Source organism: Triticum aestivum, chromosome 2B, assembly GCF_018294505.1.
Source record: "Triticum aestivum cultivar Chinese Spring chromosome 2B, IWGSC CS RefSeq v2.1, whole genome shotgun sequence".
Classification (NCBI taxonomy): domain Eukaryota; kingdom Viridiplantae; phylum Streptophyta; class Magnoliopsida; order Poales; family Poaceae; genus Triticum; species Triticum aestivum.
Window position 1 is genome coordinate 7,866,830 of NC_057798.1, and position 71,521 is coordinate 7,938,350.

Here is a 71,521-nt window from a genome sequence, read left to right on the forward strand (position 1 = left end):
ATGCTTCTGCATATACCACTGCTTTGTATTTTGAGAAGGGTAGAGATAGCATTGCACACGTCTTTCTTTGTAAAATGCATCAATTGTTCAATGTTAATTTTTTTTACAAATCAAAGTTTTTAAATCTGTTTTGGCACACTACTTAATTTACTATTGCTATATAATTACTTACTAAACATATTTAACCGTAGATTGTGGTGGACTCAAAAAAAACCTCCAAGTCAGCAGTACTAACGCATTATGTTGCAACTTTTTCGTTGTTACACGCACAAATTTCAGTGCAGTACATCGACTGGGCGCGGCATGCTGCCGCGCGGGTATGGCTAGTTTGTACTAACGAGCATGGTTTTAAATAGTGTTATAGCATGCTTTAGAAGAGGTCATGCGCTAAGGTTTTCTTTTGTCTAAACACATGAGCAAACATTTTAAATAGCTCCATATAACATTTAAAAGAGGTCCGCCGGCTAAGAGGCTTAGCGCGCTATTTAAAACTTTGCTGACGAGTCTGAGTTTCCCTTCTGCATTCTTTGGTATGATTGAGAGATGCATTAGGAACAACAGCGTCTGTGTCGCAGAGGTAGATCCAGGGTCACAGCGTGGGGCTGAGCTGCACCAAATATCAGCGCCGTGTTGTCGTCGTCGCCTATGCCGCCGACAAGTCTTGAGGCCGGAGAGTTGCTGCTTCTGTGGAGGCGGTGGCCGGTAGGTGGAGAAGAAGGCCGTGATCCGGACGACAAATAGGCGAGCTGTGCGTCATGTGCGAGCAAGATCGGATCGCATGCAGGTAGATAGAATTCAAAGCCAGGAATGTTTGACATCGGAGCCGAGCAATGAGCAGGACCTCCTCCGCCTGCTGCTCCAGTGTCCTTTGACGGTAGCATTTGCATACCATTTATTTCAAGCCTTTGGATCTACGTGCTTGCATGGAAGTAAATTCTATCCTGAAGATGACATGCAAATTGTTTTTCTCCGTTTCTCCATCTATAGATGACATGCGTGCTTAGCTTTTCATCATGGTCCTGGCCATGCATTCATTTGCTTTATTATTGGGCTGACCTTCTATCTATCTCTTTCATAAATCAAGACCCTGTAATATATCAGGGGCTCATTTTCTTCGTTTTCTATTGCAGAAATTTGGGGGTATCTAACACAGAAGAAAAGTTCAACTGATTAGTTCTTGAATTGGCAACCATTGCTTTTTGTATGTTGTAACAGACAATCTATCCATTTGTTCAATATGGCTTTGAATGCCCCAAATTAATTAATTATAGTCCACTTGCAAGATATATTATTTATAGTGTTTTTTAACCATGCAACTAAGCAAGTAGAAACTTCGCTTCCTTTCAGATTTTAACACACGTTTTTCTACCTGTGTTTAACAATTTGCAGAGTGTGTTCACTCTCTTTTTAGTCAGGTTATGTAATGCTCCAAAGAGTGCTATTTTTTTTACCATCCCTAAAGAATATGAAAGTTCATGTACAGTGATGTGTTAGTTTTTTTTTTGGCACAGTTTACCTTAATGATCGGTGCAAACCTACAATTCATGCAAATCCATATGAGAAATCATATTGTACATGCTGAATTGATAGTGTTTTCATCTCCATCATAAAATTCGCGCCCCTCAGCAATAGCCATGATTATATTATTTGAAAAAAATACATGATAATATCTGTTACACTTGAAAATACTTATTGTTGGGATGGATCTACTCATGTATGTTTTAAATCCTTCAAAAATTCACGCAGCAACATGCGGGCTATTATCTATTTAGGCATATGTCTCTATAATGATAGGCGGCGTGCAAATCATGTGCAATTTACTAGTATGTGCTAGTACTAAAATTACATCGTCGTGCGTGCGTTGTCGTTTTGGCCGGTCTTATAGAAATGCATGCAACAAATTTGGCATATATGGAGCTCTAATAGATCATGGCCTCACAATCATAGCACCCGACCATTGGCCATCGGCTTCGCCTAAATATAAACATAATGCAACGCTGGCATATATCTCGATCAACACAAGCATTGGTCGTCTGTCACAACTCACAAAGAGAAATTGACAACAAGATGGCCGCCAAGCGTGAGGCTAGCGTTGCCGGGCAGCTGCTCGTCGTCGCCCTCACCATAGTGGTGGTGGTGACCCCATCATCCATGCCGGTGGCCAGGGGGGAGGCGAAGGCCGCTTGCCTCAGCGAGTACTCCAAGCTCTGCGGCAAAGACGAGAAGAAGGACGCGGCGTGCGCCACCATGGTCGAGAAGGCCTGCGGCACCGAGCCCAACAGCGTGGCCTTCATCGAGCGCTTGTTTGCCGAGCTCGCCACGGTCGGCCAAAAGAAGCGCGAGTCCAACACCCAGCCCACGTCCGGGGGGCAGGACGCCCTGAACGGGTCCGTCGACAAGCATGGCGGCTGCCCCGGCAACAAGACGGTCTATGCATTCTCCTCCCATTGCGCCGTGGACTGCGACATGGCATGCAAGGATCCTGCTTGCTCCAACCGCTGCTACATCGACTGCCCCTACACGGCCGCCAGGTTCGGCTACATCATGGCCACCCCGGCCAACAAGAAGGCCATCGACCAAGACATGGACTGCTTCAAGCGTTGCGCAAAGGAGAAGGATGCCACGAATGACAAGTGCCTTGTTTCATGCAAGCTCATTTCTCCTGCCCTCGTCTCCGCCCCGCCCCATGCCACTTGAAAATGCATTTGCTCTACATTCATGTTATCACATGTACTCATATCTCGACTCAAAGAATAAAACATGTATTCATATCTCTCCTTATCTGAGCTTTTCTTCTATGGCGAGATGGTGGAGGATCCGCGGCGGCGAATTTTTGAGGGAGAGAGATGTGATAGGGAGGAAGGGGTTGCGGGAGATGGGGGCATGGAACATAGTAGTAATTCTTTTTAAATTCGTGTGTATCAGAGGTAGGGTGAGTCACGCGGGGTGGAGGGACCGTACATGTGGAGGGGGTCGAACCATCAGGACGACGACAACAACGACCGCATATCCCCCTTTAAGTAGTAGAGAAGATCATCATTCTTTGTTGTCTAATTACGCAGAGAATAGATAATATAGAAGATAACTTTATAATAGATATGAATACTCTTGACTTCTGGATAATGGTCTTTTCAAACAATAATAGTTGATTCGATGATGACTGAATTCTTGGCCTACTTTAATTACAACCTCCAACTCCAAAACCGGTTAGTACACAACCTTTAACTTAAAGAAAAAAAGACAGCTCGGTGCACGTACCTTCCGCTTGCAGAGGTTCTGGGAAAGGTCCGGCCATTTTGGGCCTATAGTACCCAACATTTCCCTACATTTCTGCAAGAGGTTGTTTTCAGGACTCGAACCACCGTCATCATCGGGGATGCTAAATAGGTCGACGAGCGGGTCGGCGTACAGACGGCGACCATCACAACGGCATCGAGACTCCCTTGTAGACTCTGCCAGCAAAGCACAGACACGCGACAGACCAAGAACATGGCGGCAGAGAGGTGCTCACGAACGGCCACCACTTGTAGTTCCTTCCCGAGTGCAGCGATGAGGTCCTGGATGGCATCCCGCTGAAGCGGCACGATGTGCCCGAGGCATGGCGGGTGGAGGGTCTCGGCAGTGATGTTGCACCGGGGAGCACGCGGGCCATGGGGCACCGAGAGTATGCTCTCTAGCTCCATTTGCCGTCGCAACTATTCTCCAAGGCCACCAAGAACGGCCCGACCGGGCGTTTCAAGAAGTTATTGGCATTCGGCAGGGTCGACAATCTTCTAGATCAACCCCGCAGCTGGAGCAAGGGCAACGACACGCCTAGTGCTAATGTAGCTACACCGACAGGATCAGTACCGATAGACCCAAGACAACAAGTGCCAGGAGCAGAAGGAGCTCCATTGTTGGTTTCTAATGATTAGGAGGGATATAACATTGGCACGCATGACCACTTAAACCTAACAAATGATTAATGGGCTACTTTGCAAAGCTAAAGCTAGGGTTGATTTTGTGCAGTGTCTTGCATTATTTGCACTTCATCAAGTTGGAGAAGATGTGCTACTACATTTTCTGTTGGGAACGTGTGATGCTTGGGTATATATAACAATTATATATCCAGACTAAGTGGAATTTCTATATAATTTAATCAATCATCTGAATGTGGTTCGACACTTTACGTTTAGGTATAGATATATGATACTGAAACTTTGTGGCATTAGAAGAATGCCACTACCAAAATTGTTCTTCGGAAAATGCCACCGCAAGGTTCATGTACTTTGAAGCACGCCATGATCGGTGTTTCCCTCGCCAAGCCAGAGAAATCCAGAGCCCTATGCCCAACTCTAAGAGAGTGGTGGTTACATGCCTGCCCTAAATGTGGTGGTTTTGTGTGCTTTTAGTCATGAGTGAGTGATGGTTATATCTGCCCTAAAAACATTCACTACTACTTCCTGAAATATGATCTATTTCCTTTGGCATCACAAGGAAGGAGATTGTGCGGCGGCCGGCGGCTGGTGCGACAGCGGCGGACGCAAGAGGTGGCTAGGGTTAGGTCTCCCGGCTCCCTAAGGGAAGCCGAGCAAATATTGATTGCTTCTTGCTTGATTAGATCGATACATTTCCTCTCCTTATATAGAGAGGTTTACTTGACTCCTAAGTAAACGATAAGATAATTGGGCTAAGCCCCTAATAACGATAAGATAACTTGGGCCACAACCCACTGGGCTAAGCCCCTAATATGACGGTCATAACAGGCTCCATGGTGGTTCAAAACACATGATATAATTAATATGTTTGTTTTGACAGTGATATATAATTAGTACTTAATGCAAAACAGTCTCCCTTTTGTAACTTATACTCTGCCTATGGCAACCCTCTTGTACATTCTTTATGTATAATGCAAAGGCAGAGCACCTGCCACTCGTCCTCAAAAAGATTTTTACATGAAACTAAAAGCCCGATGTAGAAAAAAGAAAAAAAATGGTAAGCACCCGGTACATCCAGTTTGGGTAGGTACATGGCAATGCAAAATATCAAAGTCTACAAGCCATAGATTATAGACACCAGATCCTGACAAGGAATATATCAACCCCTATGGTGCCAAGAGATGGGTGTACCAAGTTCTTTTCTGTTCTGGTGAAAAAATGGATTTCTTCCATGTTGTTTTAACTGAATCGTAACAGCCATTGCTGTGTGACAGACATCAGCTGCCTGAATAATTTAGCCAACATCAGGATCCACTCATCCACAGTAAGAACCACAACAAACCAGTGAATCCATATTTCTCTCCCTCCAGTTTGGGTAGGCATATGGCAATGCAGAATACCGACAGGGACTAGCATTTTGACAGTGAGCCTAATTTCTCACATTGTATAACATAATTCAGTAGCATGCATCCTCCGAGGACAAGAACAAGACAATTACCGAATGTATGGTAACATCAGGCATGATTTGGAAGGAACTATTAGCTTGCTGGCATTTATCACTTAGCTAAGAGCCCAAAAGTAACAACATACCAGGGTAGCAACATACACAGCCCACACACAAAAGACCCACCAGTGGTACGGCCAACTCCAGGACAGCGCTACGAACTATCTACACGACATCAATCTAGCTGGGGGTTCCCCGCCACTTACCATTGGCAGCTAACTATTCACAGGTGTGCTGACATTCTCCAATCAAAGTCACCGCGGCGCGGCAACATGATCTCTCAACACACGCAAAAGGCTCACCAGTACTACGGCCAACTCCACGACACAAAATACTCGCTATCTACACTGCATCTAGCTGGGCGTTCTCCATCACTCACTATTGGTAACTACTAACTACTTATTCACAGGCGTAATGACGACGTGCTCCCACCCACCAAACTCACCGCGGCACGGCGGAGGACAGATTGTTCGCTTCCGCCTTGAGCCTCGAGATCTCCATGGCATTGTTCATCCTCCGTGCGACGGTAGACCTTATTACGTTGCGCACAAGATAGGCATCTAGTTCAAGGTGACGGACAGCCATAGCCAGGGCGCGAAGTTGCGTGCCCAGTTCTTGGTCGTCGGCTTCTTCGCGAGCAATCTCCTCCTCCAGCTTTTTCAAAGCGTCCGGTACTTCGGCACGGCTATTCTTCATGTGAAGTAAAGCTTCCACGCGCGATCTCAGGTCCCCGACGTCGAAACCACTTGCCTCGAGATAAGCCAGGCAATTCATCTTCCGCTCGAGCAGCTCGTTGTCGTCCTCAACACCCAGCCTGTTTATGCTTTCTGCCAGACTAGCAAAAGAGATCATCAGACCTAGTGCCAGTCCTTCATGGAGCTCCGGAACGTGCTGCTGAAACTGATGGAGATTTGGCCGCTGTGGCATTGTCCTGAATATTTCCAGTGCCTCAAGCTGTGCCCACAATGGGGAGGTCTTCACAATTGGAAGCTGCTGGATTGCTGAGGATTCTGAAAGCTGGCCACTCGTGTGCATGATACTCTCATGCACAGCCACAGATTCCGCAGGCAAGGGACAGCAAGAATCATGTGTTCCATTACCTTGGTGTGATTGTGAACCTGTAAATGGAAGGTATCATGATAAAAGTGCTAGTAACATAGTGAAAGTATTACTGACTTTTCTGTAATCAGTACACATAGATGACTGTACAAATGTACAATAGAAGTCGAAAACTTACGGTCTTCAGAAACAGAGACAACGTTGCTGCCTTCTTCAATGGCTTTAGCATCTATCCTTTCCATTGGCTGCATTTAGTAGTTACAAATGTAAAGAAAGTAATAGCAAATGATATTTTTAATTATCTTACAACTAGTTTAAATTGTTAAGGGGATGCGATAAAAGTAACAACTCACAGTTTCAGGCTTCTCCCCTACAGGCACTGCTGTTTGGAAAGAAACACATACCTTCATTTGTCTGAACAGTACAGTCCCAGTTCCAGCAGTTGACTGCTTATCCTGATCGCTTAATACTTTTTTTGACCCTTTAATACCGGTAAAACATGAGCTAATAAGCGATTGCGTTCCTAATGGCAGGCCCTGTGGAATAGGCCTTGATTGTCCAAACGCTCCAAACAATGAAGCCTGAATGTGAGAAGATGATTGTGCAAGATGACAGCTTGTAGCAGGTGAAGATGAAGAACTCAGACGGCCAAATGATGCCATTGGTGGCAGCGAAGGAGGTGACAACTCAGATCTTGGTGCCAATACTGCATTTCCCTGCTTACGAGTAATTTCAATGTTTTCTTTACCAACAGATGGAGGAGAAATTTGTTCTGGCACCACATCTGCATTCTTCAACTTCTTTTTGTCACGATGAGAACCAGGTTCATCACTAATTTTATCAGAGTCATTATACAAGGCAGCCGGCCTTTTTGGAGAAGTTGATTCAGGTCCGTTAGCAGATTCCTGAAATAGAAAAGGTATTCAAGGCAGGTTTGAAGTAACGTTGAATAATAATTTAACTATGAATAAACCCACATATTCCTAAATCATTTGCAGCTGCTTGTCGTATGAGATGCTTCGCATATACAGACAACATATGCCTATCGTAACAGGATCATGTCTAGCGGTTGACTAGGCCCAAGGGATTAAAGAACAAACACATACAAAGGGTCTTTGGCCCTGATGAAAACAGGGCCGAATAAATGAGTAGCCAAAGCATGGTAATATCGATAAATTTCTTTGAAATCTAAAGCACTAAAATTAAGTTTAATGCATCAATATGGTAAGTGGAAAAGAATGATAGAAGGCAAAACAGAGAATATACAGATGTACCTTCTTCAAGCAGGGTACCCATTTTTCACCGTCCCAGTCACACAGTGGCCTGAGCTGCGTAATTTCAACCCTCAGCATATCCATATGGTCGATGTCATCCAGATCTGTCTTGTGACAATCCAACATTACCACATACTTCTTGTCGGTTCTGGTGCCTAAGACATTCAGGATAACACCAGGCCACCAGCTATCTTCATGAAGGACCTCAACATGACAAGAAGGAGAAAATCTGTACTTTGAGTCAATACGGGTGATGGCACGTGCTGGCCGAATATACTGAAAATCCAGAATCTCAGTAGCCGATTTCCCGTCTTTCCCATTATGCATGTACTTTACTAAGAAATTTGTAGCACCAATCACTTTAAGAACAGCGGCTGGATTCCAGGATTCGCCGAAGTTCGTTCCAGACTGACTCACTTCAACCTGGTCTCCCTCGCTGAAATGATGAGATGCATTGTCCTGCGCACAACAGGAGTGAGCAACCTGTTACTCCCTCCGTTCTGAATTACTTGTCTTAGATTTGTCTAGATACGAATAAGTCTAGATACATCTGTATCTAGACAAATCCAAGACAAGTAATTTAGAACGGAGGGAGTACTTCTTAATCACCATCAGAGAAATAAATAGATTTGGCATTCCATCGAGCAGGCTGCGCACGGCGAAGGGCTCAACAGGGTAAGGCATTCTGCCGAGCAGGTGGTGGCGATTTCATCTGGATGAAGGTTAATTAAGACGAAGAGGAGCCGGACTCACCGCCTTGGCAGCGGGGACCCAGCGGCCGGCGATGAACTCGCGGTGCGGCCGGAGGTCCGCCTCCTGGAACTCGAGCGTCTCCCGCGAGGTGGGGAAGGCGACCTGGTACACCCGCCTCAGCCGGCGCCGCAGATCCCCTCCGGCCACCGCGGGCGCCGGGGCGACGGCGGAGACGACGCCGGCCCACCACCCCTCGCTGTGCAGCGCCTCCACCATATCGTGCACCGCGAACCGCCTCGGCGCCGCGCGCGGGGGGCGCGGGCGCACGCAGGCGGCCGCCGCGGCCTCCTCGAGCGGCCGCCCGTCGTCGCCCTCCAGCGTGGAGTAGACGACCGCGTAGCATTTGCGGCTGCCGCCGTCGGAGGAGGAGGAGGAGGAGGGGAGGTGGCCCGCGACGGTGGCCTCGTAGAAGGAGCCGGCGAAGCCCGGGTCCTCACTGCGCACCTCCACCTCCGCGCCCACCGGCAGCATGTCGTCGAGCTCCGACGTCGACGAGGAGGAGGAGTCCGATGGGGTCGGAGGGCGCCGCCTGTAACGGTGACGCCCCATGGCAGGTGATCGCCGGTCGCGGGGGTGGTTCTTGGGGGAGGGAGGGAGAAGGTGGCGGAGGCGACGATGCCGATCGATGTGGGACGGGGGTGGTGGTCTTGGTGAGTGAGTTTCTGGTCGTGACGCGTGGCCACATGGTGGAGTGGCTCCTGGTCGGCGTGGTATGCTGACGTGTCACGTGCCGTACATGTGGGTCCCGCTTTCATAGCACAGGGAGACTTGACAAATCCGACTCCTCAAACACATGCGGACTCGCCCTGCGCTTCCGCGGACAGTAATCCGGTCACGTCTCAAATAATCCATTCTATAACCGGATACCTCAAATCCATACTATTAGAGCTACTCCAACAGGGCGACCCATTTCGTTCGTTTGGGTCGGCGTGGACACAAAAGTCGACCCAACGCGCCGACTCAAACGGACGCACGTCCGCTTTTCGTCCGCCTGCCGACCCATTCCAGGCTCATTTTTGAGCTGGATTTGCGTTGGAGCGCACATGAGACGGACGTGCGCGCGCCTTCTTCTTCCGCGGGCCCGCTGGTCGGTGGCAGCCTCCACCATTTCCCTCCATTCCCCCCCAAGAACCCTCCCACCCGGACGCGCTTCCGCTCCCCCGCCATGGACGACGACCTCGACGCCGCTGCCGACCTCGCCTCTCTCGCCTCGTCCGGCATGACGACCGCCCCTCAGGCAAAGGCAAACCTCGCGCCCCCCCGCAAGACCGCCGCCGCGCCGAAGCCGGAGAAGACGCTGACGCCTGAACAGCGGGCACGAGAGTCGGCCAAGAGGAAGGGTCGGAGGCACGTGGTGCACGAGAGTTGGCCCATTTTTGTGTTTCTGTCAGATCTATTTATCAAATCTCATACAATTTAACTATCTCAATACCAAGGAGGGATTGACAACCCTCCTTACATGTTAGGTGCAAGTATTTGTTATTTGGGTGCAGGTGTTGTTTACATAGTGTTGCTTGGTTCTCCTACTAAATTGATAACCTTGGTTTCATAACTGAGAGAAATTCTTACCGTTGCTGTGATGCATCATCATCTTCTCTTCGGGAAAATACCAACGCAGATACAAGCAATCAATGGGTATGGTTGAGGAGAAACTTCTCGAGAACAACAAAGGTAAGAGTGTGTGCGATGCATGTAGAAGGAGGAAGGTGGTGGCCTGTGGGGATAAGACCTCTGTATGGCCTAGAAACCTCTCTAACTCGAGGAGCTCCTATTTTCTCACTTAAAGCTTAACAGCGCATCATCTCCCCACCCTTCCTCAATTTCTAGTCATTCACTAACATAGCCCACCTTTTAGTTGATTTAATTTAATATCAGTACCTTTTTTAACCGGGCATAAAGCCCATACCATTATAAACATACCAGAAACACAAAGTTTGTCCAGCATGAGAGAGAACAAGGGACCGAAAAGGGGAGAAGAGAGTTGAAAGCACTACCAGGAAACCCACTTTGTGTGCTCCCAATCAACACACACATCATGGGACCAAACCCTCGTAGCACAACAAAACTATCCTACAAGAACTTAAACAATGTCGAGCTTCAAACAAGAACATGCAATTATCATCATGAGCGGTGCTAGCTAACAGACACCACCATAACTCAACAGCCTCCATGAAGATCCTCACGCAAAAGAGTCGACACCAGCATCGCCCAAAGAATTATCTATCCATGCCCAAATAGAGACTGTAACTTTTCAGATGAAAGAGTAGTTACTGTGTTTTATTTAGAGACAAAAAAAGAGTTGGTAGGATGGGTGCATGAGCGAACGCATAGCCTGGCGACGGCGTGCTCCATGGTTGTGTGACAACGAGAAGCCGGTCGGAGATCCGATGCTTTGCTGGCTCCAGGCCGCGTGCGGGCCGTGGCCGCCGGGTGGATTCATCATCCCCTCGCGAGCCGCCTCGGCTTGTTCGGCCGAGCGCTCCGCCTGCTCCGCCGCTGCCACGGCCGTTAGCGCCGCCTTCTCCCTGACCTTCTTGGCCCTGTTGCGCCTATCGGCGGTGACGGCCTCCCGGTGCTGCACTTCCGCCTTCCAGTCGGCGTTGGTCATGCCCGGGGGCTTGGACGGCGGCGCCCTATCCTTCGTCTGCTTCGGCTGGGCGGTGACGGCGGCTGTGGTATCCATCGCGGCGCGGGGGAACACGTACTTCTTCAGCGGCATGGCGGTTGGCGTGGAAGAGAGGAGCCGGAGTTTGGCGGGAGGAATGGAAAATGAGAGGGCATATTTGTCATAAACGTGAAATAACTATGTCAGCTTGATGGGCATAATTTTCATAAACGCGAAATGCAACAGATAGTTATAACACAGAATATATATATCACATCCATATCGTAAGCCGGACGAGGGCCGACGGGGACAGATATCAAGACCAAGGCACTATGTATAACAAACAATCATACAAGTAAGAAAACTACCTAAATCATACAAATAAAAAGGATAAGAACAAGAGGCTCGCCAAGGTGGTGCCGGCGACGGGACGGTGCGGGCGATCGACGGTGGTTAGGATGGGGACGGGAAGGCCCTAAGTAAACCACATCTACACATATGCAAACTAAGAATTTAATTTGAGCTCAAATTGGATATAAATCAAATAAACTCCCACAAAATTACTGCCAAGCTAAAACCCGTAAATCACTATACTTATAGAGCATTGCACGAGCTAATATTGCAACGAGAGATGAAAGGACAAAGTTGCTAATCTTTGTGAACACTTGAAGAGACGGGGTGCCTCAAGTCTTGACAAATCTTGGCAAAAAATGGAGGATGAGCTTGAGCTAAGGGGTAGAACAGAGATGGGAAAGGGGAAAATGGAGACAATGGGCTCGGGCTGGACGAAGGGTTTATCTTTAGTCTCGGTTGGTTATACAAACCGGGACTAGAGGGGTTCGTGGGGACCCCCGACCTGACAAAAGCCTGCCAGACTATAGGTAGAAAACGAACAGGGATTAATGATGCCCGTGGCCGTAATGGTCACATTAGTCCCGGGCCGTAATCAAACCGGGACTAAAGGGGCGGACGAAAGGTCGGTTTTCTACTAGTGATAGGAATATGACGCAACAAAAAAAAAGAGTTGGTAGGATGGGTGCATGAGCGAACGCATGCACCACGGTAGCGGTACTCGTTTCTTTTGCAGGTCGTCACCTGCCAAGGCAACGTCTCACTCCGTGGAAACCTCGAGGCATTATCGCGACCCGCCGTCGCGGTTCGCAGCGGCTCGCTGTTGGCGTGAGTGAAAGCCGGCCAACCTTCGTCAGGCCCAGGCAGCCCCGGAGGCCGAAGCCCGGTTCGCTCTGCCACTTTCCTTTAATCTTTTTCCTTCCCTTGGGGAGGTGAGGATGCATTTTACCCCGTTGGTACGTCGGGGGATGCATCCCGATCCCGACGGACCAACGGCGCCGAGAGCGCCACGTTCCCCGGCCTGCGAGAACGGGCTGAACCTACGAGCGTCGTCCACGACTCGGAACGCGCTCTGGGCTTTGACACGCGCTGCAAGCCCACGGCCCACCCTGCCGACTCTTTAGCCCTCCGTAGCTGGAGTTACAAGCGCGCACAACCAGGCCCGGCTGATGGCACAGCGCCGGGATGAGTATTTAAGCCGGTGTATTTGTTGGCCAGCTAGCCGTGTGGGACTAATTAGCCGCAGCAGCTTGGTTCCTGCAGGAGATAAGCCAGAACGGTTCTTTGTTTTTTTTACCCTATAGACGCACTTTATTTACTTTATTATTACTTGATAATGACTTTTTTGCGAAAATATCCAGAACTATTATCAAAGTTCACCGGAAGTTCAAAGCACCTTAAACATAATAAAAATTACATCAAGATTCTAAGACCACCAAACGACCACTATCGCCGTCAGAACGAGCCGTTGTCGCTGCTCCCATAATGGAGCCGGCTTGACCTTGTCGATGACAGCCGGGAAGTCTTCGTGTGCGTGCCCCTAAGGACCAGGCCCGGGAGCCGCAGTCGTCGTTGTTGAACCCCTGAATAGATCTGAAACACCTGACAGCAAATCTCATCACATGTCGAGAAACCCTAAGCTCACCGTCCAAAGGAGATGTCATGAATCTACGTCGGAGCTCCGTCGACTACGTCCAGATAGGCGAACTCGAAGAACAAGCGCCACCATCCGCCCGAACGCCGCACCTAAGAGGACTAAAAACCCTAACCTAAACTACTAATCGGAGCAGAGGCATCGGGATTCCCCTCCATGCCACCAGCCGCCGGAGCGGCAGGTAGAGGGGAGGTGAATCTACGGGCTCACCGGCAATGTTTCATAGATAAATTTCGAAGACATTTCTTTTGTCGTATGTAGGCAAAAAATCGTAATTTATTGGTCACTCGTAATCAGTCTTAAGAGTAAAAACTTAATATTTATTTTTAAAATTCATCAAAATAAATCTTATTTGAAAGCCCTTGTCACGAGAAACACGAATATGAAGACATAGCTTCAGTTGGACTGTTCGTTCAAAAGATATAAATGTTTAATGATCGAAAGCCAAAAATAAAAGCATGTGTGGGGAGACGCGTCGCCCCAGTACTTGCATGCACCAAATCCGCTCCTAAGATAGCATCCAAAATCCCTGTGACGGATCTTCATCTCCTTTTGATTCGGCGATACTTCTTCGATGGGGGAGGTGTCGGTGGTGGATGGTTGCTTTTCTGTGCATAGGGATCTCCAAGGTCATTATTGCATTACTATTTTTTTTGGGGGGGTCCTTTCTACGATTGTACTGGAAGAGATATTCTTCTGGCTATGTCCGGTGTACGTGTGGTGCTGTAACTGTATTTTCATATGAACACATAGCAACCTTTTCATTAAAAAAGGGTAAAAAAATCAGAGTAATTCAATTTCTAGTCCGTTAAATTATGATAGCGGTCAGGCCCATCGATGAGCATGTGCGAACACGGTGCGACCCCCCCCCCCCCCCCAAAAAAAAGAAAATCATGGGAGCCCTATCAGAAAGACAAAACCATGAAAACCCTTAAGAAAAGAAAAGCCGAAGGCTCAATACCCTTCTAGGGTTTCTCTCTCTCCGAGGCGGTGGCCGAGGAGATCACGTTCCTCAACATGATTCCGGATCGGCTTCTCGGGCGATCCCGTTGATAGGCGAGGCATCTGGCAACACAGGAGCAGATCATCTAGGGGAGAACCAACCGCTAGGGAGGCGAGGAGCGATGTCGAGGGTAAACTCATCTACCTCGAGAGTTGGCGGCGGCAAGAACACGATGGCGGGGAGATCGGAAGTGGGAGTGGAGGGGGAGGCGGCGGAGGTAGCTGAAGGGAGTAGGTCAGTACGGGAGGATTCACTAGATGAGAAGTTGAGATACCTGAATCTCAGGGAAGAAGAGGAAGAAGATGTGGTACTAGAGGAAGATTTGGAGGAGCTAGAGAAGGATGCAGAATTCATGGCGCTAGCCAGGGTGCACACGTCAAGAAAATTCAGTCATGGAGCCTTCTATGGAACAGTGAGATCAGCGTGGAATCTGGCGCAGGAAGTAGAATTCAGAGCCATAGAAGATAACTTGTTCTCTGTACAGATTGCTTGCCTGGCAGATTGGGAAAGAGTCATGCAGGACGGGCCTTGGATCTTCCGAAACTGCCCGGTGCTGCTTGCTCCTTATGATGGTTGGTCCGACCCAGGCGAGGTGGAGCTGAATACGTACCAGGTGTGGGTGAGGGTGATGGGACTGAAAGAGAAGATGAGGAGTGCAAATATCGCGCGTCAGGGTGCAACGAAGGCAGATGCTGTGGAAAGAGTAGATGAACAATCCGTGAAGGGCCAGGGAGGGGGCATCAGAGTACGCATAACATTAGATGTACGTAAACCCCTCACCAGATGTGCTAGTCTAACACTGAGGATGAAGAAGGTGTATTTTCCGTTTGAGTATGAGAAGATGCCGTGGTTTTGTGGAGTTTGTGGCTTTGTGGGTCACGTGGCAAAAGAGCATGGTAATGGGGTGCATGAGGAGTCAGCCATTATTTACCCTATAACCTTGATTGCGCCTGAGTTCAGAAGGGAGGATCAGAATTGGCAGGCTGGTTTAAATGGCAGAGGAGGGGGTAGTCGAACGGGAGGAGGTGGTAGGGGTGGTTATGCAGCAGGGCCAGTACCCAGTGGAGGAAGGAAGGAGAAGGATGATCTGAGCAGCTCGGCGAGTAGCCCTTTGAAATCTACGGATGATCACTCGCAAACTTCGAGTGCCCTCAAGAGAAGGCTCGAATTCACTGAGAAGGGGAAGGGGGATCAGCTGGCCCTGACGCAGGGTAAGGGAGAAGATGGCATAATCTCTGGAGGAGGAACTGAGGCGGAGGAGGGGGGAGAGCAAGACGGAACATCACAAGATTCGAAACGGCGCAAAGCATATGACAGCATGGACATGAACTTGGCAACATTGGTGGCCTCCCAGGAGGAGGACCGCCACGCCCAATGATTCTCCTAGGGTGGAACTGCCGCGGGATGCGTCAGTCCCGGGCAGTTAGAGCACTCCTGGATGTTCAGAAGTGCTACAAACCAGATGTGTTATTTCTATCGGAAACACATCTGTCTGACGCAAGGGCCGAACGGTTGATGAGAAAGCTAGGGTTCCAGGAGAGGCTGGTTAACCCGAGTGATGGTAGGGCGGGAGGCTTACTGATGATGTGGAGAAACGGAGTGTCCGTCACAAAACATGGGGTCACTGCAAATTTCATTGATGTAACAATAGATGACGGGAGAAAATGGAGGTGTACAGGTTTTTATGGTGAGCCGGTTAAGGAAAATAAACACAAGTCATGGGAGTACTTGCGTGCTCTGCACCAACAAAGAGATGAACCATGGATAGCATTTGGAGATTTTAATGAGATACTATTTTTGCATGAGAAGGAAGGTGGAGTAGCTAGAGAGCAACGATCCATGCAAGCGTTCAGAGACGCTCTTTCTGAATGTGAGCTGGAGGATATGGGATTGACGGGGGGACGTTTATACATGGAGCAGAGGACCGATCAAGGAGAGGCTTGATCGAGCAATTTGTAAATCGAGATGGAATCAACTTTTCCCTCATGCGGGGGTGGTTAACGGGGAGATGACTAAATCTGACCATCGGCCGTTGGTGATTGATACTGACCATTATGCACAGGCCAACCGGTCTCCAAGCTCAATGAGGAGATTTGAGGGGAGATGGCTGAAGGAGGAAACAGTCGAGGAGGTGGTCCGAACGGCCTGGATGAAGGCGTCGCTGCTAGGCCTCGGACCATTCAAGCAAAAGGTTGATTCAGTCCATGTGGAACTGCTTAAATGGGACAAAGAGACACTTAAACGGCCACAGAAGAGGATGGCAAAGCTGAAAAAGGAGCTTGAAAATCTGAGAAGAGGTCCAGCAACGGATGCAGCGATTGATAGACAAAAGAAATAATGTTACTCATTGAAAACTTGATGGAGCAAGAAGAGATTGAATGGGTGCAGAGAGGTAGACCTAACTGGCTGAAGCAAGGAGACCACAACACAATTTTTTTTCATCACTATGCTTCTGCGAGGAAGAAGAGAAATACGATCAAGGGTTTAATGGATGAGAATGGGGTAATGCAGGAAGGGCAACAGGAGATGGACGACATCATTACGAGTTATTTTACAACTTTATTTTCATCTCAGGTTCTTGCCCCTAATGAAGCAGTCATTGAGAAGGTAATCCCCAGGGTGTCAGCACAAATGAATGAGGCCTTGCTGGCTCCATTCACAGAGGAGGATGTACGCCGAGCGGTGTTCAGCATAGGTGATTTTAAAGCTCCAGGACCGGATGGATTGCACGCTGCATTCTACAAGAGATTCTGGAGTATGTTAAAGGATGATCTAGTGAAGGAGGTGTTAGATGCTATAAACTCAAGAGTAATCCCTGAGGGGTGGAACAGTACAGCCATAGTGTTGATACCGAAAGTGGAAAACCCCACGAGCATCACGCAGTTCAGGCCGATTAGCTTATGTAACATGGTGTACAAAATCATTTCCAAGATGCTCGCGAGTCGGCTTAAGGTGATTCTCCCGGAAGTTATAAGCCCAACGCAAAGTGCCTTCGTCCCCGGGAGATTGATCACAGATAACATATTAATAGCATATGAGTGTGTTAACACAATTAAGAGGAAGAAAGGGAAGTCTGGCCTTTGTGCAGTGAAGCTCGACAGGCACAAGGCATATGATCGAGTTGAGTGGTGCTTTCTCAGGCGAGTGATGCAGAGACTTGGTTTTGCGGAGCAGTGGATCGCGTTGATTATGGAATGCATGTCTTCAGTGTCATATAATGTGAGATATAACTCCTGCTGTACGGAGGGTTTCTCTCCTACTCGGGGGCTTCGACAAGGTGACCCGTTGTCACCTTACTTGTTCTTGATATGAGCGGAGGCGCTATCCAGTATGCTCCAGGTAGAGGAGAATGATGGCTCGCTTATAGGGGTCAAGGTATGTAGGGAGGCACCACAAATTTCTCATTTGCTTTTCGCTGACGACTCTTTGATCTTAATGAAAGCGGACGGTCCCAATGCGGCGTGCCTCCGAAGGGTACTCGATGACTATTGTGCGAGCTCAGGTCAATTGGTTAGTGATGCAAAGTCCAGCATTTTTTTCAGTGCAAACACTCCGATGCAGGAGAAAGTTGTCATATGCCAGCAACTAAATATTGACACTGAGGCTCTCAATGACAAATACCTTGGCCTACCTGCAATGGAAGGAGTTGATAGGAGTGACTCTTTTGAGTACCTGATTGATAGAATAAATCAGTTGGTCATTGGATGGAAGGAGAAATTGCTCTCCTCTGGTGGTAAAGAGACGCTTATTAAGGCTGTTGCTCAAGCTATGCCGGTATTTGCGATGTCGGTGTTCAAAATTCCGAAGAAAATCTGTAAAGGAATGACGGACGTGATAGCAAAGTTCTGGTGGGGTGATGATGACAACCACAAGCGTATTCATTGGGCGGCATGGTGGAAACTCTATGTGCCTAAGGATAGAGGAGGACTGGGGTTCAGGTAGTGCGCACCGGTAGTGCGCCATTAGTAGACAAAACCGGTGCGCCATTAGTAGGCCTTTTCCTAGTAGTGTATACACAGGCTGGAGGTGCGTTTTGTAATACCAAGAAAAGAGAACAAAAGCAATAAAGAGGAATTTAGAGGGTAGGAGACGTACCCTTGGCTATCAATTTTGTGTGCGCGTGTGTTCGTGCAATTTTATGTGATCGATCCTGAGGGCAGATTTCCAACATTCGAGAATTCCATAGACTGACAGCACAAGCTGCTAAGAAGATATGCCATAGTGATCCAAAGCTGACTCTAGCATCATCAGACTGAATGAAGACACACATCCTGTGAGTAGTAGGCGAGGTCCTGTCGCCCAGCGCGAGAAAGCGGATGCCGCCTGGCACCGTAGCAGAATATGAGAAATGGTTTCAGTTGCCGGCCACAGGTCGCAACCATCATGGGGAGCAATGGAACGCCAATTCTTTCTAACCATGTTATCTGTAGTGTTCAACCGTCCATGGAAGACGAGCCATAGGAAAATCCGGTGTTTGGATGGAATAATGCTATCTCAGATGAAGGCTGCAAAAGGCCACACAACTACCCTGAACGTCAAGAGGCTGTAGAAGTATGCTGTGGTTGCCTTGGAGTTGTGTATAGATGCGAGTCTCTGGTCTTTACTTGAGCCATCCAAGAGAAGCAACTTTCAGTTCACAAGTAGGGGAAGGAAACTGCATGTCCTTAGAGCTGATTTGCTAGACTAGTTTTTTTCCATTAAATCTAGGCTAAGATTTGTTTTCATTTCAAATTTAGGCGTGTTTTTTTAAATGTGGATATACCCCCGGCCTCTGCATCTGGACGATATGCATGCATCCATTTTATTAACTATTCACAAAGACCATACAAGGCAATACATCAGTCAGCCTGAAGCCACCATCTAAACAACACATGTTGCTACTCCTATCCCTTGGGCCTAAGACCACACATCTATCACACACTATTCAACCATTTTGAGTGCAATGTAACTCAAACTGCGTCCAATGTAACATCCAAAAAAAAAACGCGTGTATCACACACATTTTAAAAATGTAATTGTGTGCCATGTCGCACAAACAGTTTTTGCAAAAGATGTGTGTGATGTAGCCTATCATTGCATAGGTTTAAAAAAACGTAAACGTGTATGGTGCTTTTGCACATGGTTTTTGCAAACAATCTGTGTGTGATGTAATCTATCATTGTATATAGAAACAACCATGTGTGATTTCCTACACACAATTTTTAATGTAGCATATCATTGCACATAGTGCTAAAAACACAGACGTGTGTGATGTGTTCCACACTTTTTTTATAGGAAAATATTTGTGTGATATAGACTGTGATCACACAAAGTTTCAGAAAAGTAACAATGTGTGATGCCTTGCATACGTTTTTTAGAGAAAAATAGTTTTCCATAGGTTTCAAGGCCAATTGACATTCGCTTCACCGTTTAACTTTGATTTTTTTTTTGTAGAGTGAGCTTGGATGGGCCCAGGTGTATATCAGAATTTGGAAATTCATGCTTACTTTGGAGTGCATGAGTGAATGAGTCTCAAATTCTCTTGGTGTTTGCTTTCTTAATCCAAACCGGAATACAATATGATGTAATTTTCAGGAGGGGCGTTTTGGCTCCTGAGAGCATTTCCTCCCAGATAAACAACACCGCAAAAGAAGTGGTCAAATGTTTTCAATAGTTTCTTAATTTTTTTTGTGGATGTTCGTGTTAGTGTCGCAAACATGCTTGAAAATTTTCGTGTAAACGGAGCAGCAGTGTTTCGTCAATGAAAAATAGAAATTTGGGGTAACATTTGGTGTTCAAATTTGGTTTTATTTTTTGCACATGCCAAAATGTGTAACCTTTTGCCTAAAACTTTGCAGGTAGTATTTGGATATGACAATAAAAACGTTTAAAAAATTGTTGGGTTTTTTACATTTAAAAAATTATTCTTTTGTGTGTAGGAGCACGTGATCTTGGGAGCCAAATTGAATTTCCGGCAATTTTCGATCATTTAGCTTGACATGTGTCGGCTGGTGGGTGTGCTTTCTGAATTCAACCGGAAGAGCCAACTGTCATGGAGTTTGGTCACATAATTTAATCTTGCTTGAGTCGCCTCTCCTATAGTAGCGGTTGTGTTTGGATAGAATAAGTTCATCTCGCTTCGGGTCCCCCTATAGCAGAGTCAGGGTGGTGATGGTTGAGTTTGGGCAAGCCCGGGCGGATGCAATCTTGTCCAAATCAGTGTTTATCGGTACCATAACAGCTGGGTTCATGGACCCAACTAGAGAGATGTGATTCAGGACCATGGTGCAGCCGAACCTATGGTCTATGCCGTACGATTTAACATCCTACTACATGTGGATCTATGACATGCATGCCAACTGCATTTTTTAATCAACCATGCATGGATCCTTATGAATAGACATGCATGCCAACTGCATTTTTTAATCAATCATGCATGGATCCTCATGAATAGTGTTTAGAAATCAATGGTGTCGAGCATAGGTTCGGCTGAACCATGGTTCCGTATAACATTTTCAGACCCAACTACCCACGAGCCACGTTCGCTCCCTGGTTAAAACTCAAGAAGACAGAAGAATTACTCATCGCAGGTTTTCCACCTCTACACCAGTGATGGTATGCAGATATTCGTCAAGAATTACATCAACAACCTCTTCAAGGAGCCCAAGCTCATAGTTTCCATCCAAGCCCACCAAAGGTACAAAAGCAAGAAAGAACCATCCGCCAACAAGCTCGGATGTCCAAGACCCAGGAACGACTATGCCCGGCAACGACCGACCCCAGCTGGCCCCCACTCAGTAAGCATGGACAGCAATCCCCCATGCATGATGCGGCTGTTCTATGCACATAGAGCTTTTTACGCCACACGATGGGAGGGCAGGCGCGCCAATAGAGGGACAAGACGTGAGGGATGAATCACCACCACACTCTAGCGCATGGTGCATACCTGTACATGGATGTGCCACGCACCACACAAGTAACACCATGGGCGGTGGTGACAAGGCATGTGTTCATTCCCGGAGCCAAGAAGGCGCAGACACTTCATCAGACATTTAATGCACGTACCTACTTGGTCGGACCTAGGTAACTTCCTTAGTAGCGAAGCTATTGTGGTATCCCTTGAGCTATAAAAGAAGGACCTAGCTACTAAAGGAAGGGGGAAAGGAAGGGAAAGAAAAAGGTTGGACACTTGGTAGAACACAAGTAGGAGCACACTACTTTTCCCTTTCCCAGGAAGGACTTGTAGCTCTCTATTCACTAAAAAAAACCACAAATGTTTAACTAGGTGGTTTTGCCGAAAGTACACTTCTGCTCCCAAGCTAACAGTAAAATCGGAAAAAAAATAAAAAAACTGACTTTTTTGTGAAAAATGTTGTGTATGCTTGACAAATTTCATCACGAAATGACATTCGTGGAAGTCACGGCAAGAAAAACAAAATCAGTACTCCAAAATGCTTTTAAAATAGTATTTTTGGAGCATCATTTTTGTTTGTCACAACTTCCACTAATGTATTTTTATGATAACTTTTTGCAAGCACCCAAAACATTTGTCAAAGTTAGCACAAAAAATCAGAATGTTTTGAATTTTTAACTATTTTTCGATTTTATTGGTCATAAATGAGCATTTGAACTCGGGTGCATATACTCCACGTTTTTGCTTGCTTCATAGTGTGTAGTTCGCATTTGAACATCAGGCCCTTCTCTTTCTCTATGTGGATCGTTTGCTATATAATTTGCACCAGATGGTTATGATACATGCATATCCTACTCTACTGCTTTACGACCAAGAAACAAAAACACTCGCATCATGGCAATTCAAGGTAGATGTGCACATAAAAGGTTGAACTTCTCACGGACTGCTTGTCCACTTGGGTTATAAAAAACGGCGAGGATTGGAAGTCTCTGACTAATGCCCTCTCCGTGTGATGGAGCCGGAGGACACGTTTCATACTTTTTGGAGATGTCCTAGGGCGGTGGCGCTTTGGCATGCGATGGCGGCGGATCCCTGCTGCTACGACATTCCATCAGACGGGCATGGAGTGGCTCGCCCAAACTCTTTGTGACCTTCCTGACACGGAGAGGATGGAGCTCATGATGACCCTTTGCCGCTGCTGGCACGTATGCAATGAAATGACATATCATAAGCAACCGCCTCCGGTCGAAGCGTCAAAGAGGTTCCTTCTCAACTACATTGATTCACCCGTGGGCATCCAAAACAATCCGAGTGCGGACCCGGCGAAAGGCAAAAAAGTGGTTGATGCGGTGGCGCCGAGCAAGCCCTGTACCACATGCTCAGGTTGCGGACGAGTCGCGATCACGATGGACTACTCCGGCGGATGGGTGGACTAAACTCAACGTCGACAGATTGTTCTGCGCTTCCACCAGAATGATTCTGCAAGACAATTCGGGTAAGATCCAGTGGCGGTGCCAGGAATCCAATCGTGTATGGTCAACTGAATGTTGTGTAGTCATATGTATGCATTTGTTACATTTATTGACATGATTTGAACTTAATTTATTTTGTTTATGCAAAAAGATGTGTAGTCAATTGACTACCCAGCTGAAGTGTGGCTTTGCCACTGGTAAGATCATCTTCTCATCATGCAGAGAACTGAGGGCATGTGCAGAACCTTTAGAAGCCGAACTTCTATCCTGCATGGAGGGTGTGATCCTTGCCTTGCAGTGGACGCAGCTACATATTGAAGTGGAGACAGACTGCCTTGTTGCTCTTAAGATGATCACAACAGCAGACAGAGATCGATCCCGTTACTCCATGCTAGCTGGTATAACTGAATGTTGCACGGTTCGGTATGGCTAGGGTCGGGGCCAGGCGCTGTCCCCGATCTATGTAAGACTGAACATGCTCTTGAGTGATGAATAAAACTCCCTTCCATCCGCCAAAAAATACGGTGGAATTTCATCAGAATGCCACAAATTGACAGCGAGATAAGGCGCCAATACAGCAGCACATCTACAGTTCGAAACTCCTTTTCACCGGAATTTCATCAGAGAAAATCTGGTTCACCCTTCCCAGCTAGAAACAGGACTAATTCATCATTCAGTCAGACACACATCCACAGTTTCACGCTTTTGTCGGTGTGTGAAAAGACACAGCACAGTGACAGTAACATGGGAGATGTAATTTGTCCGAATGCGAATAAATTCAACAAATTAAGATGCCGACACAGCTGATGCTTTCTCATTGAGCACAACACACATACTTCATTCAAGTCCCATTCACCATGCATGTACCAACTGTTTCTTACAAGACTGAAAATACAACAGCAGTTTTGGCATGCCTGTAGCCAATTCCAATTCCAAACAGAATTTCCCCACTACTTATTCTAAGCTGCCATTCATCGGTGTTCGCCATTCTACATCTATCTCATACAACACAAACAACAGTTTACATCATCTACAATAGGGATCACCATCAACAACACATGCCTTACAGTTTGGGTACAGACTCACCTTACAGTTTCTTCTCTACTATACTACAACAAGCAAGCCACAGATGTGTGGCATCCTAAATCTGATCTGTTTCTCATGTGGCCGCACATCTCTTCCACCCACCAAACATCGAGCTGGCCGTCCCTCCACCTTGCCGCTCCGCAAACCGCGTCACGGCCTTCCGCACGGAGGCGTCCCATACCCTGACCATGGCCTCGATCGACCGGGGTTCCAGGAGACCGTCGAGGGCGTGCCGGAACGCCACGTCCGCCGAGGCAGAGATGGTGCTGGAATTCTTCATGCGGGTGGGTGAAGAAGCTATTGTCAAGCAGCAGGGGTGGATTTGGACATATTTGATGATCAACAGTACGAGATAGAAAAGCATGGTCAAGCTCAACTCACCTTGGCACCTCATCTCCTTCGTCATTTCTGAGCACCGGAGAGCTGCCCGGATAATCTGCTGGGACGTATAGCTTCACAGGCAAGACAAGACACTGCATCAATCAGTCAGAGAAATCAGTCAGTGCATTGGAGCGTAACGTGTAGCAAGTGTCTGAACTCTGAAATCCAAAGTACCATTTCAGATGTGGCAAAGAAAGATTTAAAGGTCGGCGAAAGCGACACGGCGCTGTAGGACAGTTTGATTGTTGTCCCGCCATCACAGCGGGAGATCCCATCCATACCACAATTATCAGATATGCTGACCACTGTGTCGATCAGTGTGTTGTTGATAGATTTGATTTCTTCCAACAGAGCCTCATTACTAGCATTCTGACAAGTGACAAGAATTGTTGAAAGGACATATGTTAGACTGTTATAAAGTGACGACAAACAGAAAATCAGAAAATTAAGCAGAATAGATGTGAGAACAGATAGCACTGATTTTTTGGAAACTTCAGAAATTAATGATCAATTGTCTTACCTGTGTTTCCTGCCTCTTAAAGTTTACCTCACTGTTTGATCCAGAGTCCAAGGCCCCACACTCAAATGACATGCAACTGCCATCCATGCTTCCCAGCGGCTGTGATTCAGATTGCGACTCCGTATGATTGAAAACTTGCTTCATTTTATTCACAGTATTAGATCCACCCTGCTGCTGCTGCTGCAAGGAGGATCTACAATCCAACATTGTGCCGATTTTCCCATGTGGTTCAATGTCGCTCATGCTGAGTAAAGACCTAATTGAATTAACAGAGCTGCGTAGAGCTCCAGGCAATGAAGATCTTATCTGAGGTTACATACAAAATAAGCACATAACTGTCAGTATAAGTGATTGCAACAATTCATGAACTATGACTGAGCTCAGCCATGTGGTACACTTACCGCATCCATTAGCCGGTCGATGGGCCTCTTAGTCACCGGTGTTCCGTCTCCACCTCGCGCCTGAACCTCTCCATGACCAGCTGCTATATCTGCCTGAAGTGGTGAGGCTGTTGCTATCGGTTCAGTAGGAGTGACTTGGTTAGAACCATTTGCTTTTGGTGGTGGTGCTGTTGCATTGTCATTCATCAAGAAGGCAGTTATGCTGTCAACGTCCATTGAGATCATGGGTATTGGAGCACAGGCTGACGCTGGTGCTACCACTGGATTTGCAAGTGGTGAGGGCCTCAAGGCCTCGAGCATACTGGAAGACCAAGACTGCAATGATCCTGGTGAAGAGAAAGGACTTTCTATTCCTGGCAAGTAGTTGCCATTGCTCTGTTGATGAGGTGTTGTTGTTCTAGCCATAGTTGTTTGCCTCGGCTGCAAAATGCTTGGATCAGCAGGTTGCTTTTGCTCTCTACTGCAAATGAAAAAGGGTAAACACATTAAATAAAGGGAGTAAGAGTAAGCAGAATTGCTAATGACGTTGGTTACCATACAATGTTAGGCAAAAAGTGAGTACTGTTTGAGCTATTAAGGATGACATGCTTTGTTGACAGTACCAGCTAGCTACACAATATATCTTAGCATTCTATTTTGATATTTCAAAACAAATACAAAGAATTGTAGCAAAAAGAAGAGCTGATCCTAATATCTCCAGATTTGTCCAAGCTATTGCTTTTACCTACCTTGTACCACCACTGATTGGGAATGCATTGCCAGTAAGATTGACGGTTGTACGCTGCTCATCACAGTTCTGCAACTGATATCCTGTATTCATGTTTGCATGGCAAGTTTTATTCCTCTCGAGAAGAGCCAGGAAATGATGTATGAGTTTTTCGTACTTGGGGAGGTCCACCTTCAAACCCTCGTGCACATCACTCTTCTGCAACGACATTAAATTCAGTATCATTCTGATCGATTTCTTGAAATCTGCTTTGCGTTTGTACAGATTAGCTTTTACTTCAGGTAGTGATGAGAATACTAAGAATACTAGGCCCGTAAGGGATTCATTTCTCTGGTTTTTTTGGAATTTTTTTACGGCCTCTAGAAAATTACACTTGTTGCTAGGGACCTGCAGAGGTAAAATTTGCACGTGAAGGTTGTGGTCTTGTCCGTTTTTTCTAGACCATTCTGACGTGGTAGTAAAAAAGAAAAGCGATGGTGGACACGTATCTTGGGGAACTGCCCACGCGTCATCAACGAAATCAAAAGCTGACCATGCTATTTCTCCGCTGCCCACCGCGTGTCCAGTTCTCTGGAGGACTCACTTCCCCCACCACCCGCAGCTAGCCCACCAGCCCACCGCATATTGCGCTATAAAAGGACAGGCTTACTTGCCTGGGTCTTCACTTCGCCTTTCTAGGTCATCCCTCCGTCACTGCGCCTGTCTTCCAAAATCTGGCGGCGCACACAACCACTTCGCCGCCGGCCTATGAGGCTATGACTCCCCGCACCACTGCCAGGCCCCCACCTCTCCACCCGCCCTCCTTCCATCTCCTCTCCGCATGGCCGATCTGTGAACAGAGCAAGCATCAATGGAGTAGGTTCCTCCTAATCTCTCCACTCCCCTCTTTCTTTTGGATCAAGCTCCCTCCACCTGGAGGAAGGGCTGAAGCCGGGACAATCCCGTCGTGCCTCAGAGCTTAGAGGCGTCACCGCTGGGGCGCGTCACCAGGCCACACGCCGAGGGAGCAGCGCGGTTACTGGCTGCACATTGGAGCCTTGGAGATTGCTGGCTCGCAGCAGGCTGGGGCTGCTGCACATGGAGATCAGATGGAGCAGAAGTCAGCGAGTACTTCAATCTCAAGTTCAAGCTCCCCGTCCAGCCCCATGTCTTTGTCTTCACATGAATCAATGAGTACCACCCAGCAATATCTTTGGTTCTTCTTTTCATATTTCTTAGTTTTGCCTGCTACTTGGTGCTTATTTTCGTATACATCACTTCTACAGCAGAGATATGACAACTTCTGCACTGGAAAATGCTGTAATTTCAGCCAAAAGCCCAAAATGGAGGAATCGTGTTCATGCAGAAAAAACTACTGTACTTTTTTTTGGTGTGTTCATTATCTTAAAAGCCTTTCTCACAATTGTTTCAAGATAGAATGTAAATGTAGCCGCAGCTAATTTGTGTGCATATGTTACACAAATAGCTTATATATAATCAGGTTTGTGGTAGGGACATATGATAATTTCTACTAGATTACGAATAGTAATCGCTTTCTTGCACGTCTTCTACTATATTTAGAGGTGGATGCAAATTTCTGCACAATCTTTGGCTTTCTTGATGTTGCACTGATTATGTAATCTGCGTATGGGTTGATAATGGGGTAGCTTCCATGGTGAATTTGTTCAAATACTAGAACAATATTGAATTATTTTTATAGATTCATAAGTGGAACTTCTTCTCTATTGGAATTGAATTTATCCAAGGAGGATCAATACCATCTTGTTTTTATTTCAGTTATAAAGCTCGGGCTGTCTAAACCTGAAAATTCAGTGAGGTGTGAATGTACAGTTCACTTTTATACTTCAACATGATCAGGTGTTGTTTTTTCCCCTCTCGCACTTATGAGATCATTAATTTGTACCCCCTCTTAAAGAAATATAAGTGTGTTTAGATTACTGTAATTACTATTCTTATTCTATCATATTCCGTATCAAGCCGATATCTCTTGTACAATAGTCGTTTTCGCAAATAAATATTTTATGGTATGATTTTTTTTCCATCAAGCTGATATCCCATTATGATATGTTTTTTAATTTGCTTTGCACATGCAGGATGCCTTTAATCAAAAGGATTGGTTTAGTCAACCCATAAGATTGATTCATTACCTTGGAGTTCCAGAGGGATTTTGTGTAGCATGTTCTTCAGGTACTACATGTTTATCTTGCTAAGAATGATTCAAGTATGGGTTTTCTAGACTACTTGTTGTATATCAGTGAATTATAAAGTTAGTTTTGAAAATGTATCTCTCTTTTGGCTTATTTGTATATTTGAATGTTTGAAAAAATAAAGTTAGTTCGTCAGATCCTTCTTTGTGTGGGTTTTGTAGGTTACTTGATGGTAGGAAAATGTTTGTGACTCCAAATTTAATAGGTTAAGAGGATAGTATCTTAATCATTTAGACTTTTGCTGCCTACGTAAGGGAAACATGAGTGTGTGGTTATGAGATTCATGCTAATAAATCATTATCAGAGATCTCTCATTTGCTTATCAACTGTTATCTTTTTATATATCTTATAATTGTCACACTACTTGGTTCCTTTCATTCCATCCTAATTTTAGAGATCTATCACTTGCTTTCACAATGTCACTGTCTTTTTAGACATCTCTTAATTTTTAGGCACTTCTTAGTTAATTCCTTTCCAAGTTAATATATGAGGTAGTTTTATGGGCTGTAGAGTATCTTGATTCTACTATTTCCCCCAGTTAACAGAAATAAGATAAATTGTACAATTTTTTGACTGAACTATGAATTTTTGTGATAGCTGTGGCCAGTTCTATACAGTATGAGCAAAGAGGAACGAGTGTTCATTTGAGTGTCGATGAAGTGAAAGTTGTCAGTTTAAGTTGGTTCCGAGGATTCAACCTGTTCTATTCTACTACAGTATGGGTTGTAGTGACATATGTGCATAATCTATAGTACATATTCTTCTTGATTTTTATGTGGCCCATGCTAATAGGCCATACAGTTTCTAGAGATGGAAAACGAATCATTAAACATTTCAGAGATTGTTGTCCCATCTTGTATAGAAATAACATAGATTGCTTCCGCAGCTGAGCGACTACTTCGTCGACCAAACACCCGGCTCCTGCTGCAAAGATGTCCACTGTCCAAGACCCGTGCGTATCATTATTCTCCCTGTCTGTGCCGCGCAATAGCAGTTTCCTGTAGCCCTGCCTCCATCAGCTTCTCCCTCTTCCTTGCAATCGGTGAGTTCAGCATACAAGCTTCAGATTGATAAGTTCCTATGTACAGCTGTTCTAGACAAACAATGACAACGGTGCCTTCTTGTTTTTAGTACTAACCAACATTTCAGAGAACAAAGTTATTGCTGTAAGTAGCTTTTCGAAAGTTCCTTTTCTGTTCTTTCCAGTCTTGGGTACATGAAAAAATGATGTCACAATCTGAAAAAGTTTGGCCATGTATGTCAATTCTAGCTGAGAATTACATATTATGATAGTATAATGAGATGCTTGTGTGCATTAGTTTACGGTTTTATGCCACGACTTTTTTTCCCTTTAATTGATCTAAATGCAATGGATGCGATGCACTATACGAAACTATCTGAATTTGCTCAGTGGGTACAGGACATCGGCAACAGCAATATCTGCACTCACTCTACAGTTGGCAAAACCGAATTTCAGCTCCGATCAAAGCTTCTACTTCATGGCTGCGCATTCTAAAAATTTAGTGATTTTGCCCACTAAAGATATAACATATCTGCTACTATTAATAGCATGTGATCCGTTTTTCTTCATTTATGCTAACCGTCAGAACTAATAAAATGCTTGATGATATTAGTGGATCTCTTTATAACCGTACATGTCTGGCTGTTCCAAGATAATCGTTAGCTGTGACATTATATCAACTGATTATCTTGGTGATGCTGATCCGCTCTATCCATCGGAATTCTTACATTCTGTAGTCGCAAAGAATTTTGTACATCATGAAATTGGTTTGGAAGTTAAAAAGTTATTGATGTATATAATAAAGGATAGTGTGTTTGTATTTTTCAGGTTGTCCAGAATGCGCTGGCCGCTGGGCGTAAGTACCAAGTGGCTGGCTGTTTAGTTAGATTACTGTGGCTGGTTGTTTAGTTAGGTTACTGACAACAATGTCCCATTCATTTGTGCGCATGATGATCGGCAAGATTCATGGACAGCGCAAATTAAGTAGTAGAGCAGAGCGTTTATCTTATCAATATGTATATCGTATGTGGAAAATTATAATACCCTTGAAGACCCATAAGGAAGAACTGACTCTGAATGCTATAGTCAACCGCGACAACCAGCTCTGAATGCTACGTTAAAAAGAATGAATAAGCCAACACGACCGGCAGGTCTAGTATCTGTTTCCACATTGGCGAAATGTATAAATTTCATCAACAAACAGAAAGTGCACAACTGTTAGATACATAATCAATCATCTGTCACATCCCCACAAAGACACAGTTGCACGGTACACTAGATTTTCAACAACTAAAAAATTTCAAACGAATTAGCGAGGCGTGGCACGACGGGCAATCTATATTGATATGTATCATATAGATCTCTTATGTAGTCGCTGGGCAATCTATATTGCTATGTATCATTTAGATCTCTTATGTAGATGAACCGTTTTCTTGTATGCACTACTTTGCCATGATCACCCAACTAAATGTACATGAACTACTTTGCCAAAAAAATCTTGGGACCACTCACCAAATATTAAAAATAGACCAAAATAGCTAATTAGTCCATGTGGCGCGGCGTGCCGCCGCGCACTACCCGCTAGTTGTTCCTGTATGGAGATGGAACCAAGGGTTTAAGCGACGTAGATGCGCAAAACCATCAATGAATGAAGAATCATCTCTAGGAAAAGGACAAGTGACCTCTGTTAGTGTTGGAAGAACGACTCTACGATCCAGTTCCAAAAACTGAGGAAAATAAGCATCTTTCCAAGACTTGATCTGCAATGAAATATTTCAGCAATACAATTATAGGCCAAGATGTACAAATTTAGCAAAACGACCATCAACAACTCATCAACTTGATTTAGTCATTCAGCTACGAAGGCTTCTGCATTAAACTACAAGGTCAGGTAAACAAAACATCCCATTACATGTACAAGAACCTTAATTACATTGGGTTTACTCAAGCAACTGTGCATAACTACCACATATTAGGAATATATTTATAGAAATAATAAAAGATAATACACATATATAAAATAGAGGATTCTCTCACCTTACAAAATATTTCCTCCTTGGGATCATATTCTCTAGCAGTCCCCATCATAGCTGAAATATCAGACATCGTAACTTGAGAAAAACAAACAAAATCAAAGGAAAACAATGATTGGAGTTTTATGGTATTCACATTTTTTTGTTAAATAAAGCAGCTTAAGTACCTGGAATCTGAGAGTTCTGACAAAACAAAGTACTTTGCTGAGCACCTGGAATCTGTTGTACAGGTGGAGTCATGGGCTCAGATGCCTTGAATGGTGGATGTAAGAGACCTGTTTGCCTAGCATCCTCCTGATTATTCCGTATTCTAATCTGACCAGGCTGCATCTTGGGGACATCAGCTTGTTGTGCTCCAAGCATTTGGTACCTTTGCGTGCCCATCAATTGTTGGTTAGCTCTCAAAATTTCATTCAACCTTGTAATCTGCGGCTGTCGCACTCCAATAGCACTATCATTTTGGCCAAGTAGGTGATTGTGCTGAGAATTTGGCCGAATAACTGGCTTTGACCCACTTGCTAGGCTGTAGCCAACAAAATTTGTAGCCTGCGGTTGCTTGGCAATGTATGGGTTCTCACTCTGACTGGCTCCTGACTGCATCGGCCATGGACCGGACTGGACACCCGGCCCTGCTCTAGTGATTCCCATGGGCTGAAAGTTTGGATAATGACCCTGAGCATGATGCTTTTTCTCAACCTCAATCTGCATGTTTGACGTGCAAGGGTGAAGCATGTGCTGGTTTGGCACTTGACCTGAAGTTTGAGGTGTCATAGACTGAGAAGTTGGCCTTCGACTAGCCACCATCACTGCCTCTGGCATTACAGAAGAACTGCCTCCATGTAAAGCCTGTTGCAATTGGCTTTGTAACTGCGCTCGACGTTGTAGCTCGTCAGTTTTATTTCTCAACACGGTGACCACCTTGTCAGATATTTTTTTCACGTACTCTACCTGGACAAATGGAAAATTAAATTAAATCGTGACATCATGGCACAGAATCAAATTCATAATCTGAACGAAGTAAATAAAACATCTAATGCATAATTGCAACTTTGTAACATTGCTTCCTCACGTTGTCTAATTAACTAGCAGAAACATATAATTGGACAGCATGCCACATAATGGATAAAATTTAAAACGTGAGCAAGTAAAGAAAACATATAATGCTTCCTTGCGGTTTCCAAATAAAAAGAAAGGAGAGATCCGTGGGCAATAGGACCCAGGACATATTTTTATAGAATGGAGCCCACCAGGGAGAGGCGCCAGAAATCGGCTCCTGACGGGAGTCGAACCCTGGGCACAGGGTGCGCCGCTGCAACCCTTGCCACCAGGCTACTGCCTGGTTCTCCCCATTGCCCAATTAACTTGTAGAAAAACATGAAAAGGCCGATCAACTGGTGCAAGGAAGCACGAGCGGATAAACACACCTTACTGTTTGTCCCCCTGAATGCATCCTCCTCCAATCTTGCAATAAGTGTTTGGGCCTCCAGGGAATTGGGGGAATACTTGGGCTGAAAATAAGAGGCCAATTTGGTAGGGCTGAAAAAATTTAGAAGGAAATGGGGTTAGGATACATGAAAGCAAGATCTGGTATCATAATAGAACAATCTGATAACATGAGCTCAACTCGTATGCAACTTAGCAGAACAATTTAAAATTCCTGAATTACTCAAATTGTTCTCAAAATTGACCATATGAATACTAACAAACCGGCCAAATGGCAGTGCAGAACAGTTTCCATGTTGAAAAAGAAAAAAATAAGATAAATGAAAAAATTCGTTAAACAGCTGAGGCACATGGTGAAATGAAGCAATAAGATAAATGTATTTGACTGGAGCCGTAACCAACTAAACAACATTACCAAAAACATCATGTAACTGAAACCCTCCTGCCCCGAGATGAAACCCAAGCTGAGGTCCAGAACTACTGACGAATCCGGTGGCCACCCTACGCACCCGGCAGGTTCACCGAACACCCTAAGCCCTCGACCAATCAGTTGGATAATCGGCCAAGAAAGGCCTACAGATAATCGGCCAAGCGAGCGAAACCCTAAGCCCTCGACCAATCCCGTTCGATCCCATTCGATCCAACCACCCAGACCCGGATGGAGACCGAGAACCCCCCGGAAATTCGAGCTACCAAGTCATCATAAGCATGCCAAAATATTTTTCAAACAGTTAGGGCATATCGTGAAATGTAACAATAACAACAGCGTATTCAGCTGGAAGCCTAACCAACACTCCAGATCAGAACCAGTACTACCCACGAACCAATCTACATAGCCTCGTACAGAACCCATCTAGTCGATTCACCGAGCAATGAAAGCAGACGCAAGCAGAAACGGCTGCAGAAGTGCAGATAATCAGACAAGCGAGCGAAACCCTAAGCCCTCGACTAATCCGTTCGATCCCACTCGATCCGCCCACCTAGGCGCACGACCAGGCGCCGGAGAGCAGGCGCACGACCACCCAGATCCGCCCCCCCCCCCCCGGAATTCGAGCTACCAGGCGCACGATCGGGGCGGGATCAGTTCTAGGGCAGACGCGACACGGACTGGGGAGAAGGAGGAGGGAGGGAGGAGTGGCGGCGCTGCTCACAGGTAGATACGGCGCATCCTGGCCCGGAAATCGGGCATCTCCGCCTCGATCCAGTGTCGGCCACCGCCACCGCCTCCGCTCCCGCCGCCCGTGGCCGCCATCGGAACCGCTCGCCGCGGCGGCGCCGGTGTCGCGCCAGGGAAGAGGAGAAGAGAAGACGGGAAGCGTGTGAGATTTGTCTGCCGACGCGGTCGCTTTCTCACCGCATCGAGCCGAGAGAGTATTTATACTCGACTGGTTTTGGGGTTTCGCTTAGATCAGGTCACCGCTTCCTTGGATCTTAGGGGTAAGCCACCGGGGAAGTAAAAATCTCACCGTACAAGCTTTTGGCCCACCGTCTAGTGAAATAATTGCCTTGGTATCTGTCTTATTATTAGGGGTGGGGATGCAGGGGATAGCCGGAGTTCTTCTCTGTTGCGGCGGGGCTTAGAGGGATGGCCGGGTCGGTGGCCAGCAACAATGCTAATTAAGTGGAGGTTGAGGGGACGACGGGGCGGTGAGGCGGTGCGCGGTAGCGCCGGCCGGGGCTCCGGCCGCCGGGGGGAGGGGTGAGCCAGGCGGATGGGACGGGGTAGGCCGGCAGCTGTAGAGGCGGGAAGGAACGCATCGTGGGAAGAAGAAAGCAGTTGGGAGGCGGAAAGGAACGCATCATGGGAAGAAGAAAGCAGTTGGGAGGCGGAAGACGACGTGTGAGCCGTTCGATGAAGATCCAGCATAGAAAAAAGAAGTGACTAACGCGGGAAATAATTTCAGGTACCCGGCGTTTGGTCGGTCCCTTGGTTTTTAACAAGTTTCATAATTTGGATCTCCAAAGTTCCAATCACCAGGTCCAATCCGTAAATCCACAACGCGGGAAAACCGAGTTTTGAAATTGGTCGGTGCTATGTCGGGCAGGGCGATGGGTCATCTTTGGGCCTCTTTGCGCCAGTTCGATGTGAGCCACGTGGGGCCAACCCTCTTTCTTTGTATGACCACCTCATCTCTCACGCGTGACATATGTGTTTTGTTACAATTTGGAGAAACCCCCCGATATTATGGGGAAAACAAATTTGGGGTAACCCACGAAAAAATTTAGGATTAGTTTAATAGGGTTATTCATATACCTTTTCCGGTCAATTTGACACTATGTGTGTTATGCTGATATTTTTTTCATGTGGCACACCCTATAATTTGCGAGTGGCTCCGCCACAACACCATTTGAAGGAATTGCGAAGACCCCCATTTGTTGAATCCAAGGAAAATCGAGCAACCTAGCGCATGCAAGGATCCAACATGCTGAATAGAAAAATGACTATCCAATTGCAAAAGAAGGTCGAATGAGGAAGACCTATCGGTCAAAAAAATTAGGATCCAGCTCCTTCTTGACAAGAAGGCACTTAATCAAGTCCGTCTCTCAGAAATGAGTTCTTTCTGATTGGAAAGAAAGTATCAGGGTCACTGCACAGGGCAATGGTTCGCTGATTAAATCTTTAGCCACTTACAAAGTCGTGCTTGAAGAAACCTCGTCCTCCGTATTGGGAAGTGAGGGGAGGTTTTGAGAAAGTTGAACATGGCAACATCGCACTATATACTCCCACCCCCACCCCTCCCCAATACAATGATCTGTTAAGTGAATCCAGATTTTTTGAAGATTTTTCGGAAACTCGGGAGTTGAAAAGGAAAACAAAGTGACACCAATTGCTTTATATAGGAGAACATGTGGATCATGGATACACGCAACGAGGACCCCTAGTTGTTTAGTCTCGACATAAGTCATGTTTCTCATCAAAAGAAAAATTATCTCCAGTTGTAACACAATCCGACAAGCCCCACTCCGGACTCATTCCGCATAGTCCATGTGTTTCTGCTAACCTTGATGTGCTTGGAGGGCTTCAGTGTTTGAGGGTGAGATTTTGAAAATCTTTTCTCTTATATAAATCCACAACGCAGGAAAACCGAGTTTTGAAATGGGGCGGTGATATGCGTTGGACGGGGCGATGGATAACATCGATCGGCCTCTTTGCGCACCTTTGATGCGAGCCACACGGGGTCAAGACTCTGGCCTCGGATGACCACATCATCTCTCACGTGTGACGTATGTGATGTTACAATTTGGAGAAACCCCCTGATATCATGGGGATAATGATTTTGGGATAACCAACAAAAATTCTAGGATTCTTTTAATAGGGTTATTTGTATTCCTTTTATGGTCAATTTATGTGTTATGCTGATTGTTTTTTCAGATAGCACGCCCTATAATTTGTGAGTGGCTCTGCAACTTCCAATACCATTTGGGTGAATTATGAAGAACCCCATTTGCTGAATTCCGCAAAAATTTGAGCAAATTAGCCAATATAAGGATCCAACATGCTGAATAAGAGAATGACTAGCCAATTGCAAAAACAGATCAAATGAGTCGTAAATTCAATGTTGAATAAACAGCAAGCAAGACCTATCGGTAAAAAACAACATCATTCAGCTCCTTCATGACAAGAAGGCGCTTAGTAAAGTCCGTTCCTCAAAAATGATTTTTTTTTTCGATTTGAAAACACATATCATGGTCACTATGTAAGCATTGGTCGGCTAATAAATTTAATCCACATACAAAGGCATGTAAGAAGAAACCCCAGCTCCGAACCAGTAGGTGGGGTTAGAAAGTTGGACGTCACAACATCGCACTTACAATGATCTGTTAGGCGAATCAAGCCTTATGAAGTTTTTTTCATAAACCCGGGAGGTCAAAGATCAAACCCGGGAGGCTGGGGGTGAGAGCAGGGTGGGGCGGCGAGGCGGTGCGCAGCAACGCCCGCCGGTCGCGGGGGTGGAGGCAGTCGGGTGGGTCGGGGCAGGCCGACGGCTGCAGAGGCGGGACATATCAGATGGTGGGAAGAAGAAGGCGGTTGGGAGGTCGAAGACGATGCGTGAGCCGTTGGATGAAGATCCAGCGACAGAAAAAGAAGTGACTAACGCTGGACATAATTTCAGATACCTAATGTTTAGTCGGTCCCAACGACTTCCATAATTTGGACTTCCAAAGTTCCAATGGTCAGGTCCAGTCGCTCACATATTCTTTATTTTTGTGCATGTTTTGATTCTTGAAACATTTACATGAAACTTGGATTCCGAATCAGGGCGAGTTCTTGAAACTTTTTTTCTCTTATGTAAAGAGACCGTAAATCCACAACGCGGGAAAACCGAGTTTTGAAATTGGGCGGTGTTATGCGTCGGGTGGGGCGATGGATCACATCCATCGGCCTCTTTTGTGCCCGTTCGATGTGACCACGCGGGCTCAACCCTCTTGCCTCGTATGACCACTTCATCTTTCACGTGTGACATAAGTGATGTTACAATTTGGAGAAAAACCCCGATATCATGGGGAAAGCGAGTTTGGGATAACCCACAAAAAACTATAAGATTCTTTTAATAGGGTTAGTCACATTCCTTTTCCGGTCAATTTGTTTGTTATGCTCATTTTTTCAGGTGGCACACCCTATAATTGTCGAGTGGCTCTGTCAGTTTCAATACCATTTGAGGGGATTATGAAGATCCCCGTCAGGTGAATCCATGGAAAATTGAGCAACCTAGGATATGCAAGGAGCCAGCATGCTAAATAAAAATATGACTATCCAATTACAAAAGCAATTCAAATGAGGAAGAACATTAGGATTCTGGTCCTTCGTGGTGCTTAGTCAAATCGGTCTCTCAGAGATGAGTTCTTTCCGATCGAATGGTCACTATGCAGTGCACTAGTTTGCTATAAAATGTTTAGGCACTTACAAAGGCATGTTTGAAGTAACCTTGGCTCTGTACCGGTTAGTGAAGGGAGGTTTTGGGAAACTTGGACACGGAAATCGCCCTATACCCCCCCCCCCTCTGCAATACAATGATCTTTTAAGTGAATCCAGCTTTTTTGAAAATATCTTGGAAACTCGGGAGGTGAAAGTAAAAAATAGATGGACACAGAACTCTAGAAAGACCCATGAGGAAAGGGTGAATCAGAAAACCGAGACCTTGGAAAAGGAAGGGAATAAAGCAGATGTGCTCTGCTCCATGCAGAGTTGGAAAGTTATCATGAAGGACCCCATCATCCATGGCTACCAGGCCAGGACGGATCTATGCAAACTTTGGATCGGGCAAGTACCCTTGAGTGACGAGCCAATTTAGTTGCCCTTGGGTAACCGAGCAACTTTTCCAGTCTCCCTCGAGGGGGGCATTGGGGCGATTCAACGAGTTGGGGCCGTTTGTCATTGTTATGGAGCTCTGAAAGCGACGATGGAGGGAGAAGTTATGCAAAGACAAAGGAGAGCCAGGGGGTGAGGGACAAGTTATATATATGCAACAATTGGACCTCTTTTAGACGGGACGTTTGAGTCCTTGGTGTTTAACCCGCCTGTTTCCCGGCATCGTGTCTTACATGGGTACGTGAATCGAGGGAAAGAAATTAAATAGATGCCACCAAAAGTGGGGCGTGGGACCCCCTACAACTCCCCTAATTGGGCATGTCAAAGTATGGGGTTTGAAAATTTCCAGAAATTGTTGAAGGTCCTCGGAAGGCGTATGCACCTCGCCTACAAGGAATCAACTTTGGCATAGAAGACCTCGGACCTAGAGTCCTCGGACAAGAGTCTGCTCAGAAAAAAATGGAATATCAAGAACTAGCCTACAAAGGTGAAGACCTGAAGTTGAAGTTGTTCTGAGGAGTAGATCAATGTCCTCGGCTTGAAGATTAGTTCATGGGCTACTGATAGTGTCCTCAATTAGGGGTACTCACCACGTCAGCCTACCACCATGGGCCGACCCAATGACCCACCAACAACTGAAGAATGGGCCATGTTCAGCCTGGCCCCACTCAAGATATGATCTTCCGAAGACTTGCGTGCACTTTAAGGCATTTTCAAATATTCGACATGTTTATCTCTAGATGCAACCGAACATGTGTAACCTTAGGTACCCCCCGGCCCCTATATAAGCCGAGGAGTTTTGTCCGTAGAGGAAATTCTATTAGACTCATTCATACGATCTCGAGGTAAATCACATGTACTTTGTACTCATCCACAAAATATATACAAGAGCAGGAGTAGGGCATTACCTCTTCGAGAGGGCCCGAACCTGGGTAAACAATGTGTCCCTATTCTTCCTGTTACCATCTAGCCAAGACCACCAACTCGGTACCCCCTACCCGAGAACTATCAGATTTTGCTCTAACCCTCCCCCCTTCCTAGAGTGATCTGTTAAGCGGATCCAACTCTTCGAAGTTTTTTTTTCGAAAACCCGAGAGGTAAAATGGAAAACGTAGAGACAAAAAATTGCTCATGTAGCTAAACATGTGGTCATGGAGACGCGCAAGGAGGCCCCTTAGTTGTTTAGTCTGGTGTGCCATAAGCCATGCTTCTCGAAAAAACAAAGACAGAAGAAAAACAATCTCTGGTTTAATAACACCATCCAACGAGCTCCGCTCTATACTCATTCCCCATAGTATAGGTGCTTCACCATGCTTGATGCACTAGGAGGGCTTCAATGTTGAGCCCCAACTCAAGGTCCATGGTGGAAGAAAAATTTCCAAAAATGATGCGAGGAGAAGCAGGGGAGGAGAGCACTAAATGTAGGAGCGTCGGTGTATGTGCCAGGTGGGGCGACAAAAAGTATGATTGTGTAGGAACTTGTGAGGAGGCGATTTTTCCTTTTGGCGCGCAAGAAAGCGGGTGATTTCTCTGTACGATCAGTCGCCCAATATGAATTGTTTTCCTTAGATCTCTCCACATAAATGCTAGTGTAATACTAGTGGGGAAAATACCCCCACTGTCCCAAATTAAGTGATCCGATTTTGCACTAACTTTAGTACAATGTTAGTATAAAGTTGAGTCACTTATTTTGGGATGGAGGTAGTAGCTAGATTTTATTTCGAAAATGCATAGGAGCTCTCGGGTGCTACACACACACTAGGAGCTCCTAATCCGTGTCCGGCTTTATTTTATCTTTTATGCGCTATGTCTATATAACATGTAGTAGGAACTTGTTGAAACGTTTGCGTTCATGGACGCGTAAAAAAAGACAGATCATGTGCCACATCATGTCTTGTGCTGCTGCGAATGTCACTGTGTTCCTCCTTTTTGAAAATTATAGTCCATTTCAAAAGCAAGCAAGTCGTTGTAGTATAGTGGTAAGTATTCCCGCCTGTCACGCGGGTGACCCGGGTTCGATCCCCGGCAACGGCGCTTTTTTCATTTTTCGGCCCACTTACATCGGGCCCATTTGCATACGATGGGGTTGTTATCCTGGGCCGAAATACAGAAAAACGGGGGCTGCTGTCTCTTCGCATCCTGGGCCGAAATACAGAAAAATGGGGCTACTGTTTCTTTCGGCCGAAAAAGGGCCCCTTTTTTTCTGGGCCCATTTTAAAAGCAAGCAAGTCGTTGTGACGAACATGGCACTGATTTCCTGGGCCAATTTTTTTTTAAATCTGTGATTTGGGTTTTGTAGCAGCCAAATGCAAGCACATGGCGGGATCTACTCTATTCCAGCTGCTGGAATAGTGGTTCATATAGATAGCAAGGAGGTACTTATTAAGGCGGTGGCCCAAGCTCTGCCGGTTTACTCTATGGCCTGCTTCAGACTTCCCTGTGGCCTGTGTGACAACATCACAAAAATTATACGCCAGTTCTGGTGGGGTAGCAAGGCAGGCAGAAGAAAACCCAGCTGGGTGGCGTGGGATGTCATGACGAGGCCAAAACACTTGGGCGGCCTGGGTTTTCGTGATATGGAAATTTTCAACCTTGCGCTCCTTGCGAGGCAAGCCTGGAGAGTACTTACAGAACCTGACTCCTCAAGCGCCAGAATATTAAAGGCGACATACTTTCATGAGAACACTTTGCTCGAAGCTCAACTTGGCGGGAGGCCGTCTCAGATTTGGAGGGCGGTTTTGGATGGACGGGACATGCTTAAGCTTGGGATCATACGTCGCATTGGGAATGGGCAAACCACGCGTATTTGGAGTCACAACTGGCTTCCAAGACAAGGCATGATGAGGCCGATCACATCAAGGATCCCAATGCCTCCGACGATGGTCTCGGAGCTGATTACAGTTGCTACTGCCACTTGGAATGAAGCACTAGTCCGGGCGATATTTTTGCCAATTGGTGCTGAGGCAATAATGAGCATACCACTTTGTACAAGAAACATTCCTGACTTCTGGGCATGGAGTGTGGATTCTCAGTTCGATCGGCCTACAGGTTGATCATACATACAAAGATCGCTAGGGAGTCATGGATAGACGAGGAGGAGGGAACCTCGGCTACTAGGTATGATAGTAGTTCATGGTCGTCGATTTGGGCAACCAATCTACCCCCAAAGATCAAACAGTTTCTGTGGAGACCAGCAAGAAGTTCGATCCCGACTGCAGACGTTCTTGTACACAGAAACATGAGTGTCTCTGCAGCTTGCAGACTATGAGGCACACCGGACTCTTGGCGGCATACGATGTTGGACTACACTAATGCACGATGCATCTGGGCTCTTTCTAACGGGGATTTACTTGACAAAGTGAGCCAATACAGCAATGATGATCCGAGGCAGTGGTTGTTTGCCCAGAATGAGGCACTAAACGAGCAACAGTTCATGATGTTGGCATGCACACTATGGGCTATTTGGAGTGCGAAAAGGAAAGCGGTCTATGAGGATATAGAGCATAATTGGTTCGCTACCAACATTTGGCATTGTCATATTTGGCAAGCCAACATTTGGCAAAATCAAAAGTTGCCAACATTTGGCAACTTTTTGTGAGATTGTCAACGAGAATTGGCAAGCAACCAATCTCTAGCCAATATTTGGCAGTTGCCAAAATTTGGCATGCCAACTTTTGGCATCAAACCAATTATGCTCATACATCAATCTCCAATGTCTACACATATGTTCATACAACGATATATTTCAGAGTTTCAGACTCAGAAAAAGGCTCCAACAGAGAGACCGTCCGACCAGGTGAATCAGAGACCCAAGCAATGGCTTAAGCCGCCACGTAATATGTCAAAGATCAATGTGGATGCAGCAGTTGCAGAAAGGCGCGGCGTGGGAACCATTGCAGATATAGCAAGAGATGAGAATGGATCGTTCTTGGGGGCGTCTACACTTGGCTTCACGGCGATCACCAACCCGACCACCCTAGAAGCTTTGGCAGTGAGGGAGGCACTAGCATTATCGGAAGATCTGCATTTGCAGTCAATACATGTTGCCTCCGATTGCAAGGAGGTGATAGATAGCATCAAGGAGAAGAACAGAGCGGAATATGGAGCGATAGTGCATGAAATCATAGCCTACTCTAGCAGTTTTTATTCTTGTAATTTCGTTCATGAATTTAGGAGCTCCAATGTGGAGGCTCACAATTTAGCAAAGCATGCTTTGAAACTTGGGGTCGGCCGCCGTGTGTGGTTAGGTCACCCTGGAAACCTCTCTTTCGTCCCGGTTCAACTGGTGACGACGTAATAAAGCTTTGCGAATTGTCTCAAAAAAATATAGATAGTTGCAAAAGAATTATACGTAATGCATGCAATATAAACACAAATTTCTTGGCACCGGTGCGACTGCATGTGATCGTGAACTTTATGGAAACGCTCCTCTCCTTTCCTTTGAGACGCTGCTCATCATGCTATTCATCCTCTATCGCCAAATTATGTCTTCGGTTCGGAGCCTGGAGGGATGAGCACTTTGCCTTAGCCGCCGTGGAGGGAAGGAAAAGAGTAAGGCCTCCTTTGGTTTGAAGGAATTTTGTAGGAATTTTATAGGATAGGATTTCTTTAGAGCCTTTTGGTTTGTAGGAATGAAATCCTATGCCCATGAAGGAATTCTTCCTATCCTCCACATTTCATAGGAAAGTAAACATTAGCCTAGACTCAATGGAGAAAATCCTATGATGTGAATCAAAGGACATCCCTTTTCCTATTCCCACTCATAGGATTTGAGATGCATGTCATCTCATTTCCTATGACTTTCCTATCTCTATGATTTTCCTACCATATGAACCAAAAGAGGCCTAAGGCATTTTCAGTGCAAGGGTAGAAACTGAAAAATCAACTTTAAGAATAGATTAGTTTGTTTTGAATAATCTCGCATCCATGGTGGTTAGTAGCCTTGTAATTTCTTGTGCAACAAAATTACTAGTGCAACAAAATTGAATCGGACCCTTGTAATTTCTTGTTGCATACGCTCCATGGATAACATTTTCCATCATATATATTACCCACCTCCTACACGGTTATCAAGTCACTACGTACGTATGCTGGCAAATAGGAAGTGTCACTGTTACCCATCATGGTTTTCTTGCCTGCTATCTGTGTTTCCGTGTTCTCACTGCTGCCGATGGCGCCTTGCCACTACGTACGTATGCTGGCAAATTTGTACGTGTTTGTCACAACCAGTTGCTATTCTACCTAGGCTGCACTCTGTTAAGTGCAATCAATCACATAGTACATATGTACTCGCTGAAGCTGATTTCTTTTTTTCTTTTTTTCTTTTTGATATTTCTCTGAAGCAGAGATGCACTACTAATTTTTTGGATTGAATATTTATTTTGATTCCTAACATACCTGCATGCTCATCCTCGAGCTCTCGGATCCATCCTCCCTATGGACTGGGCCGAAGCCTCTGCAACTTCCGTCTCCACCGAACAAATCTGCTGGTCGAATCTTTCCGCACGGGATTGATTCTGCTCGATCTCCGCAGGCGGCGGCGCCACAGGACAATGGAGGGGCTCCATAGAGACGCCACTATCAAGCACGCTCCTTAAGCACCATAAATCTGCCAAGCAAGCTGTCGAAACTGCAGATCGACACGATGGAATCTACCCCCTCCGTCCCATAATATAAGAGCATTTTTGATACTATCGTAGTGTCAAGAACGCTTTTATATTATGGGACGGAGGGAGTACAAAGAAGAGAAAAGAAAAACCGAGAAAGACCTTTCGTACCTCTTGATCGGTTGCATGAGGAGCTCCATGCCCACCGGTAGATCTTGCCTCCCCAGAAGAATCGATTTTGCACACGCCCGACACTCTATCTAATTGAAGAATCCAGCAGCGTGAGGTAGGAGACGACAATACTGACCCAGCCCCCCGCCAGCTGCCACCACATCCTGTTATTTAATCTGTCGCCGGTAGAAGATAACGAAAAGCAACTTTCCTGATCCACGGATCGGCAAGAGGACCGACGTCCTGAGCCACGGCTCGACTAGCTGCCGTCGACCACCGCGTGTCCTCCGTCTTCGTCTTGGCCCACAGCTCAGATGTATTTTATTGTTTTCTTTCTTTTCTAGCGCTCGTGTCTCCGTCGCAGCTAATAATGGCATCACATCGGCAGAGGCAACTAAAGCACCCAGATAAAGAACTCATGTGTGCTCGCGAGCAGAAACACCGCGTCCCTCCATTTGCCACTTCTTCACCAGCCGGCCTGGATGCATGGCCGGCAACCAAATAATTGCGCATGGTTGGCAATCACTCTCTGCAAGACTAAAATGACATAGTATGTTAATTCTTTCTATTTTCTTATCTTAATGATTAGTAGTAGAGCGTATGCCCTTCATTACGTCAGAAGAACATCTAACCATACGTTTGTGTGCGTGCGTGCGTACGTATGTGTGTTGGCATCTTGTTCAGTAGAGGAGGGAAATTTCCTTCTGCACAACCGCGTATAAAAAGCCTTCCATCGCTCCACCAGTACCACCAACCAAAATAACACATCTGAGGTTAGCTCCAAGCCCAATGACGACTCACTTTGCAGTAGCTCTCCTGACAAGCCTCCTTGCTCTTGCAACTCTTGCAAGCTGCAACGTAGAAGGTAAGTAGGTACATGCCCATGGTCATATATTTGCAACTCTAGTTTCCAAGAATACTTACGCTAGTTTGTAAGAGATCTGAAGGCGACATCCTCTATGCGCAAAGGCAGGCGTGGGAGGACCCTAGCAACGTGCTGCAAAGCTGGGATCCAACCCTTCCCGATCCCTGCACCTGGTTTCATGTCTTTTGCTCGAGCGATGGTTCCGTTGTCCGTGTGTAAGTTCACTTTTCTCTCTCTTCTCCCCGGCCTCCTTGTTTAAAGGATATATCTATAAACATGCCTATGGCTATTTGTTTCCGTTGTGTGCGTGCGCGCAGGGATTTGGGCAAGGCGGGCATCTCAGGCCCCCTGATTCCGGAGCTGGGAGGTCTTCAGCATCTTCAGTATCTGTAAGAAGAACTGCAACCTTGCTGCCAAGCAGAGACATTGCTGTTGCACGTACACTACACCAGGGATTGACCTCCTCATCTTTGCATGTAGTGAGCTGTATGCAAATAACATCACCGGATCGATACCAGCGACCTTGGGCAACCTGACAAGCCTGATCACTCTTCATCTCTATGACAACCTTCTCACTGGAGCCATACCGGCCTCACTAGGGGCCGTCCGGACGCTGCGTTATCTGTATGAGTTCTGGTCACATTACAAGTTTACACAAAGATGAAGAAATGATATTTAGCATTCATTGCATCATTGTATGTGAAACCACCAATACAGACAAGGTGCAATCTTCTAGGTACAAAATGACAAGTTTTGTTTCTTCCTCGCAGGCGGCTGAACGAGAATATGCTGACTGGCACAGTTCCGCCCGAGATTCTCTCTCTTGTTCTTGTGGGGAACTTGGCTGAACTGTGAGTAGTGCAGCTCATTTCAAACACCACATTACTTTTTTACTAATGTTTCTATTTATTCCCGGTCAGTTGAACTGAGACACCATATTTCTTATTCATTATCTTGTAGAAATGTTGCCAAAAACAGTCTGGAAGGCACTGTCAGATCATCTCAACGGCAGAGAGGTATATAAGCATATATGCACTCGTGTATTTATTTGTGGCCGGGACAAGGCTGATGGTACCTCGCTACCAATAATGCATGATAGCACCACTAAAAAAATGATAAGAAAATCTGCATATTTGCATGTAGACACTACTGTACAATGATCTTTGCATTGCAATAAATTTTATTGTAAAAGATATCATGTACTAGGTGATACATAAAGCATAAACTCTTCTCCCCACCAAAAAAGGATAAATTGTTCCATAAATATTAGTGGTAGGCCCAATATCTCTTCATAGCAAAAAAAAAAAGATCTTCTCATACTATTGAATGTGTAAACTAAATTTGTATCTGAAATTTTCTGACATGGCATATGAAGTTTAGGCTAAAATTTTGAAAATAGATCGGAAATAACATTTGGTAGTGCTCTTGGGCGATGTTGCCCTCGTTTTGCGATCTACACCTTTGATGGTTTAGGCTTTCCATGTGGTTATTCCTTTTGTATATGCATTTATTTGTGTGTTCACAGAAATAATTGCTCACTTGGCATCCTTGCAGTGGCTTTCATCATCCAGGATACACTCAAGACTACAAGCTAACCAGGATCTAGAAATAATGGAACTGGAAGCACAAATTGAAAAGATTAGTCTTTTACAGCTGTTAGCCGTAGGGACAGCTAAAGTTTATAGACCTAATTATATCCCATTATTTAAAGAGGAACCCATGAGGTTACCTCTGTCCCCGCAAAATGAAATGAGTATGAACATATGAACCAGTACAACTTTGTTTATGCATGAACATATGAAGTGAGTATATGCAATGACATACTCAGTGTGGGCTGCACGGGGGTCGGTCAATCCTCTCACCTCGCATGGCCATTCATCTCTCCAGCTCGACGTGCGTGATGTTGAAATTTTGGGGAAGATGCAGATATCATGGGGAAAGCGGGTTCAGGATAGACCACCCAAAACTTTAGGATTCTTTTAATAGGTTCATTCGTGTTTCTTTTTCCTATCAATTTCTCACTATGGGTGTTATGTTTATTTTTTAGGTGGCACACCCTATAAATATTCGGTGGTTCCACTTTCGATACCATTTGAAAGAATTATGAAGACCCACATTCATTGAATCCATGGAAAATCAAGCAAACTAGAATATGAGGACGCAACATGCTGAATAAAAAAATGACTATGCAATTGTAAAGGCAGGTTGAATGGGTCGTAAAATCAGGGTTGAATAATCAACAAGGAAGACCTATGGGTCAAAAACAGCACCATCGAAATTGCTCGCCGGATCAGAGCTACGATGGCGGGGATTCTGAGCTTCTGCGTGGCAGCTTTGCGGCAAGTAGGGGTCTGCGACCTAGAGAAATGAGAGGAGAACAGTGGGTTTAGGGATGGGATCGTGGAGTTGGTCTAGGGGCGTGGGTGTCGTGGCACGTGGGGCACGTCGGGAGGTTGGGAGTGACCCTCACGTGTAGGTGTCATGCGTCGGTGGGAGAGAGAAGGAAGGGACTGCGGGGTGAGGCTGAGCCACGGCCGGCTGGCCTGCACACATATGGGTGAGGCTTAGTTGTCGGTTGCTCGGGGTTAGCTGGGCTGGGTAGGTTAGGTCTGTGTTTTGTTTTATTTTATTCAAGAGGCATAGTTGTACCTCTCACGGAAGGAAATATGTGCCTCCACAAGAAGCAAAACCATGCCTCTCGCGGGGAAAAAAGAAAACATGTTTTTGGTGCAAATATATTTAAAATTTTCTCTAGAACTTAGAAATACCAAAAAGCTAAAAAAAACAACCAAAATACGAAAACGCATATTGAAAAATAAAAATAAATAAAATCCCGACGGAGCGACCAACACGCGACACATGACGGGTGCTGAGAGCTCGCCATGTGACGCACTCTCAGCCACCAAAAGTGACCCTTGCTGGGCTCCCGCAATGTGTACCCGGTAACTAGCTGATCCCCTTGCTCCGGCTGCCTTGGCACCAAGCCGTCGCCCTTGCCAGGTAGACTCCTCGTCGATGTTGGCCCGATGCCAAAATGCGTTGGGCTGCTCTAGGTAGTGTTATTTTCCTAAAATGTGAAATGTTTTTATAATTCCATGCGGTGATAGTTTTTTTAGATTGGTCGAATAATATAAATACCGTGTCACCTGCAAAAAGAGAACAATTGAATAATTTTTATTTTGCACATGATTTAAATTGGACAAGATTTTACGTACATGCAGTTATGCACAAATGAATTGCCACATCCAGAGTTTATATATGTCATCAAACAGAATTATTGCACAATGGATCGTAGGAGGAATACATTCATAGACTCAGATATTTAACTAAACCTCCTTTTTACATAACCTTGCATGTTCAGCTGTTCGACAGACTAGCTAGGGAACACAAAAACTAATTCGTGGACTAAGTTGGAATTCTAGAGTAACAATGGTAGCCTTAATGCATTGGTCTTTGGTCAGACTAATATACATCCTCCAAAAAGGCACCGCCCTCGTCCCCATAATTGCGCATGCGTCGTGGTCGTGGGCTCTCAGTGTTCCTATCCGGGGCTGAAAACTCAAGATCATAGTCGTCAGTAGAATCATATGGGAGCCTTAAAGTCTCAAACTTAGAACACCTTGACATTAACTGCTGAGACGAAAACGCTTCAGGTGCGGGCAAGAGTATCCAACCACGAAGCATGTGGAAGAGAACTTGTTGACACCACAGTTTCAGATTTCTAGCTCCTCAAGCATAACCAAATGTGATATGTTAAGGCTGATCCTATCATTGATCCAAATACAATTGATGAGTCGAAGACTCTTCAACAAGACCGCCCTGTAAATAAATTAATGTATATAATTCTCATCCAAATTACTCTGATATACATGCAATATATTTGAAATGCAATATACTCGGACCGCCCGGTCGCGTCCTTCTTGGTGGCTCTGGAAAATAGCCGTGGCAGCAAACAGATCGAGAGCTTGCTCTCGGTGCCCCACGGCCCACTCTGGCGTGCTCTCCGGTGCAACATCACCGCCGAGACCCTCCACACCCGTCACGCCTCGGCCACATCGCGCCGCTTCAGCGGGATGCCATCCAGGGCATCGTCACTGCACTGGGAAAGGAGCTACCTGCAGTGGTGGCCGTCCGCGAGCACCTCTTCGCCGCCGTGTTCTTGGTCGTCGCGCGCTTTTGCTTTGGCGACGACCTCGGTGAAGGCCACGTACGCGCCATGCGTTGCGTCATACGGGACATCCAGCGGTTCGCCGAGGGAGGGGCCAAGGCCTCGCCTGGCTCCACGCGGGCCACAGTGGCGGAGTGGAGACGGCTGCGTCGGCAACTGTCCTCACACAACCGTATGGGCCAACTTTGCCCCCCTCTCGTCACCCCACGGCGAGTATTTAACTAAAAACTACCACAATTCATGGAAACGTGTCGAAAAACTACCACTTTACGATTTTATGCCAAAACTACCACTTTTGTCCTAATCTGTTGCTAAAAACTACCAAGTGTGAAAACTGCTCGCTTTGGCTCGTTTATGATAGTGTGGCCCACATGTCAGGACGGAAAAAGTCAGCAGTGTTAACTTTGCCGCCACCGTAGAAAGAGATCGAGATGGCGGCGGCCTTCACCTGAGGCGGAGAAGATGAAGTACTACGGCGGTGCGGCCGCATCTGGAGGAGACGGTGCGACTTGCAGGCGGCGCTCCGGTGCAGGCAGGGCGGCGGGGAGGTCCGGGGAGGCGGATTCGGGGCAGTGTTTGCCGGATCTGGCGACGACGAGCCTGGACGGTGATCGGGAGGCCTGCTGCCGACGAGCCCCGGAACGGCGGCCGCTCGGGGCGAGGCCATGGCGACGGGCGGCGGGGGGCGGTTCGATGGGCGGTGGGGCTGCGCCAGGGAGGCGAGGCTGCAGGATCCGGTTGCGGTGGGGTCGGCGACTGACGGCGGTGCTTCGTGACCGCTGCGGCGGGCGAGGGGAGATGAGCAGGGGCGTGGGCGCGGCGGGAGCTTGGGTCCGCCGATGGCTACGAGGACAGGCGGTCACGGGAGTTACGGCTGGCCGTGAGCGCTTCGCCACGCTGGCACCTAAACAGTGGTGTCGGGCAGTCAGATTCGGGTTTAACCCGGGCAAAGCGAGCAGTTTTCACATTTGGTAGTTTTTAGCAACAAATTAGAACAAAAATGGTAGTTTTTGGCACAAAATCGTAAAGTGATAGTTTTTTGGCACGTTTCCATGAATTGTGGTAGTTTTTGGTTAAATACTCCCGCACAGCGGGAGTGTCAACGACCATGCGACGACCGTCGTCCATACGTCGACTCGCTCATCGACCTACGCGTCCCCGATGATGACGATGGTGGTCGGCGAGCTCTTCTGAGATGACGAGTTCGTGAGCCTGCTGTCGGAGTTTCTGGGCACAGGCACGGGGATGGTCGTGGCAAGCCTCGAATCGAATGGACCCTCGCCCACCTAGTAAACGATCAAGAGGTCTAGAAAAGGCTTCGTGATGAGGTCATTGACGGCGGGGATGTGGTCACCAGCTCCGACAGAAGCCTCATCCGTGGCATGCCGTTCATGAATGCCGTGGTCCTCGAGAGCCTCCGCATGCACCCACCGGTGCCCTTCATCCAGCGCCACGTCCAGACCGAAGCCGCAAGGGAGCTCGGAGTCGTGGGAATAACCCGCGATGTGTTCGTGCAATTCCGCGCGGGAGACATTGGGAGAGACAACAAGACGTGGACGGACCCCGATGAGTTCCGGCCTGAGCGGTTCCTGCCCGGTAGTGAGGCCAAGGATGCCGGCCCTTTGCCGGGGCCCAAAGAGATCAGGATGATGCCGTTTGGCGCGGGGCATAGGTTCTGCCCGGGCGTGGGAATGGTGAACATCAAGTGTTTCTTGGCGGTGCTCGTGCGGGAGTTCGAGTGGACGCTGCCCATGGAGGGATGTGCCGGTGTCTGACCTAACATAGCTCAACGGTTTCATCAAGTTGATAAAGAAGCCGCTTTCCGCGCGTCTCACGCGCTACACTTAGTCGTCCTGAAACTAATACACACTGCTGGTAATTAAGGATGGTGGTTTATTGGTGCTTAATAAGTTTGGTGGATTGGATGATGGTTATGTTTTGAACATATAATAAGAAACCTAAAAAAATGCAGTTTACCTTCCAAGCTAATATCTATATGTGTTGCGCTCTACAAGAGGAATGAACACCGCTATGGTATGTAGTGCAACCGTTGATAGATGGTAGAACCGGATATTAATTTAACCGTGTTGGATGAGGACTCAATAATACGTTATGTGTATGAGTCATGTGTGATCCTGTTAGTGGCCGATTATGTTTTGGATTTTTGGTTGTTTCTGATATTGTTACGGATGTTTGTTATATTGCTCTAATAGAAATGGTAGTGTGCATCATACGATGCAGAGGCCATGAGTAATCTTGAAAATAACCATGCAATAGCTTAAACATAATTTCGGGCTGGGTCCATACTATTCTCGGCGCCGTTAGCTAATGGATAAGGCGACTATTGTAGGAGTCTAGTCTTTTCAATCTTTGCAAGTCAAGTGGAGATACAAGGGGCTTCACCTTTTCAAAAAAATAATAATAGAAAACTTAACCGATCCACCAGAATCATGCTAAAAATGATTACTAATATATTATTGGCTTGACAACTCACACTTAACAATTGACGTCATTGATTTATCACATCTATGCTACTAACATTTCCTTCCATATATTGGTTTGGTTCTTTTCTTCTTCTTATCTACTCCCTCCGTTCCAAATTACTCGTCGTTGAAATGGATGTATCTTAATTAACTACACCAGAACAACAAACTTGGAGATGGATTACATCACACCACAATTGTGGCTCTATGCGGGTAATAACATCATTACCCGACGCAACGCCAGCAAACTGATCCGAGACATAAAGCATGCATGCACGCAGGGCAGGTGCTCAGTTGCACAAACACATCATGAATGCAGATAAACAAGTCATGCTTGCGATTGACAATTCAAAAACTTACTGAAATCGCTTGGCATTTTTCACTCACCACTACACGCCACCAGCTAATCTCAGCTCCATCGCTTTCGTAAAATTGTTCCTACAATTTTTGCAACTCGCCGGCTTCCGAGGCTGCTTTGGCACATCGCCGAGATCTGGGTAAGTAGTTCTCTTGTGCCCCAGCCGTCGGCACACCAACAAGCATCACACTCTTGATTGCCACCTCTGCTGCTCAATTTTGATCTGCACATGAACAAAAACAAGAAACAGTCAGATCAGATCATCATACTACCAGAGTACTCCTTTTAACACATGTCCTTAATCAACATATATAATCCTCAGGGTCACTCTCACTAACCTCCTCCACTAGAGAGGATACCTTACAAAACCAACACAACACACAAGGAGACGCAAATCAGAACATAAAGCTGAACAACAGTTTAGCAAGTCAGCTAGCTTGATAGATCCATGAATTCATCATACCTTCTAGTAATTAGCTGCATTTGGAACTCCATGGCTTGAATGGATTCGTGTGCGCTGGAGCACCCCGCTGACTGGAAATGGATTTGGATACCGCAGCTAGCTGGGGAGCCACCGGCCTGCACTGAATGATTCAAGCCTCAAGGTCACCAGAGGGGAGGTGTCTGAGACACAGATCGTGCAGAGGATTTGAGAGTTGGCCCCTGGGGATTTCCAGTGGGACCTTGTCAGTCTCGTTGATAAGATGTTCAGGGTTGAATTTTCGTCCGTGGAGGATCTGCAGAGGTTGTTGAGTTTTGGGATGTGTAAGGTGCCGGGAACTGATGGCATCCTTGAGTTTTAGGAGTGGAAGCTTGTTGAGCATCAGGGCAAGCCGCTTACTCAGGCGTGGTTGCGATTTTCCGGGGCTCCCTCCAAGCCGTTGCAGGATGCTCGAGTTGTGGCCAGCATGGGCATTTTAGTGGGGATGCCTGAGCGTGTGGACATGGCGTTCACCAGAGCTCACGGGGTTGCTCGGGTTCTGGTTAGTATTCTGAACATTGAGTATGTGCCGGAAGTGGTTAAGTGGGCTTATCGAGGCAGGATTTATAATCTGGTTATTGAGTTTGAGGATGAGAGCCTTCTGGCTGCACCGGCTCACGAGTCTGACATGGATATGCACGAGGGTGACGACGGCGCGGGAGCACAGGAGCCGCCGGTCGAGGACTCTGGATGACAGCTGTCCAAGGGGCCGGGGTCCGAGACCGCGACGACCGGGGATGGAGTAGCCCCACCCTCCTCGGTGCCTTCGACGACTCTGAGATTTGGGTCATTCGAGCCCTCTTCTGCACCCCGAGGCTGTGGAGTGATCGGGTCGAGTCCGAGGAGGCTTTTGAGCTCGCGTTGCCTGCTTTGGGGTTTGAGGATGTTGTGGATACGATTCCTGGGGATCTTGGGGTTTCATCGATCTCGGTATGGGGGGAGTAGGAGGTGAGTCGGCAGGTGGCCACTCCCTCTCGTGCTCAGCACACAGTACCCCCTCAGGAGGTGACGCAGCCTCTCGTGCCTGGCTTGTCGAGAGGAGCCCTGGGGCAGGCAGCCTCGGGTTGCTCTCATCCTGCTGAGGAAGGGGATTCGGGGCAGGTGGCTCTCGTGTCCTTTTCTTTGGTGGGAGGGGGTCTGGGGCACGGGGCCTCGGATACCTCCTCTCCCGTCGCGTCTACCTTTCGGTTGGTGCCGGCTTTGCCTTCGGGAGAGGGCTCGGGGAAGGTGGCCTCGGAGCCTTCTCCTCCTACGGCGCCTGTGGTGGTGGCTTCTTCGGTGCTGGGTGGGGAGCGAGGGCAGGCGGCCCTTGCAACGCCTCTACCACCCTTGCTACCGGACCCGTCCCGCGGGGCGCGCCAGGCGTCCGAGATCTTGGTGAGTGCCTGTCCACTTTCTGGCGAGGCTGTGGGGGAGCCCGTGCAGGTGGATCGGCCAGCTGGTTGGGGTGAGGCAGGAGGCTGGACCCCAACCGCGATCTCTCGGGAGGAGGTCATTGCGTTTGGAGGGATTCAGGATCCGATGTCTGAGGGGCGCCGGGTGAGTGGCCGTCTCCAGGCACAGCCAGATGTGGACGACATTCAGCAGCGGTGCGCTATGAGGGCGGCCAATCTTCGTGACGTGGAGGTCACTACTGGTATGTCGGTCAATACTTCTAATTCCATTCTACATTTTTGAAATGATGAGATTGTTGAAAATGCAAATCAATTAGGAGTTTCGATGGGTAGTAATGGCACTGAAATCTCTAATTCTGTTAATGATCTTCTGGATCTTGAGGCTGAGCGGGCCTTAGAGATGATTCGTAATATTGCGGCTGTTAAACCCATGAGTGATTCTGAGGTTGATGCGCTCGGGGTCAGGGTGCTCAATAATTTTTGTGCGGATCTTATGCCACCTATTACTGAGGCGGATGTAGAGGATGATTCTACTGAGATAGTTATGGCTAGCCCCTCTAAGACTGGTTGTGAGGACCGGTTGCAGAGTCAAACTGTCCCTAGACGCAAGTGGAAACGGAAGGTGTACCCGGTGTCCGCAGTGCGTAGGAGTGCTAGGATTCGTACGGCAAATAAATTCCATGATGAGCTATGAAAGGAATCTTTTGGAATAGCAGAAGTCTAAAGGACTTGGCTAAAAGAAGGTTTCTTGTTGAGGCGTCTGTCGAGCATCGTTTAGATTTTATCGCTCTATCGGAGACGGGTAGAGATAACTTTGCGCCGCAATTTCTAAATACTTTGTCGGGAGGTATAGATTTTGATTGGCATTGATTGCCGCCGAGAGGGAGATCGGGTGGAATCTTACTCGGCGTTAGGTGTGAAGCGCTTGAGGTTTGTAGTGTGGTTATGGGTGACTTTGCAGTCAAGTTTTGGGTGCGTTCGAAGGAAGATTGGTTTAAATGGGCTCTGGTTGCGGTATATGGTGATGCGCAGCCCAAACTCAAGCTTGAGATCTTGGCTGATCTCGTTCGGATTTGTGGTTCTGAGGAGTTGCCTATCCTGGTGGGGGTGATTTCAATATAATTAGAAGGCGCGAGGATAAGAACAATGATAACTTTGACGACAGATAGTCGTTCATGTTCAATACTATCATTGAAAGTTTGGACCTGAGAGAAATTGAGCTCTCGGGTAGAAAATTCACCTGGGCTAACGCACTGCCAAATCCGACGTATGAGAAGTTGGATCGAGTGTTGGCCAATGTCAATTGGGAACAGAAGTTCCCTCTAGTAACAGTACGGGCCTTGTCCCGTGGAATTTCTGACCGCACGCCGTTATTTGTGGACTCTGGTGAGGCCACCCACCTAGGGAACAAAAATGCGTTCTCCTTTTAGCTAGCTTGGTTTGAACGAGAAGGCTTCCTTGATCTCGTGGCCAGAGAATGGGCTAAGGATTCAGGAGGGAAGACTGCGCTTCAGCGCCGGCAGAATAAGATTAGGCATTTGAGGAGTTTCCTGCGTGGGTGGGCTAAGCATCTTAGCGGGATTTATAAGGTCGAAAAGGAAAGGCTCCTTTCCCTTATTCAGTCCTTGGATGTAAAGGCCGAAACCACGGTGTGTCGGCCGCGGAGCTTCATGCCAAGCTTGATGCGGAATTGAGGCTGAAAGAACTTCTTAGGGAAGAGGAGTTGAAGTGGGCGTTGTGAGCCAAGGTCCGGCGAGTAGTCCAGGGGGACGCGAACACTCAATTCTTTCACATGATTGCTAATGGTAAGTATCGAAAGAAGAGGATCTTTTAGCTTGAGCAAGATGAGGGTATAATTGTAGGATAGGAAAACCTAAAATTATACATTACCGAGTACTATAAGCAGCAGTTTGGCCCTACAGAAGAGAACTGTGTGTCTCTAGATGAGTCCAGGGTTGAGGATGTTCCTCAACTCACAGCGGTGGAGAATGATATTCTTGCGGCTCCTTTCTCCGAGAAAGAGGTGCTTGAGGCCATTTCGCAAATGAAAAATAACAAGGCGTCGGGCCCCTATGGATTTCCAGCGGAGTTCTATAAGAAGTGCTGGCATATCATTAAAGGGGATCTGTTGCCTTTGTTCAATGATCTTTTCGCTGGACAGCTTTAGCTTTTTTTAGCTTAATTTTGGAATGATAACCCTTCTTCCTAAGAAAACAGAGGCTGTGAGAATTGAGCAATTCAGGCCCATCTGTCTTCTTAATGTTAGTTTCAAAATTTTCACCAAGGTCGGGACCAATAGGCTCACCCAGATGCGCATGCTGTTGTGCAGCCTACGCAAACTACTTTCATGCCGGACAGGAACATCCTTGAGGGGGTTGTGGTCCTTCATGAAACGCTCCATGAAATCCACACGAAAAAGCTGGATGGGGTTGTTTTCAAAGTGGATTTCGATAAAGCGTACGACAAAGTCAAATGGCCCTTCCTTCAACACGCCTTACGCATGAAGGGTTTTGATGAGGCTTGGCAAAAAGGGAGTGTTGGAATTAAAGTAAATGATGATATAGGGCATTATTTCCAGACACACAAAGGCCTGAGGCAAGGAGATCCAATGTCCCCTATTTTGTTTAACATTGTTGTTGACATGTTGGCAATTCTCATAGGTAGGGCAAAGGAGGCCGGTCAGGTGGGTGGCTTGGTGCCTAACCTAGTTGATGGGGTGTGTCCATTCTACAGTACGCTGATGATACAATCATCTTTATGTAGCATGACTTGGCAAAAGCGAGAAATATGAAGCTGGTGTTATGTTTATTTAAACAATTGACCGGGTTAAAGATTAACTTTCATAAAAGCGAGTTGTTTTGCTTTTGTAGAGCCAAGGAGGAACAAGAGGCTTATAGGCAATTGTTTGGATGTGAATTAGGGGTTTTACCTTTTACTTACCTAGGTATACCCATTCACCATCGTAAGCTAACGAACAGAGAGTGGAAATGCATCGAAGATCGGTTCGAAAAGAAACGTAGTTGCTGGAAGGGCAAACTTATGTCTTATGAAGGCCGGTTAATTCTTATTAATTCGGTGCTCACGAGTATGCCGATGTTCCTACTATCTTTCTTTGAGGTTTCAGTTGGGGTTAGGAAAAGGCTGGACTTCTACCGATCAAGATTTTTTTGGCAGAGTGATGAACTTAAGAGAAAGTATAGACTCGCCAAGTGGGATGTTATTTGTAGACCTAAGGACCAAGGGGGTTTGGGTATCGAGAATCTTGAGGTCAAGAACAGATGTCTGCTTAGTAAGTGGCTGTATAAGCTATCAGTTGAGACTGACGCAACTTGGGCACAGATTCTCCGTAACAAGTATCTGCATTCCAAAACTTTGTCACAGGTGACAGTGAGACCAACTGATTCGCCGTTTTAGAAGGGGCTTATGAGAGTTAAGGCAGCCTTCTTCAATAGAACAAACTTTATTATTGGTGATGGCAACGATACACGTTTCTGGGAGGACACTTGGCTTAGTGATACACCATTGGCACTCCAGTACCCAACCCTGTATCGTATTGTCCATCGACATGATGCGCTAGTTGCAACGATTATGCAGTCCATTCCCCTTAATATCCAGTTTCGGAGGGTGCTTGTTGGTGATAGATGGGAAGCTTGGCTTCATCTGGTGCGTAGACTGATGGAAGTCCAGCTAGCTGATCAGCCCGATCAGTTATGTTGGAAACTTACTAGGTCTGGGCAATTACCGTTAAGTCGATGTACATCGATGTTATTAACTCGAGTGTCATTCCTAGCTCCAAACATGTTTGGAAAGTAAAAGTTCCTTTGAAAATTAAAGTGTTTATGTGGTTTGTCCATAAACAGGTCATTTTAACAAAGGACAACTTGGTTAAGCGCAATTGGACATGATCTACTAGGTGTAGTTTCTATGATCGGGACGAGACCATTAAGCATCTCTTCTTTGAGTGCCCATTGGCGAGAATTCTGTGGCGCACCGTGCAAATTGCCTTTAACATTACTCCTCCGAGTTCGGTCGGTTCGTTATTTGGAACGTGGCTGGATGGGATAGAGTCCCATGCAGCTAGACACATTCGTGTATGAGTTTGTGTGTTGTTATGGGCAATTTGGAACTACAGAAATGATTTGGCTTTTAACAGAATAACTACTATACATTTTTTGCAGGTTGTATTCCGTGCTACGGCGCTGATCCGTATGTGGTCCTTACTCACTACAACAGAGGCCAGGGAGCGTTTGGTTACTGGATCTGTCCGGTGGGTGATGATGGCGCGGGATATCTTCAACCGGTTTGGATGGCGGTCATGTAATAGGATAGGCGATTAGTTTTCCTATCTTTATTATGTCAGCCGGTTGTCGATTTAAGGCCTTTTCTTGTTTTGGCGTTGAGGCTCTATGTGAGCTCGCCTTTATTTTGTTTCGCGACTCTAAGACATTGTTGAACCTATTTTATTTATAAATGTGGCTGTATGCATCGCTCTGATGCAGAGGCCGGGGAGTCCCCCCTTTTCAAAAAAAAAATTCCACTTAAGCGTAAAGTGAATTTTCTGGTCCACGGACCAGATTACCGCCACCAAATTACAAACCATGGCTCATCTTCAGTCAGGTTTTCTATGAGAGAACACCCTAATTGCCTTCTCAAAAGTGCTGCGGGGTGGGGCAGAGGCTCCAGTCCTCAACCCTAAAAGCAGTTTCAATGATTGTGTCAAACAATTAACCCACTGAATATCAAGATGTGCATGAAACTAGTGAACCGAGAGATAAAATTAGCCGTTCAAAACAGACAGTTCGCACACTAACTCCTACCAAACAATGAAGTGCTCCCAACACATTCAACCAAACTGTATGGCCTTACAAAGCGTGAAAATATTTTTAGTACTGTAAATCTTTATAGCAATGTTGAATTTAACTTCAATTCAGAACAGTCAGTTTGCACACTAATTCATGTCACACCACCATGAAGTACTCCCCGTAGAAATTAAACCAAAGTGCATGACCTTAGAAAGCATGAAATTATAGTACCGTAAATCTTCATAGCAATGCTGAATTTAACTTCAATTCAGAACAGACAGTTTGCACACCAATTCATCTCGCACCATGGACACCGAGAAATTCAACCAAACTGTATGACCTAAAAAAGCATGGAAATATGTGTGCTACTGAAAATAGTAGTATGAATGCTGAATTTAAATGTTATCACTGACCTCTTGTTCCAACGAGGAACCTGAAGATTCATCTTCCCCGTCGACAGCTCGGAAGTGAGAGGCAAGCTGCCCCTTGTCACTGTCGCCGCTTCAGCAACGCCGCAGATCCGCCCTTTGGCGCTCACACCCATGGCCTCCTGCAGCGTCACCTTGACCACTGTCCGCCTGGTGCCATGTCCCGGCGACCTTCCAGCACTAGACTCTCCCCAACCTCAAATCAGAGTAGGATCTGGGAGAGAAAAATCACAAAAGCTTAACCGCTGGAACTCGACACACAAGGTCGATTAGTAGCATCGGATCGACATACCTCCTGATTGGAGGAGGAAATCCATCGCTTTCGGTCGTGTGTTCGTCCACTCCCTCCCTTGCTTCTGAAGTTCCAAAATGACAGCCGCGTTGGGGAAGAACAGACTCACCTTTCATTGAATCCATGGAGCATCGACTTTTCTGAGCCACAGATCAGACAGAAATCGAGAACCTGATCCACGTACGGCTCACCTCATTTCTGATTGCTCCGATCAACATATCACAGCATCGATGGACATGAACATCTTTCAAGCTTGGGCACTGAAGAAGCAGCCGTTTTGCAGAAAGTTGCTTAGCCTGTAAATACTCATGCACTAATCATAAGTTTGGACATTGAAGAACATCTATACAAAAAAATCAGAACAAGAAAGGATCAGGACACACTTTTTTCTATACAAAAAATCTATGAAAAAACAGGGAAATTTGATAGAAATACTCTGTACAACTTTCCCAGTGAACCCACATGTTTGGCCAGACGAGACCTGAAATTATTACCCTAGTATTATTCGCAGCTAACTTAATTGCACATGTCCTTATATCACTAATATGCAAACATGGTCTAATGAACCAAAAGCTTTACAAACTGCTGATCTCTGTCTATTGTGCTGGGCCTCTAGTTCATGTCTTGGCCGAGTGCTGCAACCAGGAAATTATAGATGCAAGCTTCTCACCCACTGCAGCTGCAGACGGTTCATATATTTGATGCCCTCAAAATTGTTGTGTCATATTAACCTTAGACATCTCCAAAATCAGCTACACTGCTTTATTTGGTCAATTACCTTTTGTATGCAGACTAAAAAGAAACGGAGGGAGTAACATTGGTCGTTGCTAGTTAGTTCTGTTCTACCGACTTTTACCTTTTTTTTAGCAAAGTCAGTAGCAATAATTGCTATTGAACGAAAAACTAACCACTTCCCCGATCAGACATGACTCTAATCCAGATCACGAACGGATTCCTACAACGAAGTACGTACTAGCTACTATATCTATACCAACAACCGTCAAGGCAGCCATTCGCCGCAGCGGATCTCACATGCATTCAGTGCTTCAATCAGTGGGAAATCTGTTTCCACAAACCGAGATTACAATCACCACTGCAGACTCTGAACATAGAGATCCCCAAAGGATCGAAACCGCAAGAAAAATGGTGTCGTCTTCTTCAGGCACCTGCCCTTGGAGGAACAGGAACCTTATCTTATCTGCTCTGCTCTATCGCAATGAAAAATGTGCATCGACTGACTAGGAAGTAGGAACCCAGACCTACTTTCTATCCGTGTTGTGTTGTGTTGAAAAATGTGCAATGAAAAATGTCCGTGTTGTGTTGTCAAATGTCAATCATTTGTTTGGTGTAGGCTTTAGCTAGTTTATTCTAGTTGGTAGCTACTAGCTAGTTCTAGTTATAATAAGTTCACCAACTAATTTCTATCCTTGTTATTATTTGTAGAAATGAAGAGAATGAAGACTTTGCATAGTTGGTTTGCAAGCAGTTTAAAATTTGATGTTTTTCAAAAAAATCCAGAAAAAATCTAGTAAATAGTATTACTGCTTATCTGTATGAATGGATTTGAGGAGAATGGATATTTTGCTAAATAAACTCAAATTTTTTATCATAATTTGATATTTTTCACAAAATCCAAAAAAAAAATCCTAGTAAATACCACTCCTTCCGTCCCACAATGTAAGACGTTTTAGCAACCTAAACTAGGTTGCAAAAACGATTGTGGAACGGAGGGGTGTACATGTTTCCAGTAGTAATCTAGAAAAAAAATTCAGTTTTTCTGCACAAAAGGATTAGGAGATAATCAGTTTTTTCTTCAAAAGAGGGTCCAGTTTTCCGAGCGTAAACTTTGAGCCCACCCTTCATTTTCTTTGTAGATATGCCACTGCTTGTATGTACCCAATATATGTCGCGCAAGACGCTACCCTTGTTAGGAATGAGCAACTGAACATTACTAAGGGCCAACGGCCAGTACATATACAGATGTGGTAAAGTGCAGAAAAGCCCCTTATACAATGGGGATGGACACAATGAACTATACACATCTAACACCCCCCCTCAAACTCATGGTGGATGAACTACACTGAGTTTGGAGAGGAAAAACCCATGCTGCGCTTGAGTCTGTGTCTTCGTGAAGAAGTCAGCTAACTGTAACTCCAAGGGCACATAGTGAAGAGCGAGAGTCTGATCCTGCACAGCAGCACGCACAAAGTGGGCATCCACACCGATGTGCTTGGTGAGCTCATGCTTCACCGGGTCAGGTGCTGTCTGATAGTAGAGGAGTTGAGGTAGTAGCAGACACACCAAAGTCCTCAAGTAACCACTGTAACCAGATCACCTTAGCCGTCAACATAGCCATAGCTCGCAACTCAGCCTCTGTACTCGAGCGAGAAACTGCAGTCTGCTTCTTTGTCTTCCAGGCAATAAGAGAGCCACCAAGAAAGACACAATAAGCAGACAGCGAGCGTCGATCAGAGGGATCACTAGCCCAGGTAGCATTAGAGTAGGCCTGGAGCTCAAGAGAGTTGGAGCGGGGAAAGAAAAGGCACTGAGAGATCGTGCCACGAAGATAGTGTAGAACACGGAGGAGGTGACTATAGTGGACAGAGGTGGGGTCTGAAACAAACTGACTCAGGATGTGGACAGAATAGGAGATGTCAGGGCGCGTAACAGCTAGATAGACAAGGCTGCCAACGAGGTGACGATAGCGAGTGGGATTAGGAAGAGGGTCAGCATCAGAGGCACGAAGCTGAACATTGAGCTCCATAGGAGTCACAACTGTGCGCTCATCACCAAGAGCAGCGCGAGCAAGAAGATCCTGAATATATTTTTCTTGGGAGATGTAGAAGCCATCAGAGGTCGAGGAGATCTCAATCCCAAGAAAATAGCTAAGAGGACCAAGATCTGTCATGAGGAACAGGTCACGAAGGCGAGCCTTAACAAAGGCAATGTACTCAGAGTCGTCACCAGTAATGATCATGTCATCATCATAGAGAAGGAGAAGAGTCCGACCACGAGGAGACGTGTGGACAAACAGCGCAGGGCCATGATCACTGGGCAAGAAACCAGCGGCAGTCACCACAGAGGCGAAGCGCTCAAACCAGGCACGAGGGGTCTGTTTAAGACCATAGAGGGAGCGGCGAAGCCTACAGACCATACCATCAGGAGCATAGTACCCCAGTGGTGGCTGCATATAAACCTCCTCACGCAACTCACCATTGAGAAAGGCGTTCTGGACATCAAGTTGAGAGATAGACCACTGACGAACAGAAGCCACAGCAAGGAGAGTGCGGACAGTGGTCATGTGGGCCACAGGAGCGAAGGTCTCATCATAATCACGTCCCTGCTCCTGCTGGAAACCACGGGACACAAGACGAGCTTTGTAGCGCTCAAGAGAACCATCGGAGCGAGTCTTAATCTTGTAGACCCACTTGCAGGTGATGGGACGAACACCGGAAGGGAGGGGAACCAGATCCCATGTGTCAGAGCGCTCAAGGGCAGCAAGCTCTTCGGCCATCGCAAGCTGCCATTCAGGCTGAGTCATAGCAGTCCGATAAGAAGTGGGCTCAGCAATAGCACAGAGACCATACCGATCAGGGGAGTAGCGATCAGGTGGGGGGCGAGGCCGAGCACGGAGATTGTGAATCGGGGGAGACGTAAGGGGAGGAGCACCAGAGGTGGAAGGCTCGTCAGGGGAGACATCCTCAGTACGAGGGCGACGAGTATAGTGGAGAGGGAACGGTTAGAGAGGGCGACGGACTGGACATGATGGTGGAGAGGTGGAGGAGGAGGATGGAGAAGATGGGGCCAGTGGTGAATGAGAAGGAATGAGAGGTGCCGGAGGAAGAGGTGACATACGAGGCACATAGCAGGGTGTATCGGGAAGGAGAAGGAAAGAAAGGTCGTCCACAGAGAAACTCGAGGAAGAAGGACGTGGGTAGTAAGAACGAGACTCGTCAAAAGTCACATCACGAGAGATGCAACTTGTTACTTGCATATAGTGTCAAAATTTGTTCAAACCATGGCATGCCCACCTACTCGCAATAGTTGGATCATTTCACGCAAGTCAAAAAAATAGACCATGTTCAACGGGGGTTGTTCGGGTACGCGAGATGGGTCTGTATGAGAGCTCGTTTTTTTTCGGCATCGTGAAATGACCCAAAAAATTCCATGAGTTTATATAACCAATTCAAGGCGCAATGCCAAGTTGTTTGAGTTTTTGATTTTTTTTTGCAATTTATGGAGTTTTTTCGATGAAAAATGGACGACAAATGGCCGAACATGACGCAACTTGCGTATGGTATCGGAAATCGTTCAAACCTGGCATGATTGCATGCCATGGGCATGCCTACCTACTGGCAAAAGTTGGGGTCATTTCATGCATGTCTAAAAGTAAACCATGTTCAATGGAGGTTGTTCGGGTAGGTCACATGGGATCCGTCTGAGAGTACTTTGTTTGGCATCTTCAAATGACCCCAAATTTTTTCATGAGCTTTTATGACCAATTCAAGGCACCATCTCAAATTGTTTGAGTTTTCGACAATTCTTGCATTTTTTGGAGTTTTCTTAGTGAAAATGACCAATAAATCATGCAACTTGCATAAGGTGTCGGAATCGTTCAAATCTGGCATAGATGCCTACCATGCGCATGCCCATCTGCTAGCAAAAATTAGAGTGGTCTCAAGAATGTCTAAAACTAGACCATGTTCAACGCAAGGTGCCCATGTAGGCCAAAAGGCTCTGTCTAGGAGCATGTTGTTTGTCGACATCTTCAGTTGTTGTATGGGGTTGACATTTTAGTTTTTAGGTTTGCTAACCAAAATTGTAAAATGAATGAATTGTATAAAACCAAATTTTTGGTTTCTACCACCCGGATAAGCGATGGCATCGCTCCGACCGGGCGCCTGTTGGGCCGGCCCAAGAGTTCGCAGATTTGAATAAAGTTCATCGATGTTGAAAAAATGCTCACGAATTTGAATTTTTTTGCAGATTTAAAAAAATCACCCAAAAAGTTCGAGAAAATGAGAAAGTTCAAGAATTTGTTTTTTTTAATTCCCACAAATGCAAAAAATGGAAAAGAAAAAATCCAGAATAAAACAAAACAAAATCCGGTGTTAAAACACACGATTTTTTTTCCCGAAAATTCACAAAGTTACATTAAACACATATAAGAAGCCAAAAAATGAAGTGTTCAACAATTTTTTTCAAAATGTTAGTCCTGAAGTTTGCACGCTCCTCATATTTCTTTAAAAGTGTTCAAATGTTGCTTGGAAAAAATGTTCTTAACATTTTGAACTAACATATCTCCTTAAATTTTTTGAAATGTTCATGCTTGTAAAAAACATTATTCATTTTTTTAATGTTCATGCTTTTATTAAAAATGACATTTTCAAAATGAGTTCAAGTGGTTTAAAAAAAGTTGGATTATGAAACATTATTCAATTTTTAAAAATTCATTCATAATTTCCTTTGTGTTACTCCCTCCACTAAGGTTTATCGGGTCTGAGAGGCACCAAAACTTGTACCATGTTTACTAGGCTGCTGCATAGTTTATCAAAAAAAAAGGCTGCTGCATTTAAGCACGTCCCTTCATTCCTTCGTCTCTCTATGGAAGCTAGCGCATGGGTCTTCTTGATTGGATCAGGCAGTAGCCATTGCATGCACAGGTTAGTTAATAGGCCTAATTAATAACGGTGATTAGTTGAGATTTATTTCCAATTTCTTCTGTGCGTTTTTCGTGGCCTTCCCATATCGGCTCATAGGCCCGATAAATCCATCCGGAGAGATTCTTAAGTTTGCACTCTCATAATTGTTGACAAACATTAGTCGGCTCAATTGGTGAGTGACTAAACTTCATGTGTAAGAGGTCTCGGCGCTGATATTTGGTGTAGCTCAGACACACGCTGTGACCCCGGATCTACCTCTGCGACACATACGCTGTTGTTCCTAATGCATCTCTTGATCATACCAAACAAAGCAGAAGGGAAACTCAGACTCGTCAGCAAAGTTTTAAATAGCGCGCTAAGCCTCTTAGCGGCGGACCTCTTCTAAATGCTATAGTGATGCTATATCGAGCTATTTAAAATGTTAGCTCATGTGTTTAGACAAAAAAAAAACTTTAGCGCAGGACCTTTTCTAAAGCATGCTATAATACTATTTAAAACCATGCTCGTTAGTTCAAATTGTGAATCGGCAAAGGGGAACAGACAACAACCACTGAGGTACATGACTTTTGGACTAAGGCTGGTCATAGTGGGAGTAACATAGGTAGTAACTTAGATGCCACATAAGCAAAAATGATGAGGTGGCAAGTAGTTAATGAGGAGAGAGGCAAATAGAGTAAATATGTTACCATCACATAGCGCTTCCCAATGCAAAATGAGTCTACAAAATAATAAATGAAGACATCTATGTTACCACATATATGATACTACCCACTATGAAGGTAGTAATATAGACTAGTAACATATGCATGTTACTAGTCTAAATTATTCTCCACTATGACCAGCCTAAGGGGGTAATCTGTTTTGGGCGCTCTAATTTAATCTATGGAAGGTGGGAGGGGAAGAGTGCTTTCTCATGTGGGACCTACCAGATTAAAATCAGTAGTGGGTTGTGTCAGTGCTTTGTGGTAAAATCTATAACTGAAGGCTAAGTGGGAGGAATAGTTGATGGATGTGTGGTCGGGAAGCGTTGCAGGGGGGCTCGACTGGTGGTTTACGGCTCGAAACTTTGCATGCCGAGAGGGGCCTGGCTTGGGTCAATTGCGTACGATGAAAACCGGACGCGTGACGTGGCATGTCTAGAGCTACTGATATGGCATGACGTTGAGGTGGATAGGCTGCATGTTTAGATAAATAGCCGAGTTGGCATGTGTGCATGATCTAAATGCATTGTTTAATGGGACGATGAGGTGGATACTTTGCATGTTGAGAGAATTGAGACCAACTTTCTAGAAATGTAAGTAAGATTAGAATACGCATGCTAAACCTGTAGAGATGTTTTTTTCCTAAGATATAGAGATGTTGTTACACCTTATTGCATGTTTTTTCTTATTATTATGTAGTTTTCGGTAATATTACAACCAACTTATGAAAATCATGGTTAACCGGTTTACATGTGCAATAAATACTCCCTTCATTTACTAATATAAGGTGTTTTAACATTTTTCTGAATAAGATGTAGTAGACAACTTTTAGTGTATTTATTTACTCATTTCAATCCATATATAGTCCATATATATATAAATATCCAAAACATCTAATATTTGTGAACGAAGGTCGGAGTAACAAATCTTATCATTTGGATAGTCCATAATAATATGTAAGATTATGAATATATCTTTGTGCAAGTATATCAGAAAAGAATGTTCAATGTAATGTCTCCGTTCTAGTTAGTAGTTTTGGTTAGGTAATCCTGACAGGTGTGACGATTGGGCTGATGGCAGCTTTTCTTCTTCGAGTTTGTATTTCGGACTCAGATCCTCCTCGAGTTCGTCCATACGTAGTCGATGGAGCTCCGGCATAGATTCCTGCCATCTCCTTGAGCGGTGAGGTTAGTGTTTCTCGTCATGTGACGAGATTTGGTGCCAGGTGCTTCAGATCTATTTAAGAGTTCAATGACGACGACTGAGGCTCCATAGCGTTGGTCCTTAGGGACACATGCAGGAAGACATCCTGGCTGTCATCGACAAGGTCAAGCAGGCTCTAGTAGGGGAGCGGCGACAGCGGCGCGTCCGGCGGTAATGGTCGTCCGGTGGTCTCGGAATCTCAATGTATTTTTTATTATGTTTGAGGTACTTTGTACTTTCGGTGAATTTTAATAACATATTTGGATCATTTTTGCAAAAAAAAAAAATTTCTCCAAACCGTTTATGACTACCTTGAACCACATATTTTCTTAGATAACACATAATTAGTTCTCACCAAGGTTTTGGTTACCGAATGAGGCAATTTGACCGAGGGGGACTGGTAAACGTGGTTACCACGGTTACCGAGAAATACCGAGAATATTTCGACGGATTTTGTAGTTGAATTTTGAACTCAAATAAATGAATGAACGAATATTCGAACCAGAGACCTCTCAAAACAGGAACTAGGTGGCTACCAACACATTAGAACCAACTATCATGGCATTAATTAGATCCTACGTGCTTTACTGTAAATCGAGTGTTTAAATTCAAAAAATGGTATTTTTTGCTTGGTATGGGGATTTACCGAGAGGCACGGAAATACGCAGTAACCATGAGAAATCTCGAAATTTTGACCGGTAATCAAAACCTTAGTTCTCACTCCATAAATGTAAAGTGTTCTAACTTTTTTCTGATTATGTATATAGACGCATTTTAGTGTGTTTATTCATTCGTTGTAGTCCTTGTTTAATTTGAATTGAGATATCTAAAACATATTATATTTAGAGTAAGTAAATCAAGATTAGAGACCAGGTCATGACATGTGCGTAAGTGCAGGCGTGCAGCAAACAAGATTTAACCACGTAGAGGGCGGGACCGTCCTCCTAAGAGAGAGAGAGAAAAGGAATCACGTAGAATGTTCGGGATGGTTCACCAGATAGCGCGGTAGTTTCAACAGCGGGGTGTGCAACAATCTGAGTGCTAAGGGGGTGATCCATGGCTAATTTTGTTTGGATTTGCAAAGCCGGCGAATGGCTCGACCGCCGAATGGTACTCGGTCGACTTGAGCAGTCAGCAGATGTTTGTTGTGTCAATTCCCTCTTGATTGGCGCATGATATGGGTGGGACCCGTCTGAATCCAGTCCGTGTTGTATGCAGTCGGAGCTAAGCTGGCTGATCGAGTCGGTATGTGCGTTGCTTTGTTAGACAAACTAGAAGAGACCCCGCGCGTTGCTGCGGGAATATGTAGAAATAACTATAGTGCACATAAAAAATCTAGAGCGAAAGCAAAAATATTTAGGTTCCGGGATCACAACATTTTTGGCATCAAACTAATCAGGTAAGAGTTTTTTTTTTTTGAAACGGGCAAAAAAGCTTTTGCCTTATATTGATATAGGAGAAGCAAACGGGGGTATGGCAAGAGCCAAAAACAACAAAAAAACGGGGAAGGGGGCGACCACCGCCCCCGACACAGGGGGAAGAGGATCAGCCTACAAGTTCCGCCAGATTTTTAGCACCGGCGAGGATCCAGTCCTTCCCCTCTTCCCTAATCTTATGCATGACAACCGATGGCAGGGAGGACTTGTTGTTGAAAACTCGTTCGTTCCTCTCTTTCCAGATCTCCCAAGTGATGAGCGTGATAGCTGAGCGCAAGCCATTTGGGGAGGAGGTGGTGGACTTCGAAACGGCCAACCAATAGTCCACGACTTTAGGCCTACCCTCCCCGATGCTGCTGATGAGGTCTGGACAAGACAGCCAAGAGGCCGCGGCCGTCCAGATACGTCTGGAGAAGCGGCACTCGAAAAGAATGTGTCGTGCCGTCTCAGGGGAGGAACGGCAGAGCTGACAAGTAGGTTGGTGCGGCCATCCGCATTTCACCAAGCGATCGGCGGTCCATAAACGGTTCTGGACAGCGAGCCAGGCGAAGAAACGACACTTTGGAGGGGCCCAGGTCTTCCACACGATGTTCCCGAACTGGCAGGGCAAAGAGGCAAGGAACTGGACCTTGTAGGCGGAGGTGGCCGAGTAGCACCCATTAGGGGTCAAGGACCAGGTAATGGAGTCCTCAGTGTCAGGATGAAGCTGGATATCCGACAAGAGCTCCCAGAGGCAGACGTATTGTTCCATGTGATCGGCCATGAACGCATCCACCGCTATGTCCGAGATCCAGTTGTTATCAGCGAGAGCGTCCTGGACCGTCCGATTCTTCCTCTTGGAAGCCTTGAAATTTAGGGGAGCCAGGTCTTTTGGCGGGGCACCATTGAGCCATGAAGACGACCAGAAGGAGGCCTTGGCGCCGTTTCCGATGGTGACGCGAGTAGCCGCATTGAAGAGGTCAAGGTCGGAGGCGTCGTTGGGTGTTTCAGAGCCCACCCATGGCTTCTCAGGAGCCTTCCACTCATACCATAACCAGCGAAGCCTCAGGGCCCGGGAGAACCTCTCCAGGTCCAGAACCCCCAAACCACCGAGCTCCTTGGGGCGGCAGACCTTTTGCCAGTTGACTTTGCATTTCCCTCCACTAACCGCCTCCTTACAGGCCCAGAGCATGCCACGACTGATCTTCGCAAAGGCCCTGAGGATGCCTTTGTCAGCCTTTAAAGCCGTCAGCAGGAAGATTGGCATGGAGGAGAGCACGGACTTAACCAGAGCAGTGCACCCGGCACGGTTCAGGAACTTTCCTTTCCACGGGCTAAGACGAGCCACCGCTTTGTCGATGTAGGGTTGAAGGTCCACACGCCTAAGTCTTCCGAGGGAGAGGGGCAACCCCAGATACTTAATGGGGAAGGGGGTTGTAGTCGCTGGGAAGTTCGCCAGAATCTCCTCCAAGTTAATGTTGGCGCATTGGATGGGGGCGATGGAGCTCTTGGTCACATTTGTCACGAGGCCAGAGACTACCCCAAAACTCTGTAGAATGGAAGCAAGGCCTTCCACATCATGTGTCGTGGGGGATAGAAAAATGGCAGCGTCGTCCGCATATAGGGAGACCCTGGGGCCCTGAATACCACCAGGCATAGCAGACAGCAAGCCGGATTCCGTAGCCTTTTCCAGAATTCTCTGAAGTGGGTCGGTGGCGATGTCGAACAGGAGGGGCGAGAGGGGATCACCCTGAAGAAAACCCCGTCCATGCATGATGTCCCTCCCAGGGATTCCGTTGAGCAAAACCCTAGAGGAGGCCGTGGTGAAGAGAGTCGTCAGGAGGGCCCGCCATCTTTGAGGAAAGCCGAGGCGTTGCAAAAGATCCAGCATGTAATCCCAGCGAACAGTGTCGAAGGCCTTGGCGATGTCCAATTTGATCAGAAGTGACGGAGTTTTGCAGCGATGTAACCGGGGGGCGGTGTTCCTGACGTACAAGAAATTGTCGTGGATAGTTCTAGACTTGATGAAAGCGCTCTGACTGCGGGAAACAATGTCGTTCATCTTCGGGCTAAGACGTCGTGCCATAGCTTTGGCAATGATCTTCGGAACCACATGGATGAGACTGATGGGCCTGAAATCCAATATGGACTCCGCACCGTCCTTTTTAGGCAGAAGCACGACATTGACTGTGTTGATGATGTGGAAATTGGACGCAGAAAGCTCGGAAAAGGCATTGATGACGGACATAAGGTCATCCTTGATTATATCCCAACAAGAGCGAAAGAAGGCGATAGTAAAACCGTCAGGGCCCGGAGCCTTGTCCGCGGGCATGTCATCAATAGCCTCCTTTATCTCATCCTCAGAGAAAGGCAGGCCCAGATCCTCCAAAGGGTGGGTGGTGAGGTTCAGGGCGTCCCAGTTGAAGTCCAGTGTACGAGGAGGAGGCCGACCTAGAGCGCGGGAGAAGTGGTCGAAGATCAGCCCGGCTTTATCCTCGTGAGTCACAGCCCAGCCAGTGTTATGCTTGAGTCTCAAGATGTGATTTTTGCGCTTCCTCGCATTAACTCGTAGATGGAAAAATTTGGTGTTGGCATCGCCCTCGCGGAGGTAGCGAATCCCGGAGGCTTGACGTTTGCGGGATCTTTCCAGAACAGCGAGACCTTTAACCCGACGTTTCAGGTTAGCACGGAGCCATCTTTCTTCCTGGGAGAGCGCGCGGGACTCTTGAGCAATATCCAGCTGCAGAATGACATCCAGGGCCATGAGGAGTTGTAGATTGCCATCAGAAAAGAGGCCTTTGCTCCAAGATTTGAGCCCTTGTGCCGTGGCCTTGAGCTTGTGATTGATGACATGGACCGGTTGAGAGTGCGAGGAGGGCGCAGACCAAGCTTGTTGGACCACCTCCCTGAACCCTGGCATTTTGGTCCAGAAGGACTCGAAGCGAAAGACAGGCGGTTTCCGCGGGCCACTCTGGTTGGAAAGGAGGAGGGGGCAGTGGTCCGAGAGGGATGAGGACAGGGCATGTAGCACATGATTCTCGAACATGAGGTCCCAAGCAGCATTGCAGAAAGCCCGATCCAGACGCACAAGAGTAGGGGTCTCCCTTTCGTTGCTCCAAGTAAACCTCCGGTTCTGCAGCTTCAGCTCCTTAAGCTGACAGTTGGTGAGGGCTCTTCTGAAGAGACCCATCAGGCGGAAGTCTAGGTTGTTGTTGTTCTTATCCTCCGCTTGGTAGATAAGGTTGAAATCCCCAATGATGAGCCATTTTGAGTCGTCAGAAGGCTTGGCAGCGATAACTTCTAAGAGAAAGGCTTCTTTCTCGGCATGATCTGTAGGGCCGTAGACCGTAGTGAGCTTGAAGGAGGTACCACATGCGCGAATGGAGACGCTAGCCGAGATCAAGTAAGTGCTGAGGTGAACATTGGAGACCTCCACATGATCCTCATTCCAGAGTAAGAGGATGCCGCCCCGGGTGCCGATGGCCGGACGGTGAGCGAAGGAGCGAAGACTAAGACCGCCGATATAAGAAGCCATTTGTTGATCGATGTGGTCGAGCTTGGTCTCTTGGATGCAAGCGATATGACAGCGAGTATCTGCGAGGAAGGCATGGACGGTGTCTTTGCGACCTTGGTCGTTTAGCCCGCGGGTATTCCAGTCAACGATGGAGAGATCAGGTCCAAACATAGTGACAACACCCGAGGTGAGGTGATAGCTTAACAGACGAACACAGAGACTTGTCCACAAAGTGAAAAAGACGAGAAACGCAGCAGGAAAGCAAGGAACTAAACAGTCACGTCCTGGGCATCTAGCTCACACCCTCCTGGACCGCCCATGGCAATGAGCAACTCGTCCGCTTCGGATATGCTGCGGATGTTG

At 46.4% G+C, this 71,521-nt stretch overlaps 3 protein-coding genes, 1 non-coding gene and 2 pseudogenes across 4 annotated transcripts; 4 read left to right on the plus strand and 2 right to left on the minus strand.

Moving 5' to 3' along the window:
- The first annotated feature begins 2,013 nt into the window (after positions 1-2,013).
- LOC123039886 (uncharacterized) lies at positions 2,014-2,778 on the plus strand. The gene has a single exon (XM_044462874.1). It carries the CDS (start codon positions 2,068-2,070, stop codon positions 2,695-2,697), a length of 630 nt encoding a protein of 209 aa, XP_044318809.1. The 5' UTR covers positions 2,014-2,067; the 3' UTR covers positions 2,698-2,778.
- Positions 2,779-5,262: 2,484 nt separating this feature from the next.
- LOC123039887 (DUF724 domain-containing protein 6-like) lies at positions 5,263-9,163 on the minus strand. Its single transcript, XM_044462875.1, has 5 exons — positions 8,508-9,163; positions 7,755-8,213; positions 6,885-7,385; positions 6,659-6,725; positions 5,263-6,539 (listed from the first exon to the last, which is right to left on the minus strand). Exons 1-5 carry the CDS (start codon positions 9,054-9,056, stop codon positions 5,863-5,865), a joined length of 2,253 nt encoding a protein of 750 aa, XP_044318810.1. The 5' UTR covers positions 9,057-9,163; the 3' UTR covers positions 5,263-5,862.
- Positions 9,164-23,643: 14,480 nt separating this feature from the next.
- Positions 23,644-33,636, minus strand: LOC123038711 (uncharacterized; annotated as a pseudogene).
- A 5,940-nt stretch (positions 33,637-39,576) lies between these two features.
- TRNAD-GUC (transfer RNA aspartic acid (anticodon GUC)) lies at positions 39,577-39,648 on the plus strand. Its single transcript has one exon. It is a non-coding gene; the product is annotated as a tRNA-Asp (tRNA).
- A 4,532-nt stretch (positions 39,649-44,180) lies between these two features.
- LOC123039888 (leucine-rich repeat protein 1-like) lies at positions 44,181-45,851 on the plus strand. The gene is made up of 7 exons (XM_044462876.1): positions 44,181-44,256; positions 44,339-44,471; positions 44,574-44,645; positions 44,737-44,904; positions 45,027-45,107; positions 45,217-45,272; positions 45,811-45,851. The coding sequence occupies exons 1-7, from the start codon at positions 44,181-44,183 to the stop codon at positions 45,849-45,851; spliced, it is 627 nt and encodes a 208-aa protein (XP_044318811.1).
- A 2,289-nt stretch (positions 45,852-48,140) lies between these two features.
- Positions 48,141-50,272, plus strand: LOC123038712 (cytochrome P450 89A2-like; annotated as a pseudogene).
- Positions 50,273-71,521: the final 21,249 nt, after the last annotated feature.

What these genes read in the sequence shown, in the direction of transcription:
- LOC123039886 (XM_044462874.1), top strand. Translation starts at nt 2,068, where the DNA reads ATGGCCGCCAAGCGTGAGGCTAGCGTTGCCGGGCAGCTGCTCGTCGTC.
- LOC123039887 (XM_044462875.1), bottom strand. Translation starts at nt 9,056, where the DNA reads ATGGGGCGTCACCGTTACAGGCGGCGCCCTCCGACCCCATCGGACTCC. An exon ending in GGGTCCCCGCTGCCAAGGCG is followed by an intron (nt 8,214 to 8,507) that starts GTGAGTCCGGCT and finishes TGTTGTGCGCAG; the next exon opens with GACAATGCATCTCATCATTT. An exon ending in GGGTACCCTGCTTGAAGAAG is followed by an intron (nt 7,386 to 7,754) that starts GTACATCTGTAT and finishes TTTCTATTTCAG; the next exon opens with GAATCTGCTAACGGACCTGA.
- LOC123039888 (XM_044462876.1), top strand. Translation starts at nt 44,181, where the DNA reads ATGACGACTCACTTTGCAGTAGCTCTCCTGACAAGCCTCCTTGCTCTT. An exon ending in TGCAAGCTGCAACGTAGAAG is followed by an intron (nt 44,257 to 44,338) that starts GTAAGTAGGTAC and finishes AGAGATCTGAAG; the next exon opens with GCGACATCCTCTATGCGCAA. An exon ending in GAGTTCTGGTCACATTACAA is followed by an intron (nt 44,905 to 45,026) that starts GTTTACACAAAG and finishes TCTTCCTCGCAG; the next exon opens with GCGGCTGAACGAGAATATGC.